This window comes from Triticum aestivum, chromosome 1A (assembly GCF_018294505.1).
Source record: "Triticum aestivum cultivar Chinese Spring chromosome 1A, IWGSC CS RefSeq v2.1, whole genome shotgun sequence".
NCBI classification, from domain to species: Eukaryota; Viridiplantae; Streptophyta; class Magnoliopsida; order Poales; family Poaceae; genus Triticum; species Triticum aestivum.
Window position 1 is genome coordinate 356,806,259 of NC_057794.1, and position 69,178 is coordinate 356,875,436.

Consider the following 69,178-nt stretch of genomic DNA (forward strand, 5'->3'; position numbering starts at 1 on the left):
TGTGTGTCCTCAGGTTTAAATACCTAGCCGCCCTAACCAGACATACAGCTGTCACAGCAGTTGGAACCGGTCTACCAAATTATTGTCTTCACCAAGCTACCTGGTTCCATTTCCTCAACCCTTCCATTTCCTCATTTATGTGTTGAGTGCTTGTTCATATCTGTTTGGAGACTTTAACTGAAGACTTCCTCTATTTCCTCAGTTCAATTTCTTCAATCTGTTTGTCTTATCCTGTGTTATCCTGTGTTTACGCTTTCTGTACTTTGTGCCTATTTTCATTTCATCATGAAGACCATGCTCATGCACTATTATGTTTACTTTTGAGTACTTATTCCGCTGCAAGTAGTTCTTCACTCAGTAATTTCCTCACCCGCAAATTCCTCAGTGAAGAATTCATAAAAATCGCCTATTCACCCCCCCCCTCTAGTCGATATAAGGCACTTTCAAGCTCCATTAATGTTGCAAGCTCTATTTTCGCCCGATCTCTCTCCCTAGCCAATCAAACTTGTTGATTTGCTCGGGATTGGTTGAGAAGGCCCTGATCTACACTTCCACCAAGAGAAATTTGATTCCCCCACTAATCCCTAGCGGATCTTGTTACCCTTGGGTGTTTGAGCACCCTAGACGGTTAAGGTCACCACAGAGCCATAGTCCATTGTGGTGAAGCTTCGTGGTGTTGTTGGGAGCCTATGATTAAGTTGTGGAGATTGCCCCAACCTTGTTTATAAAGGTCCGGTCGCTGCCTCCAAGGGCACCAATAGTGGAATCACGGCATCTCGCATTTGTGTGAGAGTGTGAGGATAATACGGTGGCCCTAGTGGCTTCTTGGGGAGCATTGTGCCTCCACACTGCTCCAACAAAGACGTACTTCCCCTCAAAAGAAAGGAACTTCGGTAACACATCCTCATCTCCACCGGCTCCACTCTTGGTTATCTCATACCTTTACTTGTGCAAGCTTACTTGTGTTATTTCATTTGCTTGCTTGTGTGCTTGTTATTGTTGCATCATATAGGTTGCTCACCTAGTTGCATGTGTAGACAACCTACTTTGATGCAAAGTTTAATTTGGTAAAGAAAAGTTAAAAAATTGATAGTTGCCTATTCAAACCCCCCCCCTCTCTAGTCAACCATATCGCGCGGTACTACTGTGGTAGTAGGGCGGTACTACCGCTCTCGAGTGGCACTACCGCATCTACTGCCGCTGCTTAGTGCCGCGTGCTACCTCTTGAGCACTGCGTTGGTTTTCCCCAAATAAGAAGGGATGATGCAGCAAAGTGGCGTAAGTATTTCCCTCGGTTTTTGAGAACCAAGGTATCAATCCAGTAGGAGGCTATGCGTGAGTCCCTCGTACCTGCACAAAACAAATAAATCCTTGCAACCAACGCGATAAGGGGTTGTCAATCCCTACGCGGCCACTTACGAGAGTGAGATCTGATAGATATGATAAGATAATATTTTTGGTATTTTTATGATAAAGATGCAAAGTAAAATAAAAGCAAAGTAAAAAAGCAAAGGAAATTACTAAGTATTGGAAGATTAATATGATGAAGATAGACCCGTGGGCCATAGGTTTCACTAGTGGCTTCTTTCAAGAGCATAAGTATTCTACGGTGGGTGAACGAATTACTGTTGAGCAATTGACAGAATTGAGCATAGTTATGAGAATATCTAGGTATGATCATGTATATAGGCATCACGTCCGAGACAAGTAGACCGACTCCTGCCTGCATCTACTACTATTACTCCACTCATCGACCGCTATCCAGCATGCATCTAGAGTATTAAGTTAATGAAAACAGAGTAACGACTTAAGCAAAATGACAAAATGTAGAGGGATAAACTCATGCAATATGATGAAAACCCCATCTTGTTATCCTCGATGGCAACAATACAATATGTGCCTTGCTGCCCCTACTGTCACTAGGAAAGGACACCGCAAGATTGAACCCAAAGCTAAGCACTTCTCCCATTGCAAGAAAGATCAATCTAGTAGGTCAAACCAAACTGATAATTTGAAGAGACTTGCAAAGATAACCAATCATACATAAAAGAATTCAGAGAAGATTCAAATATTATTCATAGATAGACTTGATCATAAACCCACAATTCATCGGTCTCAACAAACACACCGCAAAAAGAAGATTACATCGGATAGATCTCCTTAAGAGAGGGGGAGAACATTGTATTGAGATCCAAAAAGAGAGAAGAAGCCATCTAGCTAATAACTATGGACCCGTAGGTCTGAGGTAAACTACTCACACTTCATCGGAGGGGCTATGGTGATGATGTAGAAGCCCTCCGTGATCGATGCCCCCTCCGGCGGAGCTCCGAAACAGGCCCCAAGATGGGATCTCCTGGATACAGAAAGTTGCGACGGTGGAATTAGGGTTTTGGCTCCGTATCTGATCGTTTGGGGGTACGTAGGTATATATATAGGAGGAAGGAGTACATCGGTGGAACAACAGGGAGCCCACGAGGGTGGAGGGCGCGCCTGGGGGGGGGGGGGTAGGTGCGCCCCCCTACCTCGTGGCATCATCCTTTGTTTCTTGACGTAGGGTCCAAGTCTCCTGGGTCTTGTTCGTTGAGAAAATCACGTTCCCGAAGGTTTCATTCCATTTGGACTCTATTTGATATTCCTTTTCTTCGAAACCCTAAAATAAGCACAAAAAAACAGCAATTCTGGGCTGGGCCTCCGGTTAATAGGTTAGTCCCAAAAATAATATAAAAGCTGGTAATAAAGCCCAATAATGTCCAAAACAGTAGATAATATAGCATGGAGCAATCAAAAATTATAGATACGTTGGAGACGTATCAAGCATCCCCAAGCTTAATTCCTGCTCGTCCTCGTGTAGGTAAATGATAAAAACAGAATTTTTGATGCGGAGTGCTACTTGGCATAATTTTAATGTAATTCTTCTTAATTGTGGTATGAATATTCAGATCCGGAATATTCAAGATAAAGGTTTAATATTGAAATAAAAATAATAATACTTCAAGCATACTAACAAAGCAATCATGTCATCTCAAAATAGCATGGCCAAAGAAAGTTATCCCTACAAAATCATATAGTCTGGCTATGCTCCATCTTCACCACACAAAATATTTAAATCATGCATAACCCCGATGACAAGCCAAGAAATTGTTTCATACTGTTGGTGTTCTCAAACTTTTTGAATCTTCACGCAATACATGAGCGTGAGCCATGGATATAGCACTATAAGTGGAATGGAATGGTGGTCGTGGAGAAGACAAAAGGGAGAAGATAGTCTCACATCAACTAGGCGTATCACCGGGCTATGGAGATGCCCATCAATAGATATCAATGTGAGTGAGTAGGGATTGCCATGCAACGGATGCACTAGAGCTATAAGTATATGAAAGCTCAACAAAAGAAACTAAGTGGGTGTGCATCCAACTTGCTTGCTCATGAAGACCTAGGGCATTTTGAGGAAGCCCATCATTGGAATATACAAGCCAAGTTCTATAATAAAAATTCCCACTAGTATATGAAAGTGATAATATAGGAGACTCTATATCATGAATATCATGGTGCTACTTTGAAGCACAAGTGTGGTAAAAGGATAGTAACATTGTCCCTTCTCTCTTTTTCTCTCATTTTTTTATTTGGGCCTTTTCTCCTTTTTTATGGCCTCTTCCCCCTTTTTTCCGTCCGGAGTCTCATCCCGACTTGTGGGGGAATCATAGTCTCCATCATCCTTTCCTCACTTGGACAATGCTCTAATAATGATGATCATCACACTTTTATTTTTCTTACAACTCAACAATTACAACTCGATACTTAGAACAAAATATGACTCTATATGAATGCCTCCGGCGGTGTACCGGGATATGCAATGAATCAAGAGTGACACGTATGGAAGAATCATGAATGGTGGCTTTGCCACAAATACGATGTCAACTACATGATCATGCTAAGTGTCGGTGTCAAAACCGGCGGATCTCGGGTAGGGGGTCCCGAACTGTGTGTCAAGGCCGGATGGTAACAGGAGACAAGGTACACGATGTTTTTACCCAGGTTCGGGCCCTCTCGATGGAGGTAATACCCTACTCCTGCTTGATTAATATTGATGATATGGGTAGTACAAGAGTAGATCTACCACGAGATCAAGGAGGCTAAACCCTAGAAGCTAGCCTATGGTATGATTGTTGTATATGGAGTTGATGCCCTACGGACTACAACCCTCCGGTTTATATAGACACCGGATAGGGTTAGGGTTACACAGAGTTGGTTACAATGGTAGGAGATCTTGAATATCCGCATCGCCAAGCTTGCCTTCCACGCCAAGGAAAGTCCCATCCGGACGCAGGACGAAGTCTTCAATCTTGTATCTTCATAGTCCTGGAGTCCGGCTGAAGGTATAGTCCGGCTACCCGAACACCCCCTAATCCAGGACTCCCTCAATAGCCCCTGAACCAGGCTTCAATGACGAGAGTCTGGCGCGCAGATTGTCTTCGGCATTGCAAGGCGGGTTCCTCCTCCAAGTCCTTCATAGAAGATTGTAAACACCAAGAGTAGTGTCCGGCTCTGCAAAATAAGTTTCCACATATTGCCATAGAGAGAATAATATTAACACAAATCAAATCTGCTGACGTATTCCGCAGTGCGTCATCACACTACGGCCAAGTCCTTTACTCGAATCGTTTTTACTTTTCCACCTCAGCACATTTTGCGAGGCGGTTTCCTTAGCACGTCTTGTCAAAGCAGAGATCGTGTACCCCTTTTAAGGGATTCTCATCAATACGGACGTGGGTAACCCAACCGCGCCATTTATCACGGCGCTTGGGAGGCAAGCGAGTTTTACTAGGCTGGTGGGGACGCACAACCGCATCCGCCCATATAAGGGGATAAGGATCCACCTTTTTACCTACGCCTTCTTCCTCCTTTGCCTATCCATCTCCTACGCAGTCGAGCTCCAGCGCCCAAGCCCGCACTTCCCACCTCAACCTTCTCCAGCAATGTCCGGAGTGGGAGGCAAGTGGATGGTCTCCTCCGCCACGGAGGGCCAAGTCAAGAAGCTAAGGAAGGCCGGATACCTGTCTAAGGACATCGCGCACCGGCTTCCCGAAAAGGGGCAGCTTCTCCCCACCCCAAGGCCCCATGAGAGGGTAGTATTTCTTCCTCACTTCTTCCGCGGACTGGGTTTTCCACTCCACCCATTTGTCCGGGGGCTCATGTTCTACTACGGCCTGGATTTCCACGATCTGGCCCCGAACTTCATCCTCAACATCTCGGTGTTTATTGTCATGTGTGAGGCTTTCCTCCGCGTCCGCCCTCATTTTGGCCTCTGGCTCAAGACCTTCAACGTCAAGCCCAAGGTGGTGCGCGGCAGCCAGGCGGAGTGCGGAGGCGCCATGGCGGGCAAGATAGCCAACGTCCTATGGTTCGAGGGCTCTTTTGTGGAGACCCTAAGGCGGTGGCAATCCGGGTGGTTTTACATCACCGAGCCACGCGATCCAAAATGGATCGCAGCCCCCGAGTTCTGATCCGGACCCCCCACGCGGCTTATGTCCTGGAAAGAGACGGGCCTGTCGTGGGGTGACGAAAAAGAGGTGACCGGATTGCAAGCATGCATCCAGTCCCTGGTGAACAAGCCAATCCGGCTTGTTAATGTAATCCAGGTTATGCTCGTCCGCCGGATCCTCCCGTGCCAACAACGGGATTTTAATCTGTGGGAGTTCGACCAAGCGCAGCACCAAACCCTTAGCAGGCTCTTCGACACGACGTACAAAGATGCCAGGAAGGTGCTATTCAAGGGCGCCGAGGCTCCCGCATCCGCTTCCGAGGACCGCGGATACAGCTCGCAGCGTCACGCTAGCGAGGTAAACTATCTTCACCTTTTACAGGATGTTAAGCTTTTTTCATAGTTTGACTCTATGCGGGATCTAAACTCCCTTACCTTTGACAGGCTTGGCGGGCGATATCTGGATCGATTAACTGTCTGGCTCCGCTGCTCGAAGACCCAGCCCCAGCTCTACTAGTGAAGATGTTGGTTCCGGCGCCTTATGTGGTGCCGGAAAGAAGGCCAAGAAGAAGAAGACCACGGGGACTCGAAAGAGTGCCCGTAATGTGGTGGTGTCGGACTCGTCATCTGACGAGTCCGAGACGCCCTCTTCCCGTGAAAACGAGGAGGAGGAAGAAGAAAACTCTCCCCCCCCAACGGAGGGAGGAGAGAAGAGGAAGGCCGCCCCAATGGGGGAGGCCGAGGGGTCTAGGAAAAGGAAGACCCCTCCGCCGGACTACTCCCCCGACGCCGAAGAGGGCGAAGAGGAGTGGCCAAACAGGGCCAAGCGTCCGGCGAAATCGTAAGTTCGGATATCAGAGTAACTCATGATGTTCCTTTGTCGCACAGCTTTCCCTAATGCCGAACATAATTATGCAGCCCGCCCCGGGCCGAATTCAACGAATCGTCGGGCGGCTCCCTGGACTCATCGGACGTGAACTCAGTTCCGCCCGCTGTCTCCCCCCGCACTGCAGACGACGCCGAAGTGGCGTCACGACAAGCTCCGGGGAAGGAGGAGGTGGTCCCGGAGGAGCCGCAAGGCAACCTCCCAGACTCCAGGAGTGAAGGGGATAAGGCCCCCCAGGGCTCCAAGTCTGGCTTTGTGCCGGACACCGTGCCAGAATCTTCCACAGTTCCGGACCGCGGTAGGCGAACTCCTTCCAAGAGGAGCAAGCCTTCTGAGCCGGCAGCCTCCGTCCAACCGGAGGTGCCAAACAATCTGCTGGAGGTGCTTGACGGCGCCTCCATCGACGAGGGGCACCATACTATTATGAGTAGGGTGATCCAGAAGATTTAGTCTGCCAAGAGCGTACTGACTGAAGCTTGCGCTAGCCTTCTAACAGGCTTCGAGGTAAGTAAAAATATGTAAAAATGTTACCGCATAGACAGTAGCCCCTGATGCTCTGTTTGGCGTTCGGAAAGAAAAGCCGAATAGAGGATCTATTAAATTTCGCAGGAGTCTAACAAAAAAAGAGTCAATATGTGTATGCAGGCTTCGCTGCTATCCACCGCCGCACTGACTGTGGAGGTGGGTGTCCTGAAGCAGGACCTCGAGCGGACCGAGCAAGAGCTCGGCCTTGCCAAGCGGCGGCTCGAGGAGAAGGAAGGTAAGAAATACCTTACAGAAAAAGTGCCTATAAAAAGGCGTGATTGCAAAAAAATAACAGGATTGTACTGCTTATTGTAGGGGCCACGACTGAGGTGGCGACCCTTAAGCAGGCGCTGTCTGAGGCCGAAAAGAAAATGGCCGCGGAGCGCACCGAGCGAGACAGACTTGGGGCTCAGGTCAGCGAGGTGCAGCAAGAGCTTCAGGCTCTCATGAAAAAACATGAGAGTTTGGAGCTTGAGTCAAAGGCGCAAGCATCCGAGCTCGCGACGGCCCTTGAGACTGCCAAGTCTGCCAAGGCCGAAGCCCAGAATGCCCTCCAAGAGTTGGAGGATATGAGGAAGATAGCAGCGGGTAAGGCATTCTTTATGCAAAGCAGAAATATAAAAGTAAACTACTTGTTACTTACCCAAATCCGGAGCTCTCCAGGGGCATTCGCAGATCTTCCCCGCAGCGTATCCGACGCTGCCGCATTCTACCGAGCTGAAGAGGGCAGATCGACGGAGAAGGTGTTCTGGTCTCAGTATTCTGAGCCCGGACACCCTGTGCCCTTGAGCGACCAGCTGAAACAGCTGGTCGAGCTCCACAAGGCGGCCGAACAGGCCATGAAAGGCTTCATAGTTCGGCTGTGGCCCGGAGAGACCCTGCCTGGGAGCTATTTCGGGCTGGTGGGCGGCTGGTGGAGGCCTATCCGAGGCTCGAGGTCATCAAGCGCTCCGTCTGCATCGAAGGTGCCCGTCGGGCCCTTGCCCATGCAAAGGTGCACTGGGGTAAGCTGGACGGTGAGAAGCTTGTGAAGGACGGGCCGCCGCTGGGGAAGGAGCATCGCAAGCCCGAGAACTACTACAAGGATGTTCTTGCAGGTGCCCGCCTTGTGGCGGATGAATGTACCAAGGATGTGATTTTTGAATGAACTCGCTCGTGTTTATCCTATGCGCTGAAAACGTGTTCATATGCGCTAAGCAATGCTTATTGAATTTAAAATATTACTTTCTGTGCGGCCGTTTATCAAAAAATTGAGAGATGGCCAGTCATCGGCTTCTGCCCCCATGCCACTAGTGCTGGGGTGTTCGGGATAAACCTGAGCGCTCTTTTTCCCATAGTTGGGTCCTTCGAGGGAGGCGCTCAGCATAACGAACCAGGCAATCGGACTATAATGCTTGAACACTCTCACTTAGCCATAGAACTCTATAATTTTAAATTTCGGCGAAGCCCCTAGTTCGGAAGACCGAGTTCGGGGCGCTATCCATGCCTTGGCCGGACAAAGCCAGCTCCTCGCTCGAAGCGGCATAAGTCTTTAGGGACTCGAAAAACCTCTCGAACAGCGACCGGTCTCTCGCCTCATCATGACAGTCAGTTTTAGCTTTCTCCACTGAGGTGCTTAGCCCAGCTGAAACGGGGCACAATCGCAGTGGTTCTCCTAGTGCTACCTTAGCCGATATAGCGGAACGTAAGGCACCAAAACATAGGAGCCGGGCAAACCCAACTATTGACCCAAATCATGATTCGGAGCCGATGCATATAGTGCTATAAGTTCGGGGTGCCGCACTTGTGAAAGTGTACGGACTTCTCACACCATAATGAGGGGTACTGAAGCCCCTGGCGTGTTTGTCGTACCATGGTGTACGGGTGCAATCATGTCATTTAATAAACATATATGTGAAAAGAGGATAATGCAAAAAATAGACAAAAAGCTATGCATTGTTTATAGAGAGGCTATTTATCAAAGCCGAACGATATAAATAGTGCGATAAGCAAAAAGATATTGGACTATTTAACATGTCCTGACCAGGGGCAGGCCGCGGAATTGTATTCAAAACAGGTATACTACTCGTAACAGAGACCACCTGGGAGTACCATAATGCGGCATGGCTTGTCTGCCTCCCTGGATCTTGCATCGTTTGTGCGGCAGTCGAATTGCCGAACAGGTCGTCCGAAGTATGGAGTCCTGAAAGTAAGAAAACATTAAAAAAGGAATCCGGCAGCCCCTAGTACGTTTTAAGCCGTATTTTGGGCATGCCGTTATTGTGCCCCTTCCCCTGTGCCCATGGTATTTCAAGGGCGTAGTTATGTACGCGAGGCACTGGTTTTGCTATGTCGCGAGAGCTGGGGTTGGGGCCGCATTGCTACGCTTGCTCAGAGCGTGCCAGGCGGTCCTACTATGGGTTACTCCGGGCGCGCTTGGCAGTGTCTGGCTTTTTAACGGTCGGACTGGAGAATTGCCTAAGAAGGCTACTTTGTACTTCCGCTGCGAGAGCCGCCGTGTGCTCCTCCGTACGGAGGGAGCGTTCGGTGTTTTCGTTGACCGTGATTACTCCTCGAGGGCCTGGCATCTTGAGCTTGAGATATGCGTAGTGCGGCACCGCATTGAACTTTGCGAATGTGGTTCGTCCGAGCAGGGCGTGATAGCCACTGCGAAACGGGACTATATCGAAGATTAACTCTTCACTTCGGAAATTGTCCGGGGATCCGAAGACCACGTCAAATGTTACTGAGCCTGTACAGTTGGCTTCTACACCTGGTATAACGCCTTTAAAGGTCGTTTTTGTGGGCCTAATCCTTGAGGGATCTATGCCCATTTTCCGCATTGTATCCTGGTAAAGCAGGTTCAGGCTACTACCGCCGTCCATGAGGACTCTTGTGAGATGAAATCTGTCGATGATTGGGTCGAGAACCAATGCGGTGAAGCCGCCATGATGGATGCTAGTGGGATGGTCCCTTCGATCAAAAGTGATCGGGCAGGAGGACCATGGGTTGAACTTTGGGGCGACTGGCTCCATCGCGTATACGTCCCGTAGCGCACGCTTCCGCTCCCTCTTGGGAATGTGGGTTGCGTATATCATGTTCACCGTCCGCACTTGTGGGGGAAAGCCCTTCTGTCCATTGTTGTTCGGCGGCCTGGGCTCCTCCTCGTCATCGCTGTGCAGCCCCTTGTCTTTGTTTTCGGCTCTTAACTTGCCTGCCTGCTTGAACACCCAACAATCCATGTTAGTGTGATTGGCTGGCCTTTCGGGGGTGCCATGTATCTGGCACAAGCGGTCGAGTATTCGGTCCAAACTGGACGGGCCCTGAGTATTCTTTTTGAATGGCTTTTTCCGCTGACCGGATTTATAGCCTCTGAATCCGGCATTGACTGCCGTGTCTTCATTGCTGTCGCTGCTGACGCGGCGTTTTTGCTTATTCCAACGTGTCCTACCACTTTTGTCCTTGGTATCCGAATTACCAGGGTTCTTTGATAAGTTGTTACTGCAAGCTAGCCAGCTATCTTCTCCCGCGCAAAAGCGGGTCATGAGTGTCGTGAGGGCTGCCATAGATTTCGGCTTTTCTTGTCCCAGGTGCCGGGCAAGCCACTCGTCGCGGATGTTATGCTTGAAGGCTGCTAGGGCCTCTGCATCCGGACAGTCGACTATCTGGTTTTTCTTTGTTAGGAACCGTGTCCAGAATTGCCTGGCCGATTCCTCTGGCTGCTGAATTATGTGGCTTAAGTCATCGGCATCTGGTGGTCGCACGTAAGTGCCCTGGAAGTTGTCGAGGAATGCGGCTTCCAGGTCCTCCCAAGAACCGATTGAGTCTGCTGGCAAGCTGTTAAGCCAATGCCGGGCCGGTCCTTTAAGTTTGAGCGGGAGGTATTTGATGGCGTGTAGATCATCGCCGCGTGCCATGTGGATGTGAAGGAGATAATCCTCGATCCATACCGCCGGATCTGTTGTGCCATCATATGATTCAATGTTTACGGGTTTGAAACCCTCTGGGATTTTATGATCCATTACTTCATCCGTGAAGCATAGCGGGTGTGCGGCGCCTCTGTACTGGGCTATATCACGACGCAGCTCGGAAGAGCTATGTCTGTTGTGTTTGGCCCGGCCGGATTTGTTGTATCTGGAGTGAAGATCATCGTCACATGTCGTAGGGCGCCTGCGCGATCCGTAGATCGATCTTGTTTGTCTTGCCTTATCCTCCAGTACGTATTGCAGGTCTGGCGCATTTTCCCGTGCCTTAGTTGAGCGGCGTCGGGGCATGGCTTGGGTGGAGGGCCGAGAGGCCTCTCTGTCGCGGCCGCGAGGTGGCCGGTCTGCCATGTCGTGCGCTGGTGATGTAGGTGCTTCCTCCTCTGGTCGGGGTAGCGGCCTGCGCTTTGGGTAACTCTTGGAGGGGTGTTCGAGTTCATACTCTTCGGCCGCAAGGACTTCAGTCCATCTATCAGCTAACAAATCTTGGTCAGCTCTAAGCTGTTGCTGCTTTTTCTTGAGGCTGCTTGCCGTGGCTAAAAGCCTGCGTTCGAAACGCTCTTGTTCGGCGGGGTCTGATGGTACGACGAATTCATTGTCATCGAGGCTTGCCTCGTCTTCGGAGGGAGGCATATAGTTATTATCCTTGACCTCTCGGTCTGCCGCTCTCTCATGAGGGCTGGCTTCTCCATCTTCCTGTGCCGAATCTTGCTGTGGTGGGTGTTCTTCGGCGCTATCCGGGGTAGTATTATCTCCCGTGCCGGAATCACCGCTTTTGCTTTGGCGGGATTTAGAGCGGCGCCGCTGACGCCGGCGCTTTGGCTGTTTCTTGGAGGTGTCATCCCCCGCTGTTCCATCGCCATCTCCATCTTTTGGAGTATCCACCATATATATGTCATATGACGAGGTGGCCTTCCAGCGCCCTACAGGTGCTGGTTCCTGTTCGCCTCCTACATCGTCGTCCATACCGTCGATGTCTTCGGAGCCGAAGTCAAGCATGTCGGTTAAATCGTCGACAGTGGCTACAAAGTGGGTGGTGGGTGGGCTTTGAACTTCTTCATCGTCCGTATCCCATCCTCGCTGACCGTAATCCGGCCAGGGCTCTCCTGATAAAGAGAGAGACTTGAGAGAATTCAGGATGTCACCAAAAGGTGAGTGCTGAAAGATGTCCGTGGCGGTGAACTCCATTATCGGCGCCCAATCGGATTCGATTGGCAGGGGCACGGGGGGTTCGAAGTCCGGGGAGGAGTCCGGATCCTCGGAGTCACGGGTCATGCAGAGTGCGGGGCTGGCGCTTGGCTCGATCACCTTTGAGATCGCAGCCCCCGAGGTGACGTCCAACCGCTCATCTTCGATTGGCGCAATAGGCTCCGAGTCAGAGGTCGGAACCGGTGTGTGTGCGGCCTCCAGGACACTGTCCGGAGGCAGAGCTAGATCATGCCCCTCGAGATAGTGCGGCGCGCTTGGCCGTGGCTCGAACCCGTCGAAGATCAAGTCTCCGCGGATGTCAGCTGTGTAGTTTAAGTTTCCAAACCTGACTTGATGGCCAGGGGCGTAGCTTTCGATCTGCTCCAGGTGGCCAAGCGAATTGGCCCATAGTGCGAAGCCGCCGAAGACGAAGATCTGTCCGGGGAGAAAAGTCTCACCCTGGACCGCATCATTGTTGATGATCAAAGGAGCCATCGGGCCTGAAGGCGACGACACAGAGGAACTCTCAATGAAAGCACCAATGTCGGTGTCAAAACCGGCGGATCTCGGGTAGGGGGTCCCGAACTGTGCGTCAAGGCCGGCTGGTAACAGGAGACAAGGGACACGATGTTTTTACCCAGGTTCGAGCCCTCTCGATGGAGGTAATACCCTACTCCTGCTTGATTAATATTGATGATATGGGTAGTACAAGATTAGATCTACCACGAGATCAAGGAGGCTAAATCCTAGAAGCTAGCCTATGGTATGATTGTTGTATATGGAGTTGATGTCCTACGGACTACAACCCTCCGGTTTATATAGACACCGGATAGGGTTAGGGTTACACAGAGTCGGTTACAATGGTAGGAGATCTTGAATATCCGCATCGCCAAGCTTGCCTTCCATGCCAAGGAAAGTCCCATCCGGACACGGGACGAAGTCTTCAATCTTGTATCTTCATAGTCCTGGAGTCCGGCTGAAGGTATAGTCCGGCTACCCGAACACCCCCTAATCCAGGACTCCCTCACTAAGCAATATGACAATGATGGAGTGTGTCATAATAAATGGAATGGTGGAAAGTTGCATGGCAATATATCTCGGAATGGCTATGGAAATGCCATAATAGGTAGGTATGGTGGCTGTTTTGAGGAAGGCATATGGTGGGTGTATGATACCGGTGAAAGGTGCGCGGTATTAGAGAGGCTAGCAAAGGTGGAAGGGTGAGAAAAGTGAGTATAATCCATGGACTCAACATTAGTCATAAAGAACTCATATACTTATTGCAAAAATCTACAAGTTATCAAAGCAAAGTATTACGCGCATGCTCCTAGGAGGATAGATTGGTAGGAAAAGACTATCGCTCGTCCTTGACCGCCACTCATAAGGAAGACAATCAAAAAATAAATCCTGCTCCAACTTCATCACATAACGGTTCACCATATGTGCATGCTACGGGAATCACAAACCTTAACACAAGTATTTCTCAAATTCACAACTACTCAACTAGCATAACTTTAATATCACCATCTTCATATCTCAAAACAATTATCAAGCATCAAACTTCTCATAGCATTCAACACACTCATAAGAAAGTTTTTACTATTCTTGAATACCAAGCATATTGGGATTATTTAAGCAAATTACCATGCTATTTAAGACTCTCAAGATAATCTAAGTGAAGCATGAGAGATCAATAGTTTCTATAAAACAAATCCACCACCGTGCTCTAAAAGATATAAGTGAAGTACTAGAGCAAAATTATATAACTCAAATGATTTAAGTGAAGCACATAGAGTATTCTAACAAATTCCAAATCATGTATGGCTATCTCAAAAGGTGTGTACAGCAAGGATGATTGTGGTAAACTAAAAAATAAAGACTCAAATCATACAATACGCTCCAAGCAAAACACATATAGTGTGGTGAATAAAAATATAGCTTCAAGTAAAGTTACCGATAGAAGTAGACGAAAAGAGGGGATGCCTTCCGGGGCATCCCCAAGCTTTGGATTTTAGGTGTCCTTAGATTGTCTTGGGGCTGCCATGGTCATCCCCAAGCTTAGGCTCTTGCCCCTCCTTGTTCCATAATCCATCAAATCTTTACCCAAAACTTGAAAACTTCACAACACAAAACTTAAAGTAGAAAATCTCGTGAGCTCCGTTAGCGAAAGAAAACAAAAGACCACTTCAAGGTACTGTAATGAACTCATTCTTTATTTATATTGGTGTTAAACCTACTGTATTCCAACTTTTCTATGGTTTATAAACTATTTTACTAGCCATAGATTCATCAAAATAAGCAAACAACACACGAAAAACAGAATCTGTCAAAAACAGAACAGTCTGTAGTAATCTGTAGCTAGCGCAAGATCTGGAACCCCAAAAATTCTAAAATAAATTGATGGACGTGAGGAATTTATCTATTAATCATCTGAAAAAATAATTAACTAAATATCACTTCCCAAATAAAAATGGCAGCAGTTCTCGTGAGCGCTAAAGTTTCTGTTTTTTACAGCAAGATTAACATGACTTTCCCCAAGTCTTCCCAACGGTTCTACTTGGCACAAACACTAATTAAACAAAAAAAACACAAACTAAACAGAGGCTAGATAAATTATTTATTACTAAACAGGAGCAAGAAGCAAGGAATAAAAATAAAATTGGGTTGCCTCCCAACAAGCGCTATCGTTTAATGCCCCTAGCTAGGCATAAAAAGCAAGGATAGATCTAGGTATTGCCATAATAATAAGATAGATCATTAAAATTCATTTCATATTCTCTACGTTCGGCAGCAAGTTTTCTTTAAGGCAAGCAAAAGTAATAAAAAGGGCTAAATTTAATGGGGCAAAAGTCCCCAAGATCAACCTTCGGAGGTATAGGTTCCTCCTTTGGTCCTTCGTATTGCACAACCAATTCATCATTCTAAGCAATCTTTTGACAGAACTTTGTGAGCCTATATTCAAGAGAATATCCTAGTTCATTATTTCGAATGGCCAAATCATCATTAAGCTCAGAAATTCTATTAACTAAAACATTGGAAGTAACCTTTTTTCTAAGATTTTCATTGAAAGCAACATAGTCTAGAGATTGAAAACGCATTATTTCTTCTTGATCAAAAAGGATAGCCTCTATGGGAGGATGGCAATCATCCACCCTATAATGCGCAAAGATTTATTTGGCCTCTTTTATTATGAATCTAAACTCATGAGCCAAAAATATAGTAGCGGCACGCTTAACAGAAGAATGCTCAATATTAGAAAATTCTAGGAAAATCCTTTGTATGCAAGGATGCATGTGCATGAATTGTCTTTCAAGTTCAACTACAAGCATGGCAATAGAGTCCGCAAGACTACTAGTTCTATGAAGGATAGAACTACCCATAGAAGGTAAAGCACCAGCACAAGTAAAGAAATCTTGAATAACTCATTTTCCAATAATATTACCACTACCAACACAGAATTTTTTTGTATGTAAGATGGGTGGTTCTTTAGTAGGAGCATCAGAATTTTTCATGATACTATTATTGTCCATATCGACAATAATTTCCCCAATTTCAAACATAAAGGCAGAAGGTGCAAAGGGCAAAAAGAGGCAAATAGAGAAAGAGAGGGAGGATAGAGAGACAGGACGAATAAAACGGCAAGGGTGAAGTGGGGGAGAGGAAAACGAGAGGCAAATGGCAAATAATGTAATGCGGGAGATAGGGATTATGATGGGTACTTGGTATATTGACTTTTGTGCAGACTCCCGGGCAACGACGCCAGAAATCCTTCTTGCTACCTCTTGAGCATTGCGTTGGTTTTCCCTGAAGAGGAAGGGATGATGCAGCAAAGTAGCGTAAGTATTTCCCTCAGTTTTTGAGAACCAAGGTATCAATCCAGTAGGAGGCTACGCGTGAGTCCCTCGTACCTGCACAAAACAAATAAATCCTCGCAACCAACGCGATAAGGGGTTGTCAATCCCTACACGGCCACTTACGAGAGTGAGATTTGATAGATATGATAAGATAATATTTTTGGTATTTTTATGATAAAGATGCAAAGTAAAATAAAAGCAAAGTGAAAAAGCAAAGGAAATTACTAAGTATTGGAAGATTAATATGATGAAGATAGACCCGGGGCCATAGGTTTCACTAGTGGCTTCTCTCAAGAGCATAAGTATTCTACGGTGGGTGAACGAATTACTGTTGAGCAATTGACAGAATTGAGCATAGTTATGAGAATATCTAGGTATGATCATGTATATAGGCATCACGTCCGAGACAAGTAGACCGACTCCTGCCTGCATCTACTACTATTACTCCACTCATCGACCGCTATCCAGCATGCATCTAGAGTATTAAGTTAATGAAAACTGACTAACGCCTTAAGCAAGATGACATGATGTAGAGGGATAAACTCATGCAATATGATGAAAACCCCATCTTGTTATCCTCGATGGCAACAATACAATACGTGCCTTGCTGCCCCTACTGTCACTGGGAAAGGACACCGCAAGATTGAACCCAAAGCTAAGCACTTCTCCCATTGCAAGGAAGATCAATCTAGTAGGTCAAACCAAACTGATAATTCGAAGAGACTTGCAAAGATAACCAATCATACATAAAAGAATTCAGGGAAGATTCAAATATTATTCATAGATAGACTTGATCATAAACCCACAATTCATCAGTCTCAACAAACACACCGCAAAAAGAAGATTACATCAAATAGATCTCCACAAGAGAGGGGGAGAACATTGTATTGAGATCCAAAAAGAGAGAAGAAGCCATCTAGCTAATAACTATGGACCCGTAGGTCTGAGGTAAACTACTCACACTTCATCGAAGGGGCTATGGTGATGATGTAGAAGCCCTCCGTAATCGATGCCCCCTCCGGCGGAGCTCCGGAACAGGCCCCAAGATGGGATCTCGTGGATACATAAAGTTGCGGTGGTGGAATTAGGGTTTTGGCTCCGTATCTGATCGTTTGGGGTACGTAGGTATATATAGGAGGAAGGAGTACGTCGGTGGAGCAACAGGGGGCCCATGAGGGTGGAGGGCGCGCCGGGGGGGAGGGGGGTAAGCGCGCGCCCTATCTCGTGGCCTCCTCCTTTGTTTCTTGACGTAGGGTCCAAGTCTCATGGGTCTTGTTCGTTGAGAAAATCACGTTCCCGAAGGTTTCATTCCGTTTGGACTCCGTTTGATATTCCTTTTCTTCAAAACCCTAAAATAGGAAGAAAAAAACAGCAATTCTGGGTTGGGCCTCCGGTTAATAGCTTAGTCCCAAAAATAATATAAAAGTGGATAATAAAGCCCAATAATGTCCAAAACAGTAGATAATATAGCATGGAGCAATCAAAAATTATAGATACGTTGGAGACGTATCACCGCACAATCCGACACGAGAGGCGACCCCCTCGAATCGACGCAGTAGGAGCCTGGTGCCTTTGCGGTACTATGGCTAAGGACCCACAGGCGGTACTACCGCTGCCGAGCGGTACTGCCGCATGTGGCTCTTGAGCGGTACTACCACTGGGGGCCGCGGTACTACCGCTGGGACCCAAAACAAGCACAAGCAAGGGGAATGAGCTCTCCATTGAAGCGGAAAGGCTCAGAGGGTGTGAAAAGGATGTGTACGTGTTGATTCCACCTAGCCTTACCAAAGTGGACCCCCTCTTGATTGTACGGTGCCTCCTATGAAACTAGTCCACCAAAATAGAAACAAAAGAGCTACACCATCTTGAATAACACTCCGAGGGGAAAGAAATCATCTCGTGCCAAAGGATGAAACTCTGAAATGCTCAAAGCACACGATTAGTCTGCAAAGATGTTGTCATCAATCACCAAAACTACATCGAGAGAGATATGCCTTAACACCGGTCAATACAATTCTAGCATGAATAATAAACATGCATGTGATTTAACACTAATAGTTCACATCTTTATGTGATTTCACATCACCATGTGACCAACACCCAAAGGGTTTACTAGAGTCAATAATCTAGTTCACATTGCTATGTGATTAAGACCCAAAGAGTACTAAGGTGTGATCATGTTTTGCTTGTGAGAGAAGTTTAGTCAAGGGGTCTTCCACATTCAGATACGTATGTATTTTGCAAATTTCTATGTCTACAATGCTTCGCATAGAGATACTCTAGCTAATTGCTCCCACTTTCAATATGTATCCAGATTGAGACTCAGAGTCATCTGGATCGGTGTAAAAGCTTGCATCGACGTAACTCTTTCTGACGAACTCTTTATCACCTCCATAACCGAGAAATATTTCCTTAGTCCTCTTAGGTAACTAAGGATAACTTTGACTGTTGTCTAGTGATCCACTCCTAGATCACTATCATACCCCCTTGCCAAACTCATGGCAAGGTACACAATAGGTCTGGTACGCTGCATAAGCATACTTTATAGAACCTATGGCTGAGGCATAGGGAATGACTTTCATTCTCTTTCTATTTTCTGTCGTGGTCGGGTTTTGACTCTTACTCACCTTGCAACACAGGAAAGAACTCCTTCTTTGACTATTACATTTTGAACTACTTCAAAATCTTGTCAAGGTATGTACTCATAGAAAAAACTTATCAAGCGTCTTGATCTATCTCTATAGATCTTGATGCCCAATATGTAAGCAGCTTCACTGGGTCTTTCATTGAAAAATTCTTATTCAAGTATCCGTTTATGCAATCCAGAAATTCTATATTCAAGTATCCTTTTATGCTATCCAGAAATTCAAGTATACTGATTTTCTAGTTCTTGGTTCCCCACAAGATGACTTTTGTCCCATTATCTTTGGTAGACCTTTCTTGAACACTGTCAATGGTACTATAGATTTTCATAAACAAACTGTCAGTGTTAGCTTTGGCGATGAGTCTCATGAATTTAATATTTCCAAGTTTAATAGACAACCTCATAAGAAAGAGTTACCTAGTACGGACGAAATAATTGGTCTTGCTTCTATTGTCGTGCCTCCTACAGATCCACTAGAACAATATTTGCTAGACCATGAAAATGATATGCATATGCATGAAAGAAATGAAATAGATAAAATTTTCTTCGAACAATGACCACTGCTAAAACACAATTTTCCTATTGAAACTCTAGGAGGTCCTCCTCCACCTAAAGGTGATCCTATGTTTGAATTAAAACAATTGCCTGACACTTTGAAATATGCTTATCTTGATGAGAAAATGATATATCATGTTATCATTACTGTTAACCTTTCAGAACATGAAGAAGAAAGATTACTAAAAATTCTGAAGCACCGTGCTGCTATTGGATATACTCTTGATGATCTTAAGGGCATTAGTCCCACTCTTTGTCAGCACAAGATTAATATGGAACCTGATGCCAAACCCGTTGTTGATCATCAACAACGTTTGAATCCTGAAATGAAAGAAGTGGTGAGAACTGAAATATTAAAGCATCTGGAAGCAGGTATAATCTATCCCACAGCTGATAGGAGATGGGTAAGCCTGGTATTGTGTCCCTAAGAAGGGAGGTATTACTGTTGTTCCTAATGATAAAAATGAACTTATTCCACAAAGAACTGTTACTGGCTATAGAATGGTAATTGATTTTAGAAAATTAAATAAGGCTACTAGAAAGGATCATTACCTTTTGCCTTTTATCGATCAAATGTTGGAAAGATTATCTAAGCACACACACTTATGTTTCCTTGATGGATATTCTGGTTTTTCTCAAATACCTGTTTCACAACCCGATCAAGAAAAAACCACCTTTACTTTCCCTTTTGGAACTTATGCTTATAGACGTATGCCTTTTGGTTTATGTAATGCACCTGCTACCTTTCAAAGATGTATGACTACTATATTCTCTGATTTTTTTGAAAAGATTTTTGAGGTTTTCATGGATGATTTTTCTGTTTATGGAACTTCTTTTGATGATTGCTTGAGCAACCTTGATCGAGTTTTGCAGAGATGTGAGCAAACTAATCTTGTCTTGAGTTGGGAGAAGTGCCACTTTATGGTTAATGAAGGTATTGTCTCAGGGCATAAAATTTCTGGACAAGGTATTGAGGTGGATAAAGCTAAAGTGGACGCAATTGAGAAAATGCCATGTCCTAGAGATATTAAAGGTATTCGTAGTTTCCTTGGTCAGGCTGGTTTCTATAGGTGGTTTATTAAAGACTTCTCTAAAATTTCTAGGCCTTTTACAAATCTTTTACAAAAGGATGTTCCATTTGTTTTTGATGATGATTGTGTAGAAGCCTTTGAAACACTTAATAAAGCCTTAACTACCGCACCTATTGTTCAACCACTCGATTGGAATTTGCCCTTTGAAATTATGTGTGATGCTAGTGATTATGTTGTTGGTGTTGTTCTAGGACAAAGAGTTGATAAGAAATTGAATGTTATTCATTATGCTAGCAAGACTCCAGACAGTGCCCAAAGAAATTATGCTACTACTGAAAAAGAATTTTTAGCAGTCGTGTTTGCTTGTGATAAATTTGGATCCTACATTGCTGAATCCAAAGTAATTGTTCATACTGATCATGTTGCTATGAAATATTTTATGGAAAATAAAGATGCTAAACCTAGACTCATTAGATGGGTTCTCTTGTTGCAAGAATTTGATTTACATATCACTGATAGAAAAGGAGCTGAGAACCCCATAGCTGATAACTTGTCTAGGTTAGAAAATATTCTTGATGACCCACTACCTATTGATGATAGCTTTCCGGATGAACAACTAGCTGAAATAAATGTTTCTCATAATACTCCTTGGTATCCTAACTATGCTAATTATATTGTTGCTAAATATATACCACCTAGTTTCACATACCAACAAAAGAAAAAATTCTTCTATGATTTAAGACATTACTTTTGGGATGACCCACATCTTTATAAAGAAGGAGTAGATGGTATTATTATACGTTGTGTACCTGAGCATGAACAGGAACAAATCCTACAGAAATTTCACTCCGAAGCTTATGGAGGGCATCATGCGGGAGATAGAACTGCTCATGAGGTATTGCAATCTGGTTTTTATTGGCCTACTCTCTTCAAGGATGCACGTAAGTTTGTTTTATCTTGTGATGAATGTCAAAGAATTGGTAATATCGGTAAGCGTCAAGAAATGCCTTTGAATTATTCACTTGTTGTTGAACCATTTGATGTTTGGGGTTTCAATTATATGGGACATTTTCCTTCCTCTAATGGGTATACACATATTTTGGTTGTTTTTGATTATGTCACTAAGTGGGTAGGAGCTATTCCAACCAGTAGTGGTGATCATAATACTTCCATTGAAATGATTAAAGAGGTTATTTTCCCAAGGTTCAGAGTCCCTAGATATTTAATTACTGATGGTGGTTCACACTTTATTTATGGTGCTTTCCGTAAAATTCTTGATAAATATGATGTTAACCATAGAATTGCATCACCTTATCATCCTCAATCTAGTGGTCAAGTTGAACTTAGCAATAGAGAAATAAAACTAATATTACAAAAAACTTTCAATAGGTCTCGAAAGAATTGGTCTAAGAAATTAGATGACGCACTTTGGGCTTACAGAACAACATATAAAAATCCTATGGGTATGTCTCCCTATAAAATGGTTTATGGAAAGGTTTGTCATTTGCCCCTTGAGTTAGAACATAAAGCATATTGGGCAATTAAAGAACTCAACTATGATTTTAAACTTTCCATAGAAAAGAGGTTATTTGATATTAGCTCACTAGATGAATGGAGAGCCCAAGCTTATGAAAATGCCAAACTGTTTAAAGAAAAAGTTAAAAGATGGCATGACAAAAGAATCCAAAAACAAGAATTCAAAGTTCGAGAATATGTTCTTTTGTACAACTCTCATTTCAGATTCTTTGCAGGAAAACATCTCTCTAAATGGGAAGGGCCGTATGTTATTGAAGAGGTTTATCGCTTTGGAGCTGTCAAGATCAATAATGCCGAAGGTACTAACCCGAAGGTTGTCAACGGACAAATAATTAAGCACTATATTTCAGGTACAACTATTAATGTTGAAAGCAATATTATCCAAACCATGACACCGGAGGAACACATAAAAGAAACCTTTCAGAACACTCCATAATCGTGAAAAAAGAGGAGGTACGTGATACGGTAAGTAAATGGACTCCAAAAAATCCACAAAAGTGTTTTATGTCAATTTTGGAATATTACAAAAAATAAGAAAATAAGAAACAACCAGGAAGGCAACCGAGGAGGGCACAAGACACCAGGGCATGCCTTGGCCCCCTGGCGCGCCCAGGTGGGTTGTGCCCACCTCGAGAACCTTCCCAACTCCGTTTTCCCCTCATTTTGCTTGTTCCCAAGATAAAAAATCTTTATATACCCCATGAACGTATACCACCGTATCGCGGAGAAATCTTTTGTTCTTCTTTCTTGCTGTTTTTCTGTCAGATCCATCAAGCCAGGCATCATGTCTTCCTCCCCCTCCAACAAAGCAGAAGAGGATGCTTGGTTGATGAAGATAGAACTAAAGAGAGAGGCACCAGAGGAAGCCATCAAGGATGGTAAGGTCAAGGAAGTCGCGAGAGATCAAGTTTCGGTAGTAGGGCAGGCCGTCCCAGCAACAAAATATGAAGACATCTTTAAACCTTACTATGATCATCTTACCCCTACTGAAATTGAAGCTTTCAGGGTCATTGAAATTGTTCATGTGCAAAATAAATACCTTACTCATGAAAATATTCTGTTGCAAGAGCATGACATCTCCCTCTAGAGCATCATCCGTAGATTGGAGTACCTCCTAAGCCTGAAGTGTGATGCTACCTCATCCTCACCACCTCCTTCTTCATCACCAAAGGAGACTTGAGTTCATGGTATGGGCACTCCCCTTGGCTTGTGCCAAGCTTGGGGGAGGTGCCCCGGTATCGTATCACCACCACTATCTTTGCATTTATTTATCTTAGTTCGATCTTTAGTTATCTTTTAAATTAGTTGAATAAAAGTTTAGTTTGAATCTTTTCTCTTCGAGTGTTTGCCTAGTGATCTATCTATCTATCTATGTAATCGTGTGTGATATATATAATAAAGATTAGTTCAAGTTTTGCTTTCTTTACTTTTATGTTTCAATAAAAATAAAAGGAAATAATGAAAAAGATCATATGCTAATCTTATGGTAAGTAATGACATCACATAAGGAAAAGTATAAGTGGTAAAATTTATTGGAGATTGGCAAACATAACATTGGTCAATGATGTAGTTCATAAAAAAATTAATAAGGGAAGAGAAGATTCACATGCAAATACACTGTCTTGGACATCTTTTATGATTGTGAGCCCCCATTAAATATTATGTGTCAAAATTGTTGACTTTGGACAAGTAAGACAACGTAATGATTTATGTTTGTTCATATTCACATATAAGTTATATTGTGATAGATCCTTCAACATGTGGTGCTTGCTCAATATCTTTGCTAGCCAAAAATTCCGCACTAAGTAGAGATACTACCTGTGCATCCAAAATCCCTTAAACCCAAAATCTTGTTTTGAGAGTCCACCATACCTGCCTATGAATTGAGTAAGATCCTTCAAGTAAGTTGTCATCGGTGCAATAAGGCAATAAAAATTGCTTCTAAATGTGTTGGATCATTTAGTGTAAGGGAAAATTGAGCGTTGTCCGAACTTGTGATGGCAAAATAATAAAAGCGACAGACTGCATAATAAATGTTGCTATCATAAGGGGAAATATAATGTTACGTTCTTTTGCACTAAGAGATTGAGCATACAAACCAAAAAGCGCATGACAACCTCTGCTTCCCTCTGCGAAGGGCCTATCTTTTTTTTATGCATGTACTTTTATGTAAGAGTCAAAGTATTCTTCTATATTCCTTTTTATTTTCTCTTTTTGCAAGCATCATGTGGTGAGGAAAGATCTAGGCACATATATCCAGTTGGATATGAGTTGGCATGAGTTATTATTGTTGACATCACCCTTGAGGTGAATACATTGGAGGCGAAACTATAAGCCCATATCTTCCTATGTGTCTGGTTGAAACTTTTTGTTCATGAGTATGCGGTGAGTGTTAGCAATCATAGAAGACTAAATGATGGTCAAGTATGTAGACTTGCCTATAGGCTCCGATATATGACCCTTCTTGAAAAGATGATGAATTATAGTTGCAAAGTTGACTGAGAACATAATTTGTTGGCTTTCAATAGAGTTTATGCTTTATACTTTAATGTTGTGAGGAATTGTTACTTGTTCATAAGAAGTTATATGATAAAGGTTGTATGATAAAGTTTTATGTTAAATTTCTTTGTTGTTATAATAATATGCATGATGCTTATATGTCCGTATTTTGTGTTTATCGACACCTCTCTCTCTAAGCTTGTGGACATGTTTTCCGATATCGGTTTTTCGCTTGAGGACAAACAAGGTCTAAGCTTGGGGGAGTTGATACGTCCATTTTGCATCATGTTTTTATATTATTATTTATAATGTTTTTATGAATAATAATGCTTTTTGGAGTATTTCTAATGCCTTTTATCTCATAATATGCAATGTTTACACAAAGAGGAAGAATGCTGGCAGCTGGAATTCTAAACCTAAAAAAGCTACATCAGAGTTACCTATTCTACACATCTCCAAATGAGCTGAAAATTTACGGAGAATTGTTTTGCAATATGTAAAAAAATAATGGAGCAAATAACTACCGGAGTAGGCCCACTAGGTGGGCATAGCCCACCTGGGCGCGCCAGGCCCCCCAGGGGCGCCCTGGTGGGTTGTGCTCTCCTCGGCCCACCTCCGATGCCCATCTTATGGTATATAGGTCATTTTGACATACAAAAGCATAAGGAGGGAACTTTCTGGATGGAGCGCCGCCGTCTCGAGGCGGAACTTGGGCAGGAGCACTTTTGTCCTCCGGTAGAGCGATTCCGTCGGTGGAACTTCCCTCCCGGAGGGGGAAATCATCGTCATCGTCATCACCAACAACCCTGTCATCTTTGGGAGGGCAATCTCCATCAACATCTTCAACAACACCATCTCCTCTCAAACCCTAGTTCATCTCTTGTGTTCAATCTTTGTACCAGAACATTAGATTGGTACTTGTGGGTGAATAGTAGTGTTGATTACATCTTGTAGTTGATTGTTGTATGGTTTATTTGGTGGAAGATTATATGTTCAAATCCATTATGCTATTTAATACCCCTCTGATCTTGAGCGTGATTACCATTTGTGAGTAGTTAGTTTTGTTCTTGAGGTCATAGGAGAAGTCATGTTGCAAGTAATCATGTGAACTTGATATGTGTTCGATATCTTGATGATATGTATATTGTGATTCCCTTTATGGTGTCATGTGAACGTCGACTACATGTTACTTCACCATATTTGGGCCTAAGGGAATACATTATGGAGTAGTTATTAGATGATGAGTTGCTAGAGTGACAGAAGTTTAAACCATAGTTTATGCGCTACTTCGTAAGGGACTGATTTGGATCCAAAAGTTTAATGCTATGGTTAGATTTTATCTTAATACTTTTCTCGTAGTTGCGGATGCTTGCGAGGGGGTTAATCATAAGTAGGAGGTTTGTTCACGTAAGAACAACACCTAAGCACCGGTCCACCCACATATCAAATTATCAAAATAGCGAACACGAATCAAACCAACATGATGAAAGTAACTAGATGAAATTCTCGTGTACCCTCAAGAACGTTTTGCTTATCATAAGAGACCGTTTTGGCCTGTCCTTTTCCACAAAAGGATTGGGCTACCTTGCTGCACTTTATTTATCGTTACCGTTACTTGCTTGTTATAAATTATCTTGCTATCAAACAACTTGTTACCGACAATTTCAGTGCTTGCAGACATTACCTTGTTGAAGCCGGTTATCATTTCCTTCTGCTCCTCGTTGGGTTCGACTCTCTTACTTATCGAAAGGACTACAATTTATCGTCTATACTTGTGAGTCATCAAGGCCCGATGCAACACATCAATGAATCAGGCCAGCAAACTACGTACGCACACGGGTCTCGCTCGCATCGATCAGGTTCAGTAAGCAGCAAAGGGATCACTCGGGTTCAGTAGTAGTCCGAGGGATCACTCGGGTTCAATGTAGTGTGCGAGAGATCGATCGGGTTCACTAAGCGAACGCCTCGCTCGGGTTCAATTAGCGAAGGGCTCACACACGCGCGCGTATGAGAGAAACATGCAAACCACACTACACCGCTTGGGCACGACCACCCACCGTATACCGGGAATCCTCGAAAATTCTCGCCCTCAATTCCACCATGATTTTGATGTCATGGATGGCCCAAAGAATGTCATGTGGGTCCACCTACGGCCTGCCCGGGATAAAAAACTCATTTTCTATTATAATTTTTTGACATAGAAGTAGGAGCCCACCACATCTATGATTATACATGTTTTTGTTACAATTATCGTCATGGAAGTGTCACTTCCATGACCGAATTTTTTTTGTTCGTGCCATAATGTCACGAATGTGTCTTTTTTAGTGCCAGGCCACACCACCACAAGTTGAACTGCCACACCTCACTAACCTCGACTCCTATCTTAGCCACCCACATACGTGATGAATAACCAGAGTCCGACGATCCACGAAGACCACTGCCACCAGAGAAAAAAAAATCGACGTCGTTAAGACGTCTCCGAAGTAGCCACGGGTATGAGCAGAACCGTCGTTGTCGTCGTCATGCCATTCCAACGGACCTATCCCCGAGCACCATCATGCCCTCTACCCCGGCGAACAGTCGGCGGTGAGCCGCCGTCCCCACTAACCACTCTAACACGATTTAAAACTAACGGGTGGGATCCACTAGCCGAAGCGGTACGTTAGTGGAAAGCGTACAGGAGCCAACGGGTGGGACATACAAGGAAAGCGTATTTTAGAAATACGTTTTTGATGTGGCCGACAATGATTTTCTGTTTAAATCGTTTTAAATCAATTAAATGATTATGTTGACTGAACTTTGACCACCTCTAACTTTTAAACTATAAGTTCAAATGATTTGATTTTTTTTGCATTATTTTTAAAAATTCTTTATCCACTAATTTAATTTGGTATTTATTGGACTTGACTAGAATTACTGGACAGAGAATTTGGCTTTCTGTTTTATTTACAATTTGCTTTGAAAATCAGAAGTTCTTTGACACTCCATCTGAGCAAGGAAAGCCACCACCTCAATTGAGTGGGCCAAGTGCCGGGGGAACCATCGCCGGACCCCTACCCACATACACATACACACGAACGAGACGGTCGACGTAAAAGACGCCTGACGAGGGGGCTCTACACGCTAACACTGCCCATGCGTCATGAACCTCTAGATCCGTCAAGGCAGTGAGGGACAGGACAACAAGATCGGACAACGAGGAGGCGGCTAGGCACGCAGCGGGGGGAGTCGCGAATGGATTAGGCTGGTCATAGTGGGGAGTAACTTAGACTAGTAACATACATATGTTACTAGTCTATGTTACTACCTTCATAGTGGGTAGTGTCATAGGTGTGGTAACATAGTTGCCTTCATTTATTACTTTGTAGACTCATTATGCATTGAAAACCGCTATGTGATGGTAACATATTATGTTACTCTATTTGCCTCTCTCCTCATTAACTACTTGCCACATCATCATTTTTGCTTATGTGGCATCTATGTTACTACCTATGTTACTCCCACTATGACCAGCCTTAGACGATGCGAACGTCGCATGAGCTTGTGGATGGTCTTAGTTGGATACTCCAGCAGGGGCGGAGCTTAGTTAGGGCCGAACTTAGCCATGGCCCGCCCAGGTTTTTTGCAGTTCTTTCTTTACTATACTTTGGAGCCTAACCCAGCCCATCGTTTGCAGTTCTCTCCTCTGGGCTGGCCCACCTAGGTTTTCCTCTGAAGCTCCGCCACTGCTCCAGCATCATTTTCCTGTGGTTGGGTGATTAGAGGGACATTGGTATCTCCAGTCCAGCAGGGTTCAAGTCCTGTTGTTTGCATTGTTTCTGGATTTATTTCAGGATTTCTGACGATGCGCTTTCAGTGGGAGGAGACGTTTCCGTCGATGACGAGGCGCCTACGGTGACTTCGTAAATCTCAAGATGATAGGCCAACTCAGTCTCTCGAAGGTGCTCATAGGGGTAGGGCATGTGTGTGTGCGTTCATAGGGGTGACTGTATGCGTGTAGATATGAGCGTTCGCTTCTGTACTGTGTTAAGAAAAAGAGTCATATGTCTTAAAAAAATTAAAAGAGTCACGGCCCCAATAGTTGGACTTTTGTTGTCAACAAAAAAAAAACACAAGACATGTGTGATTGGCTGGAGACGTTGATAGGCAGAAATCAAAGGAAAGGCTGAAGCTCGCTCACCTTGTCCTTCCTCACATCTCGATTTCATAGCTAGTCGCCCGAGGATCACTTCGCCTATCCATTGATAAATTGTCCTCCTTGAAGGTATGTATGTACGCATGCATCTGTTTTTTGTAGCTTAATCGTCTCTTGCGTATTTTAATTTTGGGATGCAAATTGAACCATGCCCGGCCCCTACCGCATCATCATAATTTCATCCTTCAGTTTCCCTGCTATTCTCAAATCGACTTTCGGTGATATTCCGGGGAGCCGCGGTTGCCATGCGGCTGCGCGGCCGTCGGTGGGCAGTGGAGTGGCGGCCGTAGATGCTGTTGGCTCGCTTGCGGGTGCGGCAGCCTCCGACTCGGGCGAGCTGAGAGCGTGCGCAGTAGAACTGGCTCTGGCGGCTATGCAGCTGCTGTACTAGCTAGATTTAGCCTAGCACGATTAGATAGCCTCCAGATGTTTGTGCGTGATTGGGTAGTAGCTAGCCTCACAAATAATGGGCATTATTTTCCCTTAATTCAGGGGTGATGTACTCATTTCATTGTATACTTTCAGTGATTGCAAATGGACGGCGAAGCCAGCAGTAATAGACACGGCATCCTGGAGAGGATGCTGCTCGATGACAGCGCAGAGCCAACGGACCTGCCGTTATCACTTTTGGAGGACATCACAGACCGTTTCTCCCCTGATCAGCAAATTGGCAGCGGTGGATTCGCAGTGGTTTACAAGGTACCACGCCTTTAATCAGCTTCTTTTCTCAAACTGCCTCTCAAAACTAATAATCGGCAAAATCTAAAAACTACAGTAGATAGATAGCATTTGTTGCTATACTACATGGATAGCATTTGTTGTGGAACATGACAGATATCAGCCGAGTCTGGAGTATGTTGTAGCAATGTAATACTTTACGCTATCTTTGCTTCATGAATTCGGCAGAACGCCTGCTTATAAAATTCTTGTAACATCTGCATAAAACTCCTTTTTTTTTGCATCAGTACGGAAAGCCCTGTTTTTCATGAAGCAGAACGACTGTTCATAAAACTCTGACATATGCATAAAACTCTTTTTTCCCTATGAGGAAGCGCCAAATTAGGATTTGGTGGGAGATAAGACTTTCATTTGTACTTCAGATTATTGCTACGATCTTGGCAACTTGTTAATTAACACTTCTTGATTAATGAAAATGGATAGTCTTTTGTCTTGTTAAATGGAAACTCCTTTCTTTTCAACGAATTCTGCAAACTAAACTATATATGCAAGCTACAACACACCACGAGGCACACTCAAGCCGAGGATATTGACAATATGGTTCACGGCCGCAGGGAATGATCGGAAAACGGATGGTTGCTGTAAAGAAGCTGTCCAACACAGTTGATATTACTGAGAGTAAATTCCACGGAGAGGTTAAATGCTTAATGAAGACCAAGCACAAGAACATAGTACGTTTTCTGGGGTATTGTGCTGACACACAAGGAAAAATGGCAGAATATGAGGGGAAGCTTGTCATGGCAGATGTACGAAACTGGTTACTCTGTTTTGAGTTTGTACCCAAAGGGAGTCTTGATAAGCATATGTCTGGTACCACCATAATCTATTTCTTCCATATTTATTTACTCGCCGTCAATCTAAACTAATTCATAAAATACAAAATCCGGCTCTTTCGTGTACAGATTCATCTTGCGGACTTGAATGGAGAGAGCGCTATCGAATAATCAGGGGAATATGTGAAGGCTTATGCTACCTTCATGAGAAGCGCATTCTTCATTTGGACCTTAAGCCTGCTAATGTCCTGCTTGACATTGGCATGGTACCCAAAATTGCTGATTTTGGTCTCTCGCGGTGTTTTGATGAAGGGCAAACCCGAGCTATTACTCAACATCTGTGTGGATCTCAGTAAGCCAGCATCTTGAAAGCTCTTATTTTTTGTTATGCGCGACTTCACGTTTTATTTGGGCATTCATTGATCAAACTTTACATAATCTTCCCTTAGGGGGTACTTGGCTCCAGAATTCTATAGAGGACAAATAGCATTTGCGTCAGATATATATAGTCTTGGTGTTATAATCATGGAGATACTTACAGGAGCGAAGGGATATTTTGAAGAGGAGCATGTAAGAAAATTTTAAGCATTTTTGTTTTATTGAAGGGGATTTCTCCCCCAATTTCATTAAAGAAACCAAAGTAGTTTTTACAGCCAAAACGCTCCTCCACCAACAGAACAATCAAGTTAGGCAATGGCACCTAAGCTACCAAACAACAGCTAAAAAGGAACCTATTTGCAAGCTGGAGACAAACAAGGAGAAACTAGGCAAGGTAGGGAAACGGAGGAAGATAACATTCAGACTAAGGTTCTGAAGAACAACACTCAACAACTGTGTAGTAAGCACAACAGGTGGACTTTAGTTGTGCATGGTAATAAATCAATACGTGGAATCAAAATTCATCGTTCGTCAATTTATATGTTAAAAGGCTTGTTGCTCTTATGTGATATTACATAATTAAATTTATGGTAAAAAATTGAGAAGAGAGCTTTATGTATTTCCTTGAATCAAAATAGAACCATTAAAGTAGGCCTGTTGAGCCATAGCTGGGACACCGGCAGCCAGTGTTATATCCCCATGGATTCTAGCACGATATTCAAGCTCATGTGCAAGCCCATTAGCAGTAAACAAACCTAGGAGTAAAGTTATGGTAATTTATTTCAGAATTATCTAGAATTGCTGCTGGCTATCATCTGTTGAGGTATTTGACCTACTTATATACAGATGCTATGTAATTAGGTATAGTTATGATGAATTGATGTTGTATCATTCTTATGTGTTTATATACATTCTCGAAGATTATCTATCATTCTTATTTATGTATAATGATGAAGATCTATCCGTTCAAATCCATTTATATAAAAAAAAATCCACCACATTAACAACCATATGTTTTGCTTTTTGTGATGTTATTTAAGCGTATTTTTCTTTTTTGGTTGACCGCCTTGTGCTTGAAGTATGTAAAACAGGTAGATAGTAACTCATGATTGCAACTATGTAGGTAGTTGAAAGTTGGATGAATCGACTGGATCAGGCACCAGAGAGGCACGCACAGTTAGAACAAGTAAGAGTATGCACTAAGATCGGGATAGAGTGCATGGACTTGGACCCAAAGAAGAGACCAGTTGCACAGCACATAATTGATAGGCTTGATAAAACAGCAAGAGCTGACTATTCATGCCAAACTGGCATGAGCAGTTCACTAGCTGAGCTGCAGCCAAGTTTACTCGAGGAGCAGTCTGGGGAAATAGGAAAGCTTGCAGCTGAGAGCCTTATAAAGGATATCAATGAACGCCCAGAAACAGAAGATCACTGCCAGCAGGGTCAAGAAAATGCAGATCAGTGCTCATTACAGGAAGCACAAGATACGGAGCGGAAGGTTGACCGACCAGGAACAGGCATTTTCAGCTCTAAATCTAGCTTCTTGGAGAAGCTAAAAGACTTGAATATCTTTAGCAGGAAAGCACGCAGGAATTTCGTGATGAATGGCGGCTCACACCTACAGACTGTCAGGGGCCTAACGATTTTCACAAAGGCGGAAATACAGAAAATCACAAAAAACAATTCAGAGTTTCTTGGTACCGGAAGATTTTGTAAAGCCTACAAAGGAACTCTTCCTGACAATACGATGGTGGCAGCTAAGACCTTTATCACGCTAAGCAATAATAGTCTGAGGCGGGAGTTTGAGGTGATAATAGAAGTCCATAAAGAACTGATCCACAAGAACATCCTCAAGCTCTATGGTTGCTGCCCGGAGATGGATGTTCCAACGTTGGTATTTGAATTTGCTGCTAATGGGAGCCTCGAGAGCATTGTCCATGGCAGTAAACAAAAACTTCCTTTAGACTTGCGTATTGACATCGCAATTGGGTCTGCAGAAGGGTTAAGATACATGCACTCCTACGCAAATTACCCCATGCTACATGGTGATGTCAGACCGATCAACATATTTCTCGATGACAAGTTGACACCAAAAATTGGAAACTTTGGGCTTTCGAGGCTTTATAGTTTAGAAGAGGAGATGAGGCTACAGGCCTCTGAATCAAGTGATGCACGCAACCAATTGATGCTGCTTAATATGGGTTACATGGACCGAAAATTCATGCAAGATGGACATTTAACACTAAAGAATGAGGTCTACAGCTTTGGAGCTATTCTTTTGGAGCTCATTACCAGGAAGAAGAACATATTTGATGAAAACCGCATCCTTGTCGATGAGTACCGCAAAGTTTATGAGAGAGAAAAGAGTGGAAGAGCAATGTTTGACAAGGAGATTGCAACTGAAGACAATATCTTCGCCCTGGAAGAAATTGGCAAGGTTGTAATTGAGTGCCTGAAAGAAGACAGTAAGGAACGACCAGATATGACGGAGGTGACGGAACTACTTGTGATGATCAGGAGAGAGAGGAGGCTCCTTAAGGCACGCAATAAGGCGATTACTACTAGTGTTCCATCTGTATAGTGGGTGGCCTCATTGTTCAACCAAATGAACTAAAAAAAAATTAAAGTCAGGGTACCATGAAGGCCACAAATTTGCATCCCTGCCTGTATTGCTTACACGCCGTCACAAACATAAAAGGAGAATTTAGTTTCCTTTTGTCCCTTTTTGAAAAAGAGGCTGAAACCCCCGGGCCCCGGCCTCTGCATCGTGTGATGCACACCGCTATAGGGATGAACTTGAGATGTTATTTGCTCAGGAAAAATGTCTAACTTGGATAACCAATGAGCATTAGACATTGTGCATTGCGCAGCAGCGCCTGCACGTTCCCGAACAGGCCTCACACGTGCGGATACCCTGGGCACTCAACGGCCTGGATTACGCACTGAACTCGCCGGCATCTGTCTTTATTCTGAAAAGTGAAAAATATTCCACGCACATTTAACACTCGCGATCCCAAGGGCAAGGGGCAACGCCACATATCATGCGTGCATTCGTAGTGGAAGCGAAAAAGAGAAAGCTATGGTGACAATCGTACCACCCGGATCTACGGTGACTTTGATCCCCTCCTTTTCTCCACCCTTGAAGAAATTCCATGCTCGGATTCCTTTCCTGAATAAGAATAATTCTTCATGCTCTGAATAACACGGGCCTGAATAAAGGAGCACGGTCAATAGGCAAGATTTCGGGAATTTCAAAAATCATTTCAGTTTTTTCAGAATCCGCTTAATTTTGAATAAATATGTTTTTGTTTGGAATTCGTTTTTACCTGGCTTGAAAATTTGGGGTTTAAAGTATTTCAGTACCCACCGTAATAATCATTTTTTTTTGTAAAATTACTCTGCGTGATAGCTCATTAATCAGATGAACCTTGAACCTGATCAATATATAAAAGACAGCAGTAGTCTCCTCTAGCATGAGAAAAGTTTCAGGTTTTTTTTTTTGATATTTTTCACTATTTATTTCGATTTACTGTTCACCGGTAGATGAGCCCCGGGCTCCAGTTGAATTATCGCCTCCGTGTCTACTTTTCTTCGTCAATCGTCAAGCTCCATTAGTACTTCACTAGTAGCTACTCTAGCTAGGAAGGTAGGTTAGTCACACGAATGATATGATGATGATCGAAGGCCATATGCCCATAGATATGCGGGCGACAAGTCATCACTGGTTAAGTGAGTGGGAAATTGGGTGGGTTCCTCTTCCTGGAGATACTCCTCGACTGGACCAGAATATGCGGCCGTTCAGTCAATGGGAAAACACACAACTCGACTAATAAAGCTGACTGAACTTTGGTTCGTGCTGGTTGGTCATATCTGCCTGCCTGACCTGTGACCTGGAAGCTAAGATCATGACGACACACAGCACCCGCCATGCAAATGGAATGGAATGAAATGACATCCCGCATCTCGTCAACGTACTTATTTGCGTGAACAGAGAGACGATGATACTCATCTTGAAACGCAAGCGAGGGACGGCGGGAAAAGATGCGATGCAACTAGCGCAAGTGCGGTTGGAATCCATCAGATCAGGTATCCCTCCAGGATCCATCGCCATGATTGATCTGGAGAATGGTTGCACCAGACTCGGTCATATATCGCGCGTGCATGTCTGCTTAGATATGCGTGCGTGCCAGCGCTAGCGCCAGTGAAACCACATTAGTCACTAGCTCGCGCGCGCCGGCCGGAGACGATGTCGACGTCGACGCCGACGACGGCGGAGCTGGCATGGCGCTTCGCGGCCGCTCACGTCTTGCTGTTGTTACCGGTAGTCGTCGGCGGCATCGCCTACCTCCTCCTCCGCGCCCTACGCGCTTCACAACTCCGGCAAGAAGGCAACAGCCCGCCGCCGGGGGGCATCGGCGGCTGGTGCCGGGGCGCGGTCGGGGCGGAGACGCTGTCCTTCCTGGCGGACAACAGCAGCGGCAGGGGCTTCTACCACTTCGTCCAGGCGCGCGCGCTCCGGTACGGCGCCTGCTTCCGCACCGTGCTCTTCGGCCGCACCCACGTCTTCCTCCTCTCCTCCCGCGCGCGCGCCGCCGCCGCCAGCCTCCTGGCCGCCGACCCGCCCCACTTCGCTAAGCGCTACGTGCGCACCGTCGCCGACCTGCTCGGCGAGCACAGCCTCCTCTGCACCTCCCACGGCGCGCACCGCCGCATGCGCCGCGCCGTCGCGGGCCTCTTCGCCGCCGCGCCCACGGCCGCCTTCGCCGCCGCCTTCGACCGCCTGATCGCCGCCCGGCTGCTGGCCGACGGCTGCACGGGCCGGGCCGTCGTGCTGGACGCCGCGCTCGACGTCACCTTCACGGCCATCTGCGAGATGCTCATCGGGCCACAGGAGGATGCACATAAGCTGGGACAGCTGCAGGCCGACGTCATGGACGTAACGCAAGCCATGCTCGCGCTGCCAATCAGGCTGCCTGGAACAAGGTTCTGCAGAGGCCTACAGGTACCCTTTTTTTTTCTTCTAATGTTTTTACAGTTTTCCTTATTTCTTTTTACTTTTTCCGCCACTCGAAACCATCACTGTCCGATCTAGATTGACTAGATACCAAGATTCGCGCAAGTATACATGTTTTTAATCACTACAAATTCACAAGAAGGGAATGATTTCTAGCTAGATTCTTGGTGTGGAATTGCTGTTGGTGTCAGGCAAGGAAGAGGATCATGGATGTACTGAGGCAAGAAATATTCGTGAGGCGAGAAAATGGCCTGAAACTAGATCGCCGCGACGACTTTCTGCAGACCCTTCTTCTCAAGAGCCATATGGATTCACCTGAAGAAGCGCTCACGGATGAACAGATTCTGGATAACATTTTGACACTCATAATTGCAGGTATACATGTATGCAAGTCCTAATTTAGTTCTTAACTATAAAGACTTTCTAAGTTGTTAGCTACAAACAAACCCTTGTTTGTAACTGAGTGCAGGGCAAGTGACAACAGCAACAGCAATTACATGGATGGTCAAGTACCTGGGCGACAACACAGATCTCCAAGAGAAACTAAGAGTGAGTGAGCTGCATATTTGGCCCATATATGAAGAATAAATTACTTCATTTATTGATTGCAATTCTCTCTGTATATGTATATGCAGTCAGTTCAGCTGGATCTGGCATCCAAGCACAATGATGCACCTCTTACCCTACAACATCTGAACACCATGGACTACGCATACAAGACGGTCAAAGAATCTCTGAGGATGGCCACCATAGTTTCTTGGTTTCCAAGGGTGGCACTCAAGGACTGCCGGGTTGCAGGTAACTAAACCTCTCTGATTTATTCTTCCTCCTCGCTGGAAGCTACTATTGACAGAGACAAGTAACAACAGGATTCCACATTAAGAAGGACTGGATCGTAAATGTCGACGCGAGATCCATACACTATGATCCGGCCATCTATGACAATCCGACGGTGTTTGATCCTTCCAGGTTCAACGTATGTATTCTTGTAAGCCTGAAGAAATTATAGTAGATATTTATTGTTTTGTGATGTAGACAGATTGATGTTGTTGCTATGGACAGGATGATATGAAGCCATACAGCTTCTTGGTATTTGGAGCAGGCAGCAGAACATGCCTGGGGATGAACCTTGCCAAGATTATGATGCTAATATTCCTTCATCGCCTTGTCACAAATTTCAGGTTTCAACTCTAAAGCCAAGTTTCTTTATTTGATGCAAACAGATATGAGCTGGAGACTAAAATTAAAATTTCTGATGTTTTCAGATGGGAGATGGCAGACCACGATACAAACCTTGAGAAATGGGCAATGTTTCCGAGGCTCAAGAATGGCTGCCCAATTCAGCTCACGCCGATACGCAAGGACAAGATGCACTGATGACTGATGCACATCTAGTAAATCTGTCAGGATATGCATCCAATTATGAAGCTATATGATTTTCCTTAGTTGTTACATACTCCAACAGATGAAACAAATTCTTAATTCCTTTTCTTGGATGAGCCAAGATCAAGCCTAGCTAGCTGATAATTTCAAAATAAAGTCAAATAGAAGAAAGGGACAATGAAGTGCTGCTGGTCTTTGTGGTATTTTATTGACATGTATGCATGCAGTATGATAACTTGGTGCAAGCAGGCCAAACCCTCAGAAATTTCTTTCAGAGCTGAGATGAAAATCAACAGATCATCAAAGTCTCAGCTAATTCAGATATGGACTGAATCATCAATCAATCTGCATACAAGAAATGAAAACTGACCAAAGCTGGAATCAATCCAGCATAGTTTCCCTCCCCTATTTAGAAAAGGGTCGATGAAGAATGTGTTTGGAATATGCCCAAGATGCTACCATGTTCAATGATTTATTTAATAATGTACTTGAACAACCATGGGCAAGTATGTGACTTGCTTATGAAACTCCGTATTCATATTTATAATACTAAAGAGTGAATATTCCAAATAAGTCCCCAGTCTGAACTCATATGACGATACAAAATAATTAACCAGCATACATATTGATTAATGATCATGTTTCAGAGGTCATTGAAATACAGATGTCTAACCAATTGTATGGGCACATCCGCACATGCTAGGGAACATGGGATTGTACCGACCCACCGTGAGACACTGCAAGTGCATTGTATCTTAATTGTTACTCATAGGTCGTATACAATACTATGTATTTATCTCCATAGATTTTAAATAGTCAACTGTATTCGAGTTGTATAATGGCTTGCTTAGGGATTGCCAAATGTACTCAATAATTGGGCAGATTAAAAAGTTAGCCTAGTTAAGGATAATCAAGAAAGGCCAAGCTTATTTCTACCAAAAAAAAGAAGGTCGAACTGATTCCTGAGTTGGTACATAATTTGCCCAATTTTCGATGATTACATGAGTTGGTACATAATATATATACTGCGTTACGCCAGAGATGTTTCTCAGGCAATACCATTTTTTTCTCAAATTTCATCTCACTACATGGGGGTTGGTACAGAACTTTTTTGGTACGTCCTAACAATATTTTGCTTGAGAGTATCTTTGCAATAGGACCTCATTTTTCACGTATATCACAAACTTGGTAGGTTTTAGAACATATTTTTCATGTGCTTAAACAGTTTTTTGCTGGATGTCATTATCTAAATTTTCTCGATTCTATGCGTGTTTGCACACGTTTTGATGTCAATTTTTTCACGATTTTCTACATTTCACAGTTTTTGCCCTTCGATGTTTTTTCGCTCATGAAGACCCTTCCACTTGGACACCTTCTATTTAGATATACCTTATTCAGAGGCAAATAAGTAGTTTTCTCAATGTAATACTACACATACAAAATAGCTGAGTAATAAGAGCAGTAAAGAAGATGCTAACTAAGATGAGAGATTACAGATAGTTGGATCTACAGTTTGGCTTCGATTTCTTCCAGGGTGAGCCCTTTTGTTTCAGGCACAATGCAGAATATGAATGCGAGAGACGCCACCGCAATCACCCCAAACGAAGCAAAGAGAACCCCGGTGCCAATCAAGTCCTACAGCACAATGCAGAAACACGAAAAGATCACTAACTTGATAGTACTAACCTTAAGAAAGGATTAACTTGATAATACACTCCAGGACCAAGGCAAAACTCATAAGGAAAGAGCAGCAGGCTTGTACCTCTAGTGGGGAGAAAGCAAAAGTGACAAGCGCGTTGGAGGCGAAGTTCACAAGAACAGCAACACTCAATCCACGGCCACGCAGTTTCAGCGGGAAAACCTCCGAAATCATAAGCCAGCCAATCGGGCCAAATGATAACTGCAAAGTAACCACTTCTTATCAGATAGACAAAGAGACAAATTTAACTCACAGGTAAAGTTTAACTGCTCAAAGTTTGGTGTAAATGCAAGCCAACTAGTATTTCAGAAAGGTGAGGCTAAATATATTCCTCCCTGAAATCCTCTTGTACTATTTTTATGGCAAATAAGGGTAAGCCAACTCTGTAAGTACCTGGTAGCAGCCAACATACAGTAGAAGTGCTATTACAGCCACATAAGGAGCACCCGTAAACAAGGTATAGTATGAAGACAATAAGAATAGGGAGACAGCCTGCACATAACAACCATCAACAGCAAAGTGTGAATAAGTGTGGATACATCTCCATCAAAGTATCTGATAAAAAAACGATCATGCTTCCTAGCCCCTGATAGCCTTCAACATTGGGGTATATTTGAAAGTTAACAATACCTTGTTCCACAGAGACACATAGTTATGCATGAAAAGATATTATTCAGTTATATGAATATATCATTTCATTACACATAATGATAGAAATCATTCGAATACTAACTTCAACTTGGTTATGTTTTTGTGGTTGGTCATATTCAAATAAGAAATCTACATGTTGAAGCCAGACTTACAATTCCACTAACACCACCAATTAGTAATGGTCTTCTGCCAAGTTTGTCAACCACAAGAACGGCAACTCCAGTCATAATCAGCTACAGAGATGAAACCACAGCATTAGTAATACTTTCTTGTTTTTTCCACACAAACACAGACATATGCAATTTAACGGAAAATCGTACTATTTTTCTTATGCATTTATCAGCATTGCATCAAATCTTAACTAGGCATATATTGGGCTGGATTCAACTAAAAATAATATGGAATCACCGTGTGTATATTGAATTTTTCTCAAGGCATTCATAATTTGTACGTGTGAAACCTCTGAACCATCTTAAAGTGGGCAGATATCACTGCTGGTTATTATAAGTTTAAACTAAACTTGTGCAAAACTTGGCACCTACCTTCAGCAAGCCAAGAAGAATTGATACACGAGTGGCATCAGATGCTCCAGAGAATCCAGCACTCTGTGTGCAAATAGTGATAGCTATCAATAACACAGCAAGAAAAGCAAAAAATTGATGGTGCTTGAAGGCAATGACATGCAAATCCAACTAGCCCTGCAAGATTGACCCCCCACCCCTATACTGGAAATGGCAACCTTAACACAAGATAATGGCATACTTGAGTTAAATAATTTCATATGCAGAAGTATTAGTACCTGAAAAATTGTCGCAGCATAATATAGCACACTTGGTTGACCAGTGACCTGGCAAATACATAGAGAAGGAGAAGAATAAACACCACATAAAACGTGATATTGTTTGAACTGGAAAGATCGACCTGATATTATTTGAACTGAAAAGATCAGCCTGATATTATTTGAACTGAAAAGATCAACCTGATATCATGGAGAATATACGAACAAAACTCTAGGACAGGTCAACAAAAAAGATTGAAGAGAGTACCTGCTGAAAGAACACCAAACCACATCCAATTATCATTGCTTTGAGACACTTTCCTTGAAAGATCTCACTGAAGCCTGCTTTTTTCTCTTCACCAACGTATGAGAGTTCTTCCAGAATCAAATTGACCTGCTCCGAAACCAAATCAGGTGACGCTTGACCCCTCAATCGACATAAGCAACGTGTAGCATTTTCTTTTGTCTCCCGCAGATCTCCTTTTCCTTGTGTGGCACATAACAGAAGCCACCTAGGTGAACAAGGTAACCAGCACATTCCGATGCCCATAATGACACATATCGGAGCACTGGTGGCATACATGTAGCGCCAACCAGAAATCACTTCAACAAATAGATTGCCTACTATATAACCAAGCTGCAGAAGGAAATGGAAATAAGTAGGCTGGAAGATAAGTGGGCGGAGAAGGGGAAAAGAAGTATCTACTATGAACTTACAAGCATCCCAAGAACAATAAAGAACTCCTTGAGAGAGATGAGCATGCCTCTAATCTGACTTGGAGCAGTCTCAGCAATATACATTGGAGCAGCGTGCATAGCCTAATGAAAGCGACTCACATAAGCCTCATATAGAAATGTATGTATGTGTCCATATCCAATTCAAGTATGACATTAAGTATCGTTACCAATCCAATTCCTATGCCATATAAAAAGCGACCAACCACCATGATAAGGAAGTTAGGAGCCACTGCGGTGAGAAGAGCTCCAATCAAATACATGATAGAAGAAACAACAAGCTCTCTGCGCCTTCCTGTGGTAAGCAATTAGGCACAGATCATATCAGAACAACAGATAGATTGCACAGCATAGCATGGAGTAGAGCACGAGGAGAGCAGAACATGCGTACCTAGAAAATCCGCAATGGTGAATGCCGTGGCGGATCCGATCAAAGCACCATAGAGTGAGCCGCTGACCTGCATCGCAAACAATGGAACGACAAGGCACACGGCAGACTAAAATGAGGCCAAACGTGGTGATGGCATAATTACAGAAGATTGGACTGATGTTAAGAGTGGAGCATACCACGAGGCCGGTTTGCACTGATGACAGGTCGTGCCATGCTGTACCACTGGATGTGGGGGACTGCAATCGATGCACAGAAGATAATTATGACCAACTGTAAGCTGTTGTGGCGTTGGAGACTGGGGAGGGTGGTGAGGAAGTGGTACCTTGAGCGATATGGTGGCACCAGATGTTGCCCCGATGTCATAGCCATAGAGAAGCCCACCCAGAGCTGGGAAAAAGAAGCTGCAGACAGTACAACGAAGCATTCAGATAGGCGATATGTTTTGTACTATGTACTGCTCCCTCCGCTCCTAAATATTTGTCTTTTTTGGAGATTTCAAATGGACTATCACATACACATGTATATAGTCATACTTTACAGTGTAGATTCACTCATTTTGCTCCATATGTAGTCACTTGTTGAAATCTCTAGAAAGACAAATATTTAGGAACGGAGGGAGTAGTACTACAATTCTACAAGTCTTTTGGTTGCAGAGTAAGCTGATGGTTTTGCAGTGCTCCCACCCAAGGAGACCCCAGATGAATGAAGCAGCAGCAACAGCATGGGTGGTGGCAGTACAGCAGTAAGTTAAAAAAAAACTGAATCTAGCAATGAACGATCAGTTAAGCGAGCGGTAGAGAGGAGGAGAAGTTGAGCGGCGTACGGGAGGATTGCGGCGGAGACGGAGTAGGCCTCGCAGGCGGCGGGCAGCAAGGGCCTAGCGGCGTCGCGGTCGTCGGGCAGCGGGGAGGAGACGTGGATCTCCACATCCCTCTCGCCCTGCACCAGAAATTCGAACCGGCCGAGCCGATGAAATCGATCAGCCGACGAAAGGTACTGGTGGAAAGCCAACGACGTGCCAGGGGCAGGCGGGGGAGCAGCTACAAAGGGAAATTGGCGGGCGAGGAAGAAGAACAGTAGTAGTACTAACCTTGGACGCCATTAATGTCCTGTCCTGCTCTGCTCCGTGCTAGGAGTAGTAGCGCGCCGTGCTGAAGTAAGACCCGCGGAGGAAGATGGTTGGTACCTAACCACAATCGCGTAGCACGAGGAAGGCGAGGCTGTGTTACGTACCCGAGGATTTAACCATAACCAGGTGGGAGGCAGGAGTCACGTCGTCGTCGTCGTCCACGCCTGCTCTTTCTCCACGCTTCCACGACTCTCTCCCTCTCTCTCTCTCTCAATTTTATTAGAGTACTCTAATTTTATCTCCACTGTTTTTTTCACCTCTCAATTTGTTTCTTGCAAAGAAGTCGTCGCCTTCACTAACAATAATGCACGCGACCGGCTGCATGTGCTTGTTGAAGTTATTCTTTTTTTGCAGAGAGAAGGATAGGCATTGCAATCAAAAAGAGCATCTTAGCCATATTCACACACAAACAATGATACCAAACCCTCCTCCGAGATTTGTTTGCTCCGGCCCCACACACTCCTCTTCCGATTTCTCCATTGTTGTCCCCTCCCCTCTCCTCTCCGGCTAGCCGGCAACAATGAGGTGTGTGAGGGGCCCATCCCTGTATATTTGTATGTAGGCCAAAGGTCAACGAAACATGCCCGACTACTGCCTGAGATAGCTAGCGAAGACCAGCGTCATCTTTTCATTTCAACCTACTACTTGCGGCCTTTTGGCATGTGTCGATTCTTGCCTAGTTGTGTGCTCCTTCTCTCCACCTTGCTTTAAGTGTGCTCTCCTTCTCTCCGCCTTGTTTCAAGCGCGTCACAGAGTCCATAAGGTGGCAAGGATGGCTCCATCAGTAGCGCGTGATTTGGGCCCTCGGCTCCCCTCCTGTTGTGGTAGTGTTGGCGATGAGATGAGAGCCTTCTCTTTCTCTATAGTCGCTAAAGCGAAGAACCCGGTGATTCCACCAATTCAGAGGTATCTGATGATCGATTTAACCTCTGATCAAAAATATAGACCTCGGTTCTATTTCATCTCTTCAACAAGTTTAGTAATAAGCATAACGGCCCTATTGTTTCGATGGAGAGAAGAACCTATAATTAGCTTTTCGAATCCGGTGGTCACATGGTCTTTTAGGAGGGAGGGTAGTGGGTTCTAAGAACACATCAGAGAAAGAGGACCAAACCTGCTTGAGTCCTCTTCTATATCTTGAGTACTTCCCACTCCAATGGATCTAGTTTTTAGAATAGCTTTGGTCCGGCCATGTAAAGCACTCATAGAGGTCCGGTTTCACGATAGTAATCTACCACACCCATGCTAAAATTCAGTAGAGTCCCCACTCGCCAACCACGACGTCTTGGTTGAGAGGCCCCACCTACCCATCTTCCGCCACTTCTAGTGTTGATGTACTAAGAAGTTGGTTGCGGATCAAGCATGTTCTGCATCTAAGAGGAATATTCTCTTAAGATGAACCAATGAATTACAACCAAACTAGAAAAGATGCATTTTTATTGGCGTACTGCAGGGTGCAGTTGGGACACTGATAGGTGGGCCCATATGTCAGTGGCCCAACTTCACCCGGGTCTTCATTGCCCATCTTCTTTTCCAAACCTGTTTTAGGGTGTGTTTGGTTTAGAAATACAGTGGGATGGAATGGATTGGTCTTGGACTCATGTCCCATCCCTACTAAATTGTTCGGGCCAAAACTGGAGCCCTTGTCCAGCTCAACCGTCAGGCTTTGAGTCTAGGCTGTCAGGCCAGGGCAGCCCATGCCCAGGTTTCCTGTTCCATGTGGTTGAGTGTCTTCCCCGTGTGTACATGTAGCTTCTTGACATGAATGGTGATGGTGGCCTTTTCTCAAGAGAAAATGATAAGAAAAGAACACGGGCATGTTGCAACACCACGGAATTTACCAAACAATATTATCTCCTTTCAGCATCTCAACATCCACGCACCATTGACATCAGTAGAAAAAAGAAACTCTTCAATGCAAACACCGACGACCGAATCGCCAGTTTCTCAATTGCCACATCCACAGAGATTAAAATTGTTCAGTGGCAGGTATTCAGTATCAGATAGAGTACATTATTCAGGTCCAGTCCATGAAACCAAGGTGACTGGCGGTTTTAGATCCGCGACACCAAACCAAATGCGAAACATAGAAGAGGATTATCAGGTACCATTCATACAGATCAGGTGGCCTCTTCTTTCTTTGGTTCCCAAGGCTGGTACCTTGTCCAGTCCCTTTGCCCTGGGTTCAGAGCATGCCCCTTGGAGTGGTAGATCAAGTCGTCACCCTGTCCGGTGTAGTTCTGTCTGTGCTCCCTAATGAACTTTTTAGTCTTCTCCTCCAGCAGCTGTCCCCTCCAAAAGAAAGTCATATTTATGAGCTACTTGGTTTCGAATTACCAATAGTAAAACTAGTGCACTGAATCTACTTGCACACATCAAAGGGCATTTCGGCTAACAATAGCTTAAAAAGTGATAATGTTTCTCAGCAGCCTATTGCACCGTTCAAATAATAATCAAACTTAAAAAAAATGAGGGAAAATAAGAAAACTTTCATAGTCCCATTGATTCCATGGCCTTATAGACACGCCTAAGTGCTCATTTATTTTATACTCCCTCCGTTCGGAAATAAGTGACACTTTTTTACTTCAAATATGAACTAAAACAGTGTTACTTATTTCTAAACGGAGGTAGTACAACTTAGGTAATACATGTTGTTCAGGAAATCCTGCCTAAACGGATAAAGCATCTCAGAAATTTTATATGCGCAGGAAAATAGCACAAGGAAAGAGACAGCTTGCCTTATCTCCAGTGCTGTCTGTAATGTGGTGCAGCCATCCATGCCATTCAGCAGGCACTTGGGATGCATTGTAGCGACCCTTGTCCGCATACTCTACCCACCTATGCCTTCCTGAAGATTGAACAATGTTTAGTTTCTACTACATCATCAGGGGGAAACACTGAAGCACAAGAAGTATGCTCACACATAGAAATACAAATCGTCAAGCTTGGAATGTTCGTTAGCAAAGTTCCAATCTCAGGCGTTAGAGAAAAGAAGAGACGAGAGACAAAATCTTAGACAACAGGAGATGATGAGTATAGAGTCCGATACTGTTCTTTCTAAAGTGGCAATGTCTATAAGTTTGATGGTCAACATTCTAATGTGGGCATGCAATAGAATTCGACAATAAAAAATTGCAGTAGCTCAACTAAGGGGCGATGCACTAACCATACTGAGTGTCATGTAGTTTCTCATAGTACTTGTTTCCAAAAGTGTCAACTCCTACAAGGGTTGCACCAATGTTGTGAATTTTGGTTTGCCTGAAAAGAAGAGAAGTCTGCACACTGACACACAACCACACATCCCTTCGAACAAAACTGGAGAGATGGGAGGGAGGACTTACAATAGGTTTCCGTCCCCAAGGCATTTTCTGTAAATAAAACCATGTTACAACATTAGATTAGAAGCATAAACAAAGAAAGACATGTAGAATTTAGCTCTCTTTTTTCCTCCTACTATGGAATTCTATGAGGCCCATATCATTTTAGAAATTTAAAAACAGTCCAGAGAATACCAACAAGAATAGGTTAGTGTACATGGTGATACTCCACCAAAAAGCAACACAACTATTGCATTTAGAAAACTGAAAAGAGTGAAAGTGATTCCTTTTAAGAAGTGGGGACACCAACTTGAAGGCTTGAAGCTGCAGGCCGTAACCAGTTCATCACAATAAAAATGTGCTCTCTGATGGAACGATATATACACCTATCAAGTAATAACTGGAAGCAGCAGCAAAGTTGTGCACATGCTTTCACAAAGAAGATACCTTAATGTGAGAATTCACAACTATTAGATCTAATTGTAATGTGTACCTAGGTTTAAAAGTACTATATTCTGGGATGCTAGAGTCCTGCTACTAATCGAAAAGCATTATGTGGAAGGTGAAAGCACATGAAATTTTTTAAAAGCCAATGAGTACAGTGGCTGACCGATGGTATGAATTTTGCACTGCCCCGCACTTTCTCATTGTGTTGTGTTGTACTATTACCTTATTATTTTCTTGAAGGTATGCTGTGTTGTGATTTATTATTGAGGAAAATGATAACATCCGCAGATGCATTTGTGTACCGGATGATTTTGTCTTAAACTGCATAGACCAAGAGGAAGGAACATTCATTTGTGTTTTTTGTTTTCAGGCCTTGCAATCCCAGCAGAATAATTTCGAAGGCATGTAAGCTTACTATGTAATTTGAGGCAGCAGGTTTATTTTTAAGGGATATTTGAGGCAGTAGGTGAATATGTGATGTTGCCTACTCATTTGGGTTCATTAATTTGGATGCGGACGAAACTAGCGATCCCAATAATAAGTGAACTGACACGCGAGGCGTTCGAAATTGAAGAAACCCTAGATGATAATCGCATGGGATCTTGACCGAACAGCCACAGGAGAAGGAGCATGGACGAATCTCAGATCCGGGAGGGGGCGAGGGGGTGGGGGAAGGGGGGTAGACTTACAGGTATCCCTCTTCGCGGGCGTGGCGGAGGAAGTTGGTGAGGCCCTTCTCCCTGATGCCCTGCCACACGCTCCGGACCACCGCGGCCATGGATGATGCCTTCGCCTCCTCCGCCGCTCTCCCTTCGTTCTCTCTCAATGGCCGATCCGCGATGCGATGCCTCTCTCTCTCTCTCTAGAATGAAAGGTAGGAGGAGATAGGCGAAGCGGACCAAGACGGTCTGGGCCGGCCCACTCTCTTCTCACTCACTTTAGTGAGCAAGCATTTTGCAACTGGGCCGAGCCATATTGTTATGCATACTAAAAAAACTCAAAAAAAGCTTTCCATGGCAGCCTCCTTCGCCTAGAATGAACTCCAATGTCTCCAAAAAAAAAAAAAACTAGAATGAACTCCAGCTCTACAACCCTATCTTTTTTTTGCGCATACTCTGCAACCCTACCAAGCTTAACTCAGCGGTGTCATTCCATCGGCCACACGCAGCAAGCTAGCCACGCATCCGTCAAACGATCATCGAACCACCCGGCCGGAAAAGAGGAAATATATGGGGGACAATCATTAGCTGCTACTAGTTCAGATTCTTCTGTACAGCTTATAGCTAGAGCTAGCTAAGCTACTAGAGGTCGATCAATCGGGTGAATGAGTGTGCGCACGAACCCGAGCGTCCATGGACGGACGGACGGGCTAGGGCGAGGCGACGGGTTGATGGGGCCTGAGCAATTCCATCCAATTCCCAAGTGGTAAAAGGCGGGCGGCTGGCCGGCCTATGCCATGCCATCCAATCTTTTCTGTCCCTCGAAGCGTCTCGTCGAATCCATTTCGCCACAGGCATACGCATCGTCGTCAACCAATCATGCATGGCGCAACTTCCAGCCCCGTCGCCGATCAGGTCCGCCTCACATCATCCCGCCTCGCTTCTGCTTCTCGTGGTGCGTGTAGCTGTCGGTCTGAATGTGATGTGACCCTGTTAATCTCCCAGTAACACGACCAGATCAGCTATGTTACTACTACGATCGATGTAGTGGAAGTGGACCGTGATGGACATACTATGTTGGAACTGATAGATAATGTAGGATAGTATAGGATCGATGCGGTTGACGACTTGATGGTTGACTAACCAGCTAGTATATGTCTAGTGAATTTGATTAGCTTGTTCACCAATCGGGCGTTGACATGACTGCTTGCAAACCAATCGAATCATCACGTACTTTGCTGGATGAAATCATCAACAAATTAATTGTATACTACTAGAACTACTGCAGCAAATTAGGTGGTCGATTTTGAGATGTAGCTTTCGGTCATGGATAATTAGGGGCGAATCAGTGATATCAGGCATCGCCCTCTTTTCTCGGGCCAAGAAAGTATTTGTAACAGTCCATGCACTCACCGGCTTGATCGATGGTTCAGCCGCCATTTCTTGTTGTCTGCTTAATTTCATTCTAGCTAGCTTGTCGTTTATACATTGGAAATAAGAATCTTGTTGTGCTCCTTCCATGTTATTTCTTTCATGGTGGCTCTCCACCTCTAGCCTAGCTAGTGTAGACATCCTAGAGCAAAGTTTATTTTGCTCCTCAAACTTTACTACTCCCTAAAACCACGGCAATTATTTTGGAAAGGGAGTAGTTACTAACTTACTGTATCCCTTTCAAAATGTAAGTCAGATATTTATAAACTTCTATTTTTGCGGTGAGACATTTATAAACTTGACCGTATATGAAAATTTTACTCGTATCCAAGACATCGTATTGAAATTATTAGATTTTTCATCAATTATATAAGTATTTCTACATGAAATATGTTTGGTTACATATTTATGGTTAAAGCACCATCATTAAGACCATGTATATGCCCTAGAAGATTTATATACTCCCTCCGATCCAAATTAATTGACGTTGGTTTAATACAAAGTTAGCAAAAGTTTATACTAAACCAGCGTCAATTAATATGGACAGGAGGAAGTATTACATTTAAGATCAACAAAATATAGTATTGTAGTTCAAAATAGATGTCAATGTTTTTTAATCTTCATGTTTGCCCTTTGTCTGGATTAGGCCATATATATGATTAGGATTGACAAAAAACCTTAAGTCTGCACCGATCCTAGATAGGTAAAATTGCATGTACATTGTAGTCTGGGGAACTCGTTAAGATTTAAAGGTTAACTTTTTACAAGAAATATGAAACAAATGATGGGACATCACGCCAATGATATAAGATGATCCAGTGGAGCGACTGCAAAAATAAGCTTTTATGTGCGCTGGGCAAAGAAAAGGTTATTTTTCGTCCGAGGGCACATTAAGCCATACTTTTTTAATCCCTTTATTAGATCATCTTACATTATAGTGTATGTTTTCTCATAATTTTTGGAAAATTCCACACCGGCGAAACCTCAAACGGGTTCCGTGGTAACTGCTGATAGAAAATCCTCCTCGTAATAAATTAATCCCAATTGTCACTAGCTTGACATTTTGTGTTAATTTCAGTTGGAGGACATGCATTTTTTTAAGATAGCTTAGTCCTTCCGTCCAAGTTAGTAATGCTTAATAAGTTTCTTTTGGATTACTTTGACCATCATTGATAATATTATATGTGGCGTGTGTGTGATATAAAAGTTATATCACTAGAAACTTCTTTCTAATACAAATTTGATGGTATACTTATTGTGGCATACATATATATTATATATTATTGGTATAACACTGATGGTCAAAATAGATCTTGAAATACATGATATTTTTTTGGAAAAGAAGGTTAAACCCCCAGCCTCTGCATCAATCGATGCATGCAGTCATCTTTATTAATTATTCCACAAAGGTCTGACAAAAACTTACATCAATCCACCTGAAACCATCACTCACACTTACAAACTCGATAATGTGGAGTGCTCTCACTTCCCATATCTAAAACCGGTGTGGTCGCCAATCCATCCACATAACGTATCGGGACCAACAGCCGGTGTAGCAGACCTAGAGCGCACACCACATGCACACGCTTTAGAAGCCGCCATCATCACCGGACCACTGACCCATATTCAGGAGAGAGATCCGCATCATCCTTGTCAGTCCAGACAACCATCGATGCCACCATGGCGCCCAACAGCGCCACCGCCCTGCACTCGTCTGTCCAGACGCAAAGACTCTGGAAGACTGTCATGCGTAGCACCTACCAACCAGGCATGACTCAGCGTAGCACCTGTCGGTCAGGCATGACTTGACAGCTCCACCAAAGCTCCGTGCAAGATGAAGCCGCTCCACCTCCTGCCTCTGCCATCCAGCGCTGCTTCACAAATGATGCTTCACAAACGATGCACCGCAGTACCATCATCGTTCGATCTGGAAGACCAGATCCTAGGGTTCCCCCTGAAGCAGTGCCCACCACCAGCAACCGTCAAGGACCCACACGGTGCCCACTACCACTCAGCCCTCAAGGCGGCGCCTTCAGGAAGGTCACGACGTCAAGGACGCTGCCGCCGCCGCTCACCGGAGTTAGGGTTTTCACCCGAGAGGCGGGTAGGGGAGAAGTAGAGGAGCAGATATAGACCGACGTCTCTAAGAAGAAAAGCGGCGCCCTTGAGCATTGTCGTCGGTGCGGCCGGCCGGGGCAGACCAAGGGGTTTCCGCCAATCTGGATCTTCTCCACCAGCTTCATCGGCGGCCACCGGCCAGGGTCCCGACAAGCCACGCCGGCACCTCCATGTCAGCCCTTATAAACCCTGTCGGAGAGAATACCACATATGCCATGTGGCAGCCGAAGGGCATGCATATGTGGCAGTAAATTCAGAAAGCTGCTGCCCAAGATAGATCCATGCATCTCATTTCTACCCCGGTCTTGCCGGCCAGTTTAACAAGCTGCCAGTGCTCGCCGAAACCCATGAAATGATTAAAGAAGTGGCTGGAATCGGCGGGATACAAAAAGGCAAAAGAAAAGATAAAAGCTAGAGGTATTGAGATCGAGGGCCGGCGAGAGGTCCTTTTTGACAGAAAATGAAAAGGAGATGGATGGATCGCTGAAACGATAGTAGCCATCGATGGATGGATGACCGTCGATAGGGGGAGTTGCCGATTTGGACAGTGCAAGACAAGACCGCCGGAATGGCTGGCTCTATCAGTGAGCAGGCATATGCAGTAGCCCGTTCGTTCAAATATTGTGATCAACTGATTAGATGTAGTTCATGCGTGCTCCCCGGCGAACTAGTTACCGTGAATTTTATTGGATCTGTATAATAAGTTGTCTCCTTTCTCGCCTGTATAATGGTAGCACCACCACCACCTTCGTCTTGCTTTGCCGCCGCTTTTCCTTCCCAGTGTTAAAAGTCAGCCCCGGGTTTCCAGTTTCCACTCATTTGTATCACTTACATGTGTAGCTAGCTGGCTATCCTCATGCACATATATACAACAAGCGCTCGCTCGGCTGACTCCGATATGCATGCATGGTAGGCCACGGCGCTGCGCTTGCGGGCTGATCGATCGATCATAAGCTGCACCAGTGAATCAACACCGGCGTCGGCGGCCGCGGCCGTCGGGTCGATCATGCGTGACCTGTTTTGGCTGTCGCCGGGCGAGCAAGGAGATCTCTCCGATGTCGTCAGGGCAAGCCTGCACCCGCCTCATCAGCTGCCAACCCCGGCTGCCGACGAGGAGGAGGAGGACGAGTACAGCTCGCTGCTGCTGGAAGGAGGAGGCGGTGGAGGCGGCCTGGTCGTCGGCCATGGCGATGAGCAGCTGGGAATGGTGGCCATGATGATGGGCGGCAATAATAGTAGCCGGCCTCCTTCGTCTGATCATCACGTGATCTCGCTGCATTCACCGCCGGCGACGACATATACGCGGCCGCATCCAGAGCCGCTGGCCGGGATGCTTCGTCGGCCGGGTTTCGAGAGGGAAGGCGACATGGTGGTCGGGCCGCCGCCGGAGATAGGCGACCGCCTGCAGCACATGTCGATCGCCCATCACCCTCGTGTGCCTACCGCAATGAAGCCAAGGTTAACATATCCTCATCTATCTAATCTACTCCTAGCTTTCACACGAACCGATGGCACTACTACGTGTTAAAACATGCCATAATCGATGCTGCGTGCGTGCAGGAAGAGCCAGTCGAAGAAGGTGGTGTGCATCCCGGCGCCGACGGCGGCGCCGGGAGCGAGCGGGCGGCATAGCACGAGCGGCGAGGTGGTGCCGTCGGACCTGTGGGCGTGGAGGAAGTACGGGCAGAAGCCCATCAAGGGGTCGCCGTACCCGAGGGGCTACTACCGCTGCAGCAGCTCCAAGGGGTGCCCGGCGAGGAAGCAGGTGGAGCGCAGCCGCACCGACCCCAACATGCTCGTCATCACCTACACCTCCGACCACAACCACCCGTGGCCGACCCAGCGCAACGCCCTCGCCGGATCAACCCGCCCGTCATCCTCCTCCGCCGCCGCCGCCAAGATCGCCGCCTCCTCTTCCTCTTCATTGGCGGCCGCGGCAGCTCGTAACAGTAGCAACACCAACGTCGACGTCGACTGTGCTGGTGCTCACCATCAGCTGAAGCAAGAGAGCGACCTGGACCTGTTCGCGGACATGGACGCCCTCAGCGTCTTCTCCTCCATCGACAAGATCCAGGAAGATGACAGCAAGCAGCAGCTGTTTGATCCTTTCAGCTCCGGCTTCTGCGACTACATCTAATCCAGAATTCATCGTCTGCCTCTACCGCTGAAGCCACGAAATCGAGCAAGCAATCGACGCCTACACAGTCCTGATGACGAGACTTTTTACTTGTGTCAGTAGTAGCTTCTATGGGGGGGCCTTTTTATGTTTACTTGAAGGAAAGAGCATGTCACTATAGTTAGCAACAAGAGAACATGCAAGGCCAGATTCGAATGTACTTGTCGATGACAACTTGGTTAATTATACTGAACCCAGCTTAAGGTATATAGCTTACCAATTCATGCTGTTTTCACTCGCTTCTTGAAGCAAAATAAGTGTCATCTTGTACTAAATCAGCGACACTTATTTTGGGACGGATGGATGGAGTAGTAGTTTACTAACACGGCAACTGTTTCTGAATCTCTTGATCTATCACTTCAAGTTCCACCAATCTCCTTTTTCATCATGATGATTGATGGCGAAATCCGGCCACGCCGCACTGTTAAAAAAGGTTAAAAAGAAAGATAAAAAGGAAAGGAGGAACATGCTGAAAGGAAAACCTGAGGCCCGAATGTGCAGATAAAAGCTCAGACGACAACAAGAATCTCATTACCACAATGCAAGCCCTGTTGCCCATAGTCTCTGATGAGACTGGACAATGCAATCCATTATATTCTAGTTTCATGCATAATTTTCTAGACCAATTGCAGCCCAAAAAGATAACTTTCTATATGGCCAATAAACGCTGCTCTTTATCCTTGGGTACGCATTCATACTCAGATTCAACCTGCTCCCATAGCGCATCATGGCACAGAGTTGCCCAGTTACCAGCAAATACAACATTCACCATGCAGCCGAAAGCTTACCTTGACAGCACCAGTAAGATCTCCGAATCACAACCACAATACAAACAAAGCGGTGAACTATGTGATTCGAGAAAACACAGCACATAAGACAGGACAATGTCCTCTGAATTTCTACAATTGAACTCCAGGTCAAAACATTGGCATGTGAAGCTCACTGAATCTGAAGCTAGGACAAGGGACATAGAGTTTCCTTACTGGCAGCAGGTTGTCTATCATCACTATGGTGAGTCTTCTCCGTGTGCATAACAAAACACAGGGGAGCCTTTATCAACTGATTGTTTAGAAAACAAGTGGATGGTAGTACAATAAAATAATCATCGGCATCGGTGAAGAGATGGGAGCACAAAAATCTGATGGCAATGCATCAAAAGGACAAATGTACCAAGATAAGTTGGCAATCAGTATTCATTGATCAGATTCATGTGCCAATCACCATCCTCCATCCATCAATTTCCTAGCCGCAGAAGTTGAGCTTCTTTATAACTTTGGCATAAGCTAAATGCACTAAAGCAGGCTTCCGGAGTCTTCTCTTTGCTTCCTTGGACTGCAAATTCAGAAGTACATCACAAGCAAATTCAAAGAAGAAATCCAATTGGAATCATACATACAACGACATAACGTCCATGTATCGAGTTAAGTCCGTTTAATGTTTAACACCATAAACTATCAGCTTCAGGCTGTTTAACCAACCCCCCCCCCCCCCCCCCCAAGCCAAAGCCTAATAAAACCGGGTAATTATACCTCTAACCATGATTTATCGGCCAGTTTAGGTAATTAGACACTGGCTTAGCTCATCATCATTGAAAACCATAATCGATGTGATACGGATGCCACCGCTGGCACTCGCACAGCCCTACGTCCGCAGGAGGGAGGTGATCTCATGCTTCACCGAGTACAGCCTCGTCGATGGACCCCTATCAGTTGTCACGAGGGAGACTCTCCAAGACCTCCGCATTGACCTTGACAAGGCACTCTGTGGCTGCGCGTCAAGGACATTGCCGGACGGCTTAAAGCTAGACTAACTCGTCTTTTGCGGCAGCCTATGTTGGCACAGCCCCGATAGCACCGGGTACTTCCAGCAACAAAAACAAATCAGAGCTGACGAGATGTGTACATACGCAGCTGGCACACAGTGGCTGACTGATTTGTTCAGGACATCTAATGGTCGCCAATGGCCGAAGCTAGCTAGCAAAACGATCAAGCTGATCGATTATAGTTGCCAGCCGAAAACACACAAAACGCATGACACTCGAGGACTGGTGATTGCAACCTAGTGTCCGACACAGGGATGCATGGCACACCGTCGCGTGGAAGTCTAGCCAGTGCCTCCTCGAGTTAATGCGGGAGTACTTCAGGCTAAGGCGGCCCTGGTCAGCATCGGCCAAGTCAGATGCAGCCCAAACAAACTGGTCACACAGTGCGTCAACTGACTTCATTGACCAGATCAAACGATGTCTAATCTGCCAAACCGGTGCCTAATCCACTAAACCAGCTGATAAATCATGGTTGGGAGGGTAATTACCCAGTTTAATACTTTAATTAGGTCAAGGGGCTAGATGTACCAAAAAATAGATTAGGGCTCCGTTGCTAGAAAAGAAATTCATAGGACTTTTGGAGGATTATAACCCTTGGGAATTTTTCCTAAGTTGGTCGTTTGATTTGTAGGAATAGATCCTATAGGAATTTTTCCTAAGAAATCATTTGTACTACGTTCCACAGGAAATCTAGCATCCACTCCAACCTCTTTTTACAATTCTTTGTTTTTCCTGTATTTTTCTCGTTCCTGCATTTTGAATTCATGTTAATCAAAGAGGCCCTTAGGAGGGAAATGGTCCAAAGCTGATACTTTAGGGTGTTAAACAGACTTATCTCACATTTTATTGACATTCTTTTTTCCTTTGAAAAAGGTTTGCTGAATTTTACGATTGACTATGTCGAAATAGTATAAGATAAAGTGTAGCTTTTAAGTAACTTTACTGGAAAGATCAACAGATGCTGTAGTTGCTAAGTTATACAGGAATGAAGAACTACTGCTATTTACTAAGATGATCAACTAGATAATTTGCCCTTGACCTCGGTGACAACTACACTTGGTATAGATAGATCCGGAGCAATCGTTGAAAGGCGAGCAGAGTATCCATCGTATGCTTCCATTCTGTGATTTGAGAGACATGATGCATCTATACAGCAGTAGTAATTCGAAAGTGTGGGAAGGATCGCCGTATGCGCCACAGCAGGCTAGCATTTGCTACTACTCCGTATTTACTAAGATGGTCCCTTGGTGGCAACTATACTTTGGTATAGATAGATCAGGAGCAACTGTGGAAAGAAAAGCAGCTGTTATCCGTCATATGCTTGTGATTTGAGAGACATGATGCACAAAAGTTTTTTTAAAATAGTTGTGTGTTTTGCCACCGCCTTGTGCTTTTGTGACCAAAGTACACGCTTGAGCACAATTATGCACACATTAAGCGCAATTATGTGCTAGGCATTTTGCTATCACCTAGAGCCTAGGCGTACCTTTTTTAACTATATTGATGCATCTATATGACAGTACTAATTCGAATGTGTGGGAAGGATTGCGGCGCCACAGCAGGCTAGCATTTGTAAGATTGAAAGGCATAGTTTGGTACCGTCATCAATTAGAAATACATGGACCTAGAGCAATTTAAGCAAAACGTGAGTACGTTGTGGAAAAGGGGCTGCAACTAGCAGACGAAGAGCATCGCACCTTTTGGTGTGCGTTGTGGCGCTTGCCGGCCCTCCACCTGCGGATCTGGCCGTCCTTCATCGTTCTGAAGCGGAACTTCATGGAGCTGACACGCACACCACCATGAGATTCAGAAATGCAGGCAATACACTAGCGTTGGAGGGAGAGTGAGTTGGAAACCTACGAGGGGGCCTTCATCTTGTATTTCTTGACTTTGGAGATGGTGGGCGTGGTCGGCGCGCGGGACCTGCCCTTGATGGCGTAGTGGCGCACCTGCATCGCCATCACCGGAGGCCGGACGATCGCAGCGGCTGCCGCGGAGTGGAACAGCGAGCCCATGATGGGCAGAGGCGCGTGGGTGTGGGAGTGGTCGCGGCGGAAGGGGAGGGAGGACACGGGCGGGCGGGCATGGACGACGGTGGGGGAGGAGAGGAAACGGCGGGCGAGGCCGCCGGCGGAGGAGCAGCACCACCGCCGCATCGTGCCGTGTTGTTGCGTGGCGGGCCTCAGCAAGCAGCTAGGGTTTCAGTTTGCTTCTCTCCCTCATCTGTCATGGAGCGTCCTGAGAAGATAGCCCAGCCCAAGCTGGCGCCTACTACTCCAGCCCAGCCCATTTCACACCACTCGTGTTTTACTTAACAACACAATCGTTGAAACTTCCTATTCGCCGCTCCTTGCGTCGAATTGTTGACGCAACGCATATGCCACACACAGGGAGCGAGGGATCTGGGCCGGCCCCCTTAAAGCGTGACCACGAGTCAACCGGTTTTGGGAACCTTCTAGATTCAACTCAAAAAAAAGGGAACCTTCTAGATGGTTCCCAGAACCTGGTTTTTCTGTTTTTCTTTCTTCTACTGGGTTTTTCGTTTTTTATTTTCTGTTTCTTTTTCTGTTCTTTTTTCTTTTTCTTTCTTTTCAGTTCTTTATTCTTTCTTTTTCGTTTATTTTTTCATGTTTTCTCTTCAAAGTGTACTTTTCTTTTCAAGTTTTTTCGAAAATTTCAAATATCAATCAGAATTTCAAAAAAATTCTTGTTGTAAAATTTTGTTCAGAATTTTAAAACGATGTTCATAGTTTCAGCATTTTTGTTTACAATTTAAAAATGTTCCTTTTTAAAAAATCAAAAAAAAATCGAAAATTTCAAATTTTATTCACATTTCAAAAATTGTTCCCAATTTTCTAAAAATGTTCTGATTTCGAAATTTGTTCATGTTTTAAAAAAATGGAAATTCCAATTTTTTCCATGTTTTCAAAATTGTGCAATATAAAAAGTTGTTTGTAATTTCAATATTTGTTTGTATTTTCAAGAAAGTTCATAATTTCAATCTTTTTTCCGTGTTTCTAAAATTTGTCCGGTGTATCTGTCGGATTTCGGGTTCCGTCAGACCCTTGAGGTTCGAACACTAGGGTGTGCGCGGAGATCTCTCCCCTACCGATCTACGTTCAATCTCCTCGCGTGATTTAAGCTGGAAACAACGAACAACACAAGAGACACGAGGTTTATACTGGTTCGAGCCACCGTTGTGGTGTAATACCCTACTTCAGTGTGTGGTATGGTGGATTGCCTCAGGGGCTGACGATGAACCGTATAAAGGAAGAACAGCCTCGCGAGAGGTGTTCTTGAGCTGGTGCGATGAACTGCTTGGGTGAGTTCAGTCGCCTCTCTCTCTCTCTCTCTCTCTGCTAGGGCTCTATCAGATCTCTAGATGTCCTCCCTTCTCCTTTTCTCCCTTTTTCCCCTCCTTCTACTCTGTGGTGGCTAGCTCTGTTTATAGAAGCCCTGGGCCTCTCCCCAAATAATGAGCGGGAAGGGCGCCAACAATTGTCCATTTTGAAGGGGAACATCTAGTACAAGTTATCCTGACCAAAGGTGGTCTTCGGCTGCCAAAAGCACTGGTGATGACGCCGTCTTGGGCTCCACGGTGACCTCCGTCCTGCCGCTCTGCTGGTCTTGGTCTCGTTGCACCAGAATGGTAACCTTTGCCCGATGCCCTGGTCTGTGCTTGCCCCCTTTGCACCAAAGGGGAAACAAGGACACTGCACAGGCCGGCGCCCGCCTGGTCTCGATCGTCATGACTTGCGTCATGGGCTCCTCGCGAGGTACCCCTGCCTTGATCTCTTCGCCTCCTCGCGAGCCTGCCTAATGAGGCTGCCTTTGAGGAAGCTTTCTGTCGTCCGCCCCGCGAGGCTTGGCCCCTCGCGATGGTTTTGAGCTTGAGCTGATGAAGATGGGCCGCGCTGGGCCCCCACTTGAGCCACGCCGCAGACCGCATGCAGGCAAGTCTGGGACCCCCATTCCCAGAACGCCGACAGTAGCCCCCGGGCCCAAGGCGCGCCCGGGCTTGGCCTAGCAGGGGAGCGAAGGGGCGAGCGCGAAGCGCCGCGGGCCCCAACAGCCTGCGGCCTTGGGCGCCGCGTGGCGATTGATTGGACGTGGGCGTATGCGCTTCCCCACGACGCCTCAGCGACCACATGACTTGACAAGTCCCTGCATGCAGAGAAACCGGTCATGATTACCTGCGATCGTGGTGCTCGGTGGTTGGCCTCCTCTGGCTATAAGTACGGGGCTGCGCGAGCCCCTTCAGTCCATCCCTTCCTGCTGCTCATTTCCTTCTTCTTACTTGTTCTTGCTCCTCCTTACGCCAATGGCACCAATCCGCCGGTTTTCTGCAGAAGAGAAGGGAAAGGCCCCCCGAGAGGGTCCTGACCCACTTTCGCCGAAGAAGCGGCTGGTCCTCTGCCACCGAGATGAGGATGCTCAGCAGGAGGCATCGAGGCCCTGGTACGAGCGGCCACCGCCTGGGTTTCCGCTACCCTTGTACGCCCGTGTCGTGGGTCCTGGGGGAGAAGGCGTCGAGCGACATCGACGGTGCCGCCGTCGACACCGGTGAGGCACGGTGGTGCGCGTCGTTCCTCCTGGAGTCCACGCCGAGCGCTCCTCTCGCGAGCTCGTGCTCCACGCCGCCATGCCTCCAAGCTCTTGGATTCGCCTTCCTCCTTCCCTCGCCTTCGAGATGCCGCCGAGCGAGGCTCTTGAGCTCTGGCTGTAGCACGCTGACTGCAGTACCCTTGCGACCGCGGAGGTCGCGGTCGTCGCTCCGGGCAAGGTCTTCATGACCCGGGGCTGGGGCGAAATCGCCCGGGTCTGCCGGACGGTAGGTGCCCTCGTAATTCATCTTGAATACGACGGCGCCTCCCTGATGTTCTTCAAGGTCTTCGATGCTGAAGGACGCCGTCTGGAGTGCTGCCCCAGGGAAAGCGGCAGGGGCAACGAACTGGCGAGGACTTGGCCCGCCCATCGGTCCTCTAACAGCTCTTCAGGCAGCAGCGGAGGAGCCGGGGAATGCAGCGGCTCCCCCGAGCTCCTCGTGACTCCGGAGACGAGCGACGACAGCTACGAGCCCCCGAACTCACGCCGTGCTCGGAGCGGGGCAGCTGCGTCCATCCGCCGACGCCACTGATCTGGATGGGGTTGGCGCCGATGTTGGGCAGCCCACTGTTGACGATGGCGTCCCTTGCGGAGGTGCGGGTGATTAGCGTTCCTTAGGATTAGTACTTTTTTTGCCTGCGAGGAATCGAAGCAACACCCCGTGGGGGTATGTAAGGCGTCTGCCATGTCTTTTGCGAACATTATGTCTTAATATGAATCAATGCGAGGTGCTTGTCCTGTCTCGGCTCGGCTCCCCCTTTCTATCCTCACGAGGACGTGGCGCTCTACACTGACAGGTCCCAGTCCCCAGGCAGGCTTCAGCCGTCACTGATATGCTAGGTCATGATGCCGTGGTCAAGGCCAGGAGGTGAGCGGCCCGAGGTCCGGTAAGAGCCCCCGAGTCGCGATGCTCGGGAGGTCCCCTTTAGCGCTCAAGCAGCCCTCGCTGGGTGAGAAAGGAAGGCAACATCGCCGTGACAGAACCGCACTGGGCGAGGGTTTTGCGCTGTGTTGGTCCAACTCCTGTAAGGGCGTAACTTATCTCTTGAGTCTGGTGTAGTTCCTCGACGAAGCGCCCGGCCCGAGTGGTGGCAGCTGAGGCACTACTGGGTTAGGTCCTCACGAGCTTCTTCCCACTCCCCGCACTTTCCTTAATTCTCTACGTCCTCAGGTCCCGGCCGTCGAGCGAGCTCAGCCGCCGCTGGTATTACAGGTCGCGATGCCGTGGGTCAAGGCCAGGGGGTGAGGGTTGGAGAGCCAGTAGGAGCCCATGAGTCGCGATGCTCAGGCGTCCCCCTTTTAACGTGCAAGCGGTCCGTGCCAGAGAGAGGGAGAGGCAGCTCGCGACGTCCCCAGCGTTGCTCCTAGAGTAGGTCCTGCACACCAATCATGAAGAGAAACAAGACATGTTGTTACGGTTGCCAGCCAACCTTTGGTCGCTCCGGGGAAGTGATTGGGGCACTGAGGGCCTGGTGAGGTGGTGCCTTGCGGGGCTGCCGCGACCAAAGCTCGACCACTCAGATTTATCGGCGTTGCAGGGACGGACCCATGCGCAAATGCCGTGCCAGAGCGAGCGGCTCCATAGGTAGGCGTCAATCGAGCAGGCGATTAGGTCGGGTATGTTAAGCACACAGGAGGAAAATCATTTTAAGTAGACGCGGAAAAAGCAAACATCGTTGGGCCAGGCCCGAGCAGCTCAGGGTTGATGCAGCCCGAGGGGAGCCCCCAACAAGGTAAGTAAAGAGTATAAGCAAAACGGATACATGCCGCAGGGACGGACCCACGCGACCTGGGAATGATGCGACCCTGTGGGCGCTCCCAGCTAAAAATGGAACTTAGAAAGATGTCACCTGGTGCCGTTGAAGATGAAGTGATGTTGAAGAAGTGGGCGATGCGCGATGATGACGTCGACCCTCACGAGCCCCCAGGCCCAGGAGCCTCGAGAGGCTCCGGAGGCGCAGGTGGGCCTTCGAGGGCCATCTCCATCTCCGCCAGGACCACACAATGCCTGCCCTCCTGGGCCTCCAGAATGCTCCTCAACAGGCGCTGATGAGTGGCGACCGCGTTCGGCAGGCCGAAAGACATGCGAACGTAACTGTGAGGTGGACCCTCGCAACGCCCCACGCGTGAAGTCCAGAGGCACTCCTGAGACGCGGCTCGGTTGAGCCCTGGCACGTCAACGCAGACGCACAGCCCACCATCCTCGCCTGGATGTGGGGCTACGGTGGGCAAGCGGCGGCTGCCGCGCATGACTCTCGACTCCTGTAGCTCCTGGGTGTTTTTTGCGATGAACTCCTGAGGGTTTGGTCTTCCTTGCCTTGTACCTTCCTGAGGGAAACGTGCCTGGAAGCACCCCTCCAAGTGGTGCCCGAGAGCCTCCCTCGCGACCTTGGCAAAGTCGGTGGCTCTCCAAGAAAGAGCCCCCGAGCCCTGCCTGAGGAGGGCGCCGGGCGCGCCTTCCTATGCAAGAGAGGGTGGCGCTCCCTGATTGGGCGCAGATCCTAACGCAACACCTCCGGAGGCGCCTGCCTCCTTATGGCTTGGGCCAGGCGAAACCTTCTTCTTCTTAAGGGTCACCTCGGGAAGTCTTCTGTTCCTGTGGTCTGGGTCTTCGATTGCTGCGGCTTGGAATGCGCGCTCAAGTGAACACACTGCGTCCCTTTCTTCACAGGGTACGGTGATGACTCCACCGCTTCCTGGCATCTTGAGGACATTGTATCCATGATGAGTCACTGCCATGAACTTGGCCAGGGCTGGGTACCCGAGGATGGCGTTGTATGGTAGACAGATGTGGGCGACGTCGAAGTTGATGAGCTCGGTGCGGTAGTTGTTGCGCTGCCTGAAGGTGACTGGAAGATGAACCTGCCCTATTGGAACAGTGGAACCATCAGCGACTCCTGAGAAGGGCTTGGTCGGCTGAAGCTGATCGTACGGCACTTGGAGATTGTCGAACGTCTCGACTGATAGGACGTTGAGTCCTGCTCCACCATCAACGAGGGTCCGGGTGACCTGCACGTTGCTGATGACCACGGAGCAAAGCATCGGGAGGACTCCGGCCGTTGCCGCGCACTTGAGATGATCCGCTGAGCTGAACGTGATAGCGCATGCAGACCACCCGAGAGGGCGCATGGCCTCAAGCTTGGGAAGGACTGCATTCACCTCGCGAGCAAACTGCTTGAAGATGCGCTGTGAGGCTGGGGCCTGCGCGCCACCCAAGATGCAAGCGATTGCGTGCGGCTCCTGGAAGCCCCCAGCTCCCTCGTCTTGATGTTGGTCTTCGTTCCTCCTTGGCGGTGGCGGTAGAGGAGGAAGGCCTGCGTTGCCGTGCGGGCGATCCTCACGAGGCTGATCTCTCCAGCCTCCCTCGCGAGGCTGGTCCTGCCAGCGATCCTCGCGAGGTCGGTCACGCCACCCTTGGCGAGGGCCACGGTCTTCCCATCGTCCGCCACCTCTTCCTCCTCCTTGGCCATAGCCCCTGTCGTTGCGCTCGGGGCGTCGGCCGACACGTCCATCTCTCACGGCTCTGAGCTCTTGACATTCGTTGGTGTTGTGGGTGTGGAGGTTGTGGTACACGCAGTACCGGCTGCCCTTGGACGACTCAGGCTGATCCCTGCCTCGCTTGGTGTCTGGCTCCGCTGCAAGCACGGTAGCCCCCTTGCGCTTCACGTCCTTGGCCTTGGGCTTCTTCTCTTCTGGGTCGGCAGTGTCGGCGTTCTGGGAACGGGGGTCCCTAGACTTGCCTGCCTGCGGCCTACGACGTGGCTCAAAGGGGGGCCCAGCGCGGCCCATCTTCATCAACACAGACCCAAGACCCTCGCGAGGGGCCAAGCCTCGCGGGGTGGATGACGCGGAGCTTCCTCAGGCACGGCCTCATCAGGCTGGCTCGCAAGGAGGCGGAGATATCAAGCCGGGGTACCTCACGAGGTGCCCGTGACGCAAGCCATGACGACCAAAGGTGCCAGGCGGGTGCCAGCCCGCGCAGCGTCCTCCTTTCCTCTTTGGTGCAAAGGGAGCAAGCGCAGCCGCGGAGTACTGAGGCATCAGGCAAAGGTTGCCATTTCGGTGCAACAAGACCAAGACCAGAAGGACTACAAGACGGAGGTCATCGTGGAGCCCAAGACGGCGTCACCACCAGAGCTTTGTGCAAGCGAAGACTACTTTTGTCAGGATAGCTAGTACTAGCTGCCCCCCTTCAAATTAGCCCGTCATTGTTGGCTCCCTTCCCGCTTGATATTTGGGAAGAGGACCAGGGTCTCTATAAATAGGACTAGCCACCCCCAGGGGAGAGGGGGATCGAGAATCAGGGAGAGGGAGAATCAAGAGTTAGAGAATCAGAGAGAGAGAGAGAGAGAGAGAGAGAGAGAGAGGAGACTGAACTCCTCCCAGCAGTTCATCACCCCGGCCAAGAGCAGACCCTCGCGAGGCTGTTCTTCCTTGTATTGTTCATCACCATCAGCCCAAGAGGTAATCCACCACACCACACACTGGAGTAGGGTATTACACCACAACGGTGGCCCGAACCAGTATAAACCCTGTGTCATCCGTGTTGTTCTTTCCATAGCTTAGATCTTAGTGAGGCGGAGGGGTGCAGGTAGGTAGGAGGCGAAATCTCCGCGCGCGCCCCAGTGTTCGAACCTCAAGGGTCTGCCGGAACCCGAAATCCGACATTTGGCGCGCCAGGTAGGGGTGCGCCGGAGTTCATCTTCCACCGCCCCGTTCTCCTCCGACCATCACGCCCATGTCTGACGCTCGTCGGGCCCGCGCCGAGCGCTGGGCCGCTCTCGCTTCCCGCGTCACCCAGACGGCTCCTGTCGGCGGGCGTCCTCGCCGTTTCCCGTCACCTGCCGTCAAAGCCGCCACCGGCCCGGCGGGGGACGAGCAACAAGCATCGTCTCAGCATCCGTCGGTGCGGCAAGACGGCCGCACCGCTACTCCCTCGCTCACCCCAGCTGGTTCCTCGTCTCGCACGCTCCGCGCACCCATGGAGGCTCGAGCTGCGCTCATCGCGGCAAACGAGCTCCTGCGCTACCATCTCGTCAACGACGTCTACGAAGAATGGCTCGACCGCGTCGCCAAGCTCGTCCGCGTCGTAGGGGGCTCTCATGCGCTGTCCGCTCCGCCGCACCCCGCCCCGCCCCGCGCGGGCGACGAAGCTCCGGCGGCGCCCCGGCCGCCTCCTCCACAAGAAGGCGCCATGGCTCCAAGGCGCGTGGCCCCTGGGCGAAACCCGCTCCGTCAGGTGCCAGCGCGGCAAGAGCAGAGCTGCCAAGAAGTCCCTCGCCCGCAAGAGGCTGCCCGGGCGCTCCCTGCTCCAGCACGTCGCGACCATGCTCCTGCTCTCGCACGTCAAGACCCAGCTGCAGCGCGTGGGGACATGCAAGACCAAGCTCTCCATCACCCAAGGCCTCCCGTGGCCACAGCAGGCTGCCGTGCCTTCACCACCGAGCTGCGCAGCGTCGCGTGGCCCGGCAAGTTCAAGCCGGACCTGCCTCCTCGTTACGACGGCACGGCTGACCCTGCGGAGTTCCTCCAGCTCTACGAGCTGGGCATCGAAGCTGCCAACGGAGACGAGAAGGTCATGGCGAACTGGTTTCCCATGGCGCTCAAGGACGAGGCCCGCACCTGGCTCCTGAACCTGGCTCCAGGCACGATCTCCTCCTCGGACGAGATGCGCACCCGCTTCATCGCCAACTTCCAAGGTACTCGCGACCGGCCACCCGCCGTGAGCGACATGCGCCGCATCAAGCAACAACCCGGGGAGACCCTGCAGAAGTACATCCAGCGCTTCAACAACGCACGCCTCAAGATTCCCAAGGTGACTGAGGAGGCCATCATCTCAGCCTTCTCCGACGGCGTGCGCGGTGTCAAGATGAAGGAGGAGCTGGCGATGCATGAAGACCTGTGCACTTCCTTGGAGCTGTTCAACTTGGCAACCAAATGCGCCAGGGCTGAGGAAGGCCGTCTCTCCCTCCTCGAGCTGCCTGCCGCAGACCCAGAAGAGAAGAAGCCCAAGGCCAAGGACGTGAAGCGGAAGGGGGCTGCCGTGCTCGCGGCAGAACCGGACATCAAGCAGGGAAGAGATCAGCCCGAACCTTCCAAGGGCAGCCGGTACTGTGTGTACCACAACCTCCACACCCACAACACCAACGAATGTCAAGAGCTCCGAGCCGTGCGAGAAGGAAGGATCGGCCGTCGCCCCGACCAAAGTGACCGGGGCTACGGTCGAGGAGGAGGAAGGAACGCAGGACACTGGGAAGACCGTGGCCCGCGGCAAGGGTGGCGCGATCAACCTTGCGAGGATTGCTGGCAAGACCCGCCTCGCGAGGGAGACTGGAGGGATCAACCTCACGAGGATCGCCCGCATGGCAACGCAGGCCTCCCTCCGCTGCCGCCTCAACCAAGGAGAAACAAGGACCGCCACCAAGACGAGGGGGCTGGGGGCTTGTAGGAGCCGCGCGCGATCGCCTGCATCCTGGGCGGGGCTCAGGCCCCAGCCTCTCAACGCATCTTCAAGCAGTTCGCCCACGGAGTGAACGCAGTCCTCCCCAGGCTTGAAGCCACGCGCCGTCTCAGGTGGTCGGCGTGCGCCATCACGTTCAGCTCAGCAGATCAGCTCAAGTGTGCGGCTACATCCGGAGTCCTCCCGATGCTTTGTTCCCCAATCATCAGCAACATGGTGGTCACCAAGACCCTCATTGATGGCGGGGCAGGGCTCAACGTCCTGTCCATGGAAACATTGAACAATCTCCAAGTGCCCTACAGCCAGCTTCAGCCAACCAAGCCCTTCTCTGGAATCACCGACGGCTCCATGGTCCCAATTGGGCAGGTCCGCCTCCCTGTCACCTTCGGGGCACGCGACAACTACCGCACCGAGCTCATCGACTTCGACGTCGCTCACATTCGCCTGACATACAATGCCATCTTTGGGTACCCAGCGCTGGCCAAGTTCATGGCCGTAACTCACCACAGCTACAACGTCCTCAAGATGCCAGGAAGTGGCGGAGTCATCACGGTGCCCTGTGAAGAGAAGGACGTGGTGTGTTCCCTGGAACGAGCCTTCCAGGCCGCATCACTGGAAGACCCGGATCGCGGAAGCAGGAGGCTTCCCGAGACCGCCCCCAAGAAGAAGAAGACATCGTTCGGCCCGGCCCCTCAGGAGGCAGGCCCCTCAGGGCCCGCGCCTGCCCATGGGGAACCTCCTTCCATCGCATAGGAAAGTGCGCCCGGCGCCCTCCTCAGGCAGGGCTCGGGGGCTCTCCCCTGGAGGGCCACCGACCTGGCTAAGGTCACGAGGGAGGCGCTTGGGCACCACATGGAGGCGTGTTTCGAAGCATGTTTCCCTCAAGAAGGAGTAAGGCAAGGAGAGCCAGACCCTCAGGAGTTCATCAGCAAGGCCATTCAGGAGCTACAGGAGTCAAGAGTCATGAAAGGTGGCTGCCGCCTACCAGCTGTGGCTCCCCATCCAGGCGAGGATGGTGGGCTGCGCGTCTGCATCGACATACAAGGGCTCAATCGAGTCGCCTCTCTGGAGCGCCTCTGGCCCTCGCGAGTGGGGTGCTGCGAAGACCCACCCCACAGCTACGTTCGCATGCCTTACGGCTTGCCGAACGCGGCTGCCACGTACCAGCGCCTCATGAGGGGCATCATGGAGGCTCAAGAGGCCAGGCGTTCTGCAGCCCTGGCGGAGATGGAGATGGTCCGCGAAGAGCCACCAGCGCCTCCGGAGCCTCCCGAGGCCCCTGGGCCTGGAGGCTCGTGAGGATCGGCTTCCGCAGCCCACCGAGTCTTCTACACCAACACTCCTTCGTCCTCAACATCATCAGGTGACATCTTTCAAGTTTCATTTCCAGCTGGGAGCGCCCCCCAAGGCTGCATTATTCCCAGGCCGCGTGGGTCCGTCCCTGCAGCATGTATCCCTTTTATTTCATGTTGTTAGCTTACCTTGTTGGGGGTGCTCCTCGGGCTGCATCATCCCCCAAGTCGCTCGGGCCTGACCCAGCGGCATGTATCCCTTTTGCACCGAGAAGCCGCGCTGCGAGCGGCGAGGTACCAACAAGCACTACGACGATATCACTGCCGCAACATCCGCCCCAGAACTCTCGAGGTAGGAGACCTCGTGCTCAGGCGGGTTCTCTCCAGGGAGGGACTGCACAAGCTCTCTCCCATGTGGGAGGGCCCGTTCAAGGTTGTTCATGTTTCCAGGCCCGGCTCCGCACGCTTGGAGACTCAGGAGGGGGTGCCGATCCAGAACGCATGGAACATCCAGCACCTCCGGAGGTTCTACCCCTAAAAAGGCCCAGAGCCTGTGAAGAAGGCGAATGCATGTGAAGCTGTCGCGTTTTGGAAAAGGCCCGGAGCCTGTGAAGAAGGCGAATGCCTGTGAAGCTGTCGCGTTTTGGAAAAGGCCCGGAGCCTATGAAGAAGGCGAATGCCTGTGAAGCTGTCGTGTTTTGGAAAAGGCCCGGAGCCTGTGAAGAAGGCGAATGCCTGTGAAGCTGTCGCGTTTTGGAAAAGGAACGGAGCCTGTGAAAAAGGCGAATGCCTGTGAAGCTGTCGCGTTTTGGAAAAGGCCCAGAGCCTGTGAAGAAGGTCAACGCCTATGAAGCTAGCCGCCCGTGACACTCTCACGTAATAATGAGTTGGGGCTGTACACGCCTCGGAGTCTCAGGAGCACCGGCCTCAGGCCCTGGGGCTCCCTCCCACGCCCAGTGTGTAACACCCTCGATGCGACTATAGCACCCACGTGTCGAGGCACGACTTAGAGAAATAATCGCATTGAAGGCATATGTCACAAGTTAGGCAATCTTCACAACATCCCATGTAATATAGATGATAAAAGGGGAGATAACATAGTTGGCTTACACTCTCCACGTTAATCAAGTACATAAATAACATTACATCATCCAAACACTCATGGCCCGACTACGACGGCAAGTAAAAGATAACCCAACATGCGACACGGTCCCGATCACCCCCAACTGGGCACCACTACTGATCATCAGGAAAGGAAACATAGTAACATTGAGAGTCCTCGTCGAACTCCCACTTGAGCTCGAGCGCATCACCTGGAGCGGAATCATCAGGCCCTGCATCTGGTTTAATAGCAATCTGTGAGCCACAGGGACTCAGCAATCTCGCACCCTCGCGATCAAGACTATTTAAGCTTATAGGTAAGGCAAGGTAAATATCTGGAGTTGCAGCAAGCGACTAGCAAATATGGTGGTTACCCTGTTCGCAAAAGAGAGCGAGAAGAGGAGGCAAAGCGTGGCGAGAAACTAGAGAGCAACCTGCGCAAGCATTACTCCAACACCGTGTCCACTTCCCGGACTCCGCCGAGAAGAGGCCATCACGGTAACACACTCAGTTGATTCATTTTAATTAAGTTAAGGTTCAAGTTATCTACAACCGGACATTAACAAATTCCCATCTGCCCATAACCGCGGGCATGGCTTTAGAAAGTTCAAATCCCTGCAGGGGAGTCCCAACTTAGCCCATGACAAGCTCTCACGGTCAACGAAGGAATAGACCTCCTCCCGAGACGTTCCGATCAGACTCGGCATCCCGGTTCTTCAAGACAACTCCGACAATGGTAAAACAAGTCCAGCAACACCACCCGCTGTGCTGACAAATCCCGATAGGAGCTGCACATATCTCATTCTCAGGGCACACCGGATAAGCTAAGTGTACGGGAGCCAACGTAACCCAAGTTGCCAAGGGACGGCCCCGCACGGTGCTCTAGGTTGGACCAACACTCAGAGGAGCACTGGCCCAGGGGTTTAAAATAAGATGACCCTTGAGTCCGCGAAACCCAAGGGAAAAGGCTAGGTGGCAAATGGTAAAACCAAGGTTGGGCATTGTTGGAGGAGTTTTATTCAAGGCGGACTGTCAAGGGGTTCCCATTATAACCCAACCGTGTAAGGAACGCAAAATCTGGGAACATAACATCGATATGACGGAAACTAGGGCGGCAAGAGTGGAACAAAACACTAGGCGAGAGGCCGAGCCTTCCACCCTTTACCAAGTATATAGATGCATTAAGATAACATGGCAATATAATGATATCCCAATCAAGTAAATAAAGGTTCCAACAAGGAACGACCTTCAATCTTCACCTGCATCTAGCAACGCTATAAGAGGGGCTGAGCAAAGCGGTACATAGCCAATCAACGGTTTGCTAGGACATGGTGAGTTAGAGGTTTGACATGGCAATTTGGGAGGCTTGAAAGCAAGTGGTAGGCATCGTAGCATTGGCATAGCAAAAGAGCGAGCATCTATCAAAGCAAAGATAGTAGTGATTTCGAGGGTATGATCATCTTGCCTGCAAAGTTGTCAGCGTTGACTGGATCCTCGAAAGCAAACTCAACGGGCTCCTCGTTAGCGAACTCGTCTCTCGGCTCTACCCAAACAAGACAAAACAAGCAACAAGGACACAATCAACCACGTGTAAGGATCAGACAATATGATGCAAGGATGGTATGCTATGCGGGATGCGATGCGGGATGCATATGCAAGATTTGACAAGTGCTGCATGAACCTGGCCTCAACTTTGGAATCCAAGTGTGCCACTGGAAAGA

General features: G+C 47.2%; 6 protein-coding genes across 10 annotated transcripts; 3 read left to right on the forward strand and 3 right to left on the reverse strand.

The window, feature by feature from the left end:
• Positions 1–28,248: 28,248 nt before the first annotated feature.
• On the forward strand, positions 28,249–32,896 carry LOC123050803 (wall-associated receptor kinase-like 17). 2 transcript variants are annotated; one of them, XM_044473539.1, is made up of 6 exons: positions 28,249–28,426; positions 28,883–29,056; positions 29,650–29,905; positions 29,998–30,220; positions 30,318–30,438; positions 31,370–32,896. In XM_044473539.1, exons 2-6 carry the CDS (start codon positions 28,892–28,894, stop codon positions 32,828–32,830), a joined length of 2,226 nt encoding a protein of 741 aa, XP_044329474.1. In that variant the 5' UTR covers positions 28,249–28,426; positions 28,883–28,891; the 3' UTR covers positions 32,831–32,896. The 2 variants fall into 2 exon arrangements, with proteins under 2 accessions (XP_044329474.1, XP_044329479.1); XM_044473544.1 differs by lacking the exons at positions 28,249–28,426; positions 28,883–29,056 and having other exon boundaries at positions 29,650–29,900.
• Positions 32,897–33,439: 543 nt separating this feature from the next.
• LOC543080 (D-xylose-proton symporter-like 2) lies at positions 33,440–42,259 on the reverse strand. Of its 4 annotated transcripts, none has more exons than XM_044473579.1 (15): positions 41,991–42,259; positions 41,724–41,839; positions 41,223–41,301; positions 41,077–41,136; positions 40,901–40,967; positions 40,680–40,804; positions 40,492–40,593; positions 40,043–40,411; positions 39,796–39,843; positions 39,539–39,601; positions 39,149–39,229; positions 38,739–38,837; positions 38,409–38,546; positions 38,141–38,281; positions 33,440–33,458 (listed from the first exon to the last, which is right to left on the reverse strand). In XM_044473579.1, exons 1-14 carry the CDS (start codon positions 42,000–42,002, stop codon positions 38,153–38,155), a joined length of 1,488 nt encoding a protein of 495 aa, XP_044329514.1. In that variant the 5' UTR covers positions 42,003–42,259; the 3' UTR covers positions 33,440–33,458; positions 38,141–38,152. The 4 variants fall into 4 exon arrangements, with proteins under 4 accessions (XP_044329514.1, XP_044329507.1, XP_044329519.1 ...); XM_044473572.1 differs by lacking the exon at positions 33,440–33,458 and adding an exon at positions 36,021–36,257; XM_044473584.1 differs by lacking the exon at positions 33,440–33,458 and adding an exon at positions 36,645–36,663.
• LOC123050821 (cytochrome P450 85A1) lies at positions 34,293–36,849 on the forward strand. The gene is made up of 7 exons (XM_044473555.1): positions 34,293–35,251; positions 35,455–35,638; positions 35,733–35,812; positions 35,899–36,061; positions 36,133–36,239; positions 36,326–36,444; positions 36,529–36,849. Exons 1-7 carry the CDS (start codon positions 34,496–34,498, stop codon positions 36,638–36,640), a joined length of 1,521 nt encoding a protein of 506 aa, XP_044329490.1. The 5' UTR covers positions 34,293–34,495; the 3' UTR covers positions 36,641–36,849.
• A 1,681-nt stretch (positions 42,260–43,940) lies between the features above and the next one.
• On the reverse strand, positions 43,941–46,724 carry LOC123050860 (probable NADH dehydrogenase [ubiquinone] 1 alpha subcomplex subunit 12). The gene is made up of 5 exons (XM_044473592.1): positions 46,483–46,724; positions 45,371–45,397; positions 45,196–45,287; positions 44,768–44,877; positions 43,941–44,314 (listed from the first exon to the last, which is right to left on the reverse strand). The coding sequence occupies exons 1-5, from the start codon at positions 46,569–46,571 to the stop codon at positions 44,150–44,152; spliced, it is 483 nt and encodes a 160-aa protein (XP_044329527.1). The 5' UTR covers positions 46,572–46,724; the 3' UTR covers positions 43,941–44,149.
• Positions 46,725–49,782: 3,058 nt separating this feature from the next.
• On the forward strand, positions 49,783–52,431 carry LOC123184937 (uncharacterized). The gene is made up of 3 exons (XM_044597000.1): positions 49,783–49,962; positions 50,915–51,459; positions 51,562–52,431. The coding sequence occupies exons 1-3, from the start codon at positions 49,783–49,785 to the stop codon at positions 52,136–52,138; spliced, it is 1,302 nt and encodes a 433-aa protein (XP_044452935.1). The 3' UTR covers positions 52,139–52,431.
• A 573-nt stretch (positions 52,432–53,004) lies between these two features.
• On the reverse strand, positions 53,005–56,227 carry LOC123050871 (uncharacterized). Its single transcript, XM_044473597.1, has 3 exons — positions 55,860–56,227; positions 55,697–55,781; positions 53,005–53,509 (listed from the first exon to the last, which is right to left on the reverse strand). The coding sequence occupies exons 1-3, from the start codon at positions 56,153–56,155 to the stop codon at positions 53,420–53,422; spliced, it is 471 nt and encodes a 156-aa protein (XP_044329532.1). The 5' UTR covers positions 56,156–56,227; the 3' UTR covers positions 53,005–53,419.
• Positions 56,228–69,178: the final 12,951 nt, after the last annotated feature.

Bases quoted from the DNA above. Each gene is read 5' to 3' on its own strand.
- LOC123050803 (XM_044473539.1), top strand. From the start codon at position 28,892: ATGGACGGCGAAGCCAGCAGTAATAGACACGGCATCCTGGAGAGGATG. The intron at 29,057-29,649 runs GTACCACGCCTT...TCACGGCCGCAG, and splicing joins GATTCGCAGTGGTTTACAAG to GGAATGATCGGAAAACGGAT. The intron at 29,906-29,997 runs GTACCACCATAA...TTTCGTGTACAG, and splicing joins TCTTGATAAGCATATGTCTG to ATTCATCTTGCGGACTTGAA.
- LOC123184937 (XM_044597000.1), top strand. From the start codon at position 49,783: ATGCACCGCAGTACCATCATCGTTCGATCTGGAAGACCAGATCCTAGG. The intron at 49,963-50,914 runs GTTAGGGTTTTC...CATGCATGGTAG, and splicing joins TGCCGCCGCCGCTCACCGGA to GCCACGGCGCTGCGCTTGCG. The intron at 51,460-51,561 runs GTTAACATATCC...GCGTGCGTGCAG, and splicing joins CCTACCGCAATGAAGCCAAG to GAAGAGCCAGTCGAAGAAGG.
- LOC123050871 (XM_044473597.1), bottom strand. From the start codon at position 56,155: ATGCGGCGGTGGTGCTGCTCCTCCGCCGGCGGCCTCGCCCGCCGTTTC. The intron at 55,782-55,859 runs GTAGGTTTCCAA...TGTGCGTGTCAG, and splicing joins TACAAGATGAAGGCCCCCTC to CTCCATGAAGTTCCGCTTCA. The intron at 53,510-55,696 runs GTGCGATGCTCT...CTGAATTTGCAG, and splicing joins GCCACAACGCACACCAAAAG to TCCAAGGAAGCAAAGAGAAG.
- LOC543080 (XM_044473579.1), bottom strand. The intron at 39,602-39,795 runs GTACTAATACTT...ATTTGCACACAG, and splicing joins ATGCTGCGACAATTTTTCAG to AGTGCTGGATTCTCTGGAGC. The intron at 38,547-38,738 runs GTACTTACAGAG...GTTACTTTGCAG, and splicing joins TGTATGTTGGCTGCTACCAG to TTATCATTTGGCCCGATTGG.
- LOC123050821 (XM_044473555.1), top strand. From the start codon at position 34,496: ATGTCGACGTCGACGCCGACGACGGCGGAGCTGGCATGGCGCTTCGCG. The intron at 35,252-35,454 runs GTACCCTTTTTT...TGTTGGTGTCAG, and splicing joins GGTTCTGCAGAGGCCTACAG to GCAAGGAAGAGGATCATGGA. The intron at 36,240-36,325 runs GTATGTATTCTT...TGCTATGGACAG, and splicing joins TTGATCCTTCCAGGTTCAAC to GATGATATGAAGCCATACAG.
- LOC123050860 (XM_044473592.1), bottom strand. From the start codon at position 46,571: ATGGCCGCGGTGGTCCGGAGCGTGTGGCAGGGCATCAGGGAGAAGGGC. The intron at 44,878-45,195 runs GTTAGTGCATCG...TTCAATCTTCAG, and splicing joins ACTACATGACACTCAGTATG to GAAGGCATAGGTGGGTAGAG. The intron at 44,315-44,767 runs GCAAGCTGTCTC...TGGAGGGGACAG, and splicing joins CAGACAGCACTGGAGATAAG to CTGCTGGAGGAGAAGACTAA.